The 72089-nt window shown below is 44.3% G+C and overlaps 1 long non-coding RNA gene across 2 annotated transcripts; it reads right to left on the bottom strand.

Moving 5' to 3' along the window:
* Window positions 1–20194: 20194 nt before the first annotated feature.
* On the bottom strand, window positions 20195–70260 carry LOC132883886 (uncharacterized). Of its 2 annotated transcripts, none has more exons than XR_009654408.1 (6): window positions 70198–70260; window positions 48859–48966; window positions 39426–39697; window positions 39069–39243; window positions 24343–24636; window positions 20195–21202 (listed from the first exon to the last, which is right to left on the bottom strand). It is a non-coding gene; the product is annotated as an uncharacterized LOC132883886 (long non-coding RNA). The 2 variants fall into 2 exon arrangements; XR_009654407.1 differs by lacking the exon at window positions 70198–70260 and adding an exon at window positions 55186–55349.
* Window positions 70261–72089: the final 1829 nt, after the last annotated feature.

Genomic DNA, 72089 nt, shown 5'->3' with positions numbered 1-72089 from the left:
ACACACACACACACACACACACACACACACACACATCAGTCATCTGGTTGAGGAGAGAGCTCCCTCTGCTCTCGCTCTCTCTCCTTAAATAGGGTGTGGTCACTGGGAAGACACACAAACACATTAATTAATGACAGGTGTAGTGATTCTGCCACTTACCTTCCCTGACTCCGCCCTCCTGTCACAGACTGATGCTTGACCACGCCCCCGCTGCCACATACCCCCACTGCCCGACTCAGGCCGGGCGGCTGTCCAGCCTGCAGCCGACTCCCCCCCCCCTTGACGGGAGAGGAAGTCCGCCATGACCATCTGCGCCCCCGGCCTGTGGATCACCTTGAAGTTAAAGGGTTGGAGTGCCAGATACCAACGGGTGATCCGTGCGTTGGCATCCGTCATGCGATGGAACCACTGGAGGGGCACGTGGTCCGAACAGAGGGTGAAAGGGCGTCCCAGCAGGTAGTACCGGAGGGCGAGAACTGCCCACTTGATCACCAGGCACTCTTTCTCAATGGTGCTGTAGCGCTCCTCACGCACTGACAGCTTGCAACTAATGTATAAGACTGGGCGATCCTCCCCCTCCACCTGCTGGGACAAAACGGCCCCCAGCCCTCTGTCCGACGCATCCGTCTGCAACATAAAGGGGAGAGAAAAGTCAGGGGAGTGTAAAAGTGGCCCCCCACACAGTGCAGCCTTTACCTTAGAAAAAGCCCGCTGGCATTGCTCCGTCCACTGGACCGGATCTGGTGCCCCCTTTTTAGTCAGATCAGTCAGCGGGCTTGGGACGTCCGAATAATTAGGTATAAACCTACGATAATAGCCAGCCAGCCCCAGGAACTGTCTCACCCCCTTTTTGGTCTTGGGCCTCGGGCAGGCCGCAATTGCTGCTGTCTTGTAGCCTGGCAAGCCAGACTAAATGTGAATATTTAATCTGGCCTTGCTCGTAGACATTTCCGAAGGGTGTGGGAGGAACAACCCGCTGTCTTTCAAACTGTCTCTGTGCGTATAGGCCAACGCTCTGACCAATCAGCGCAACAGTGACTGTGACGTAGTCAGAGTGACAGAAAGCAGTGGGGGAGGCCTTGAAATAAATAATTTTTCAAAATGCGTATTAATTAACAGGTTCTAGATATTAAGAAGTTTGGAGATAATGACCACAAGTTTGGAGTCTGTACCACATACTTAACATACCCTTTTTTTTTCAAGTGTTTTTCAAGGGTTTGCTTAAACTGTTTGAGAGTTTTTATTTTTATTTAGTGGTGTTTGGTGAAATAATTTCCCTTAAATTTAAAATAACGGGAAAATAAGAAACAATCAAAAAGTAATGTTTCAAAGCTGTTTATTAATTCTTTGTACTGCACAAACTAGCCCCATCCTTTTGGCTACCAGCAGAGCCAGCTGGTAGATCAGACTTTTGCCATAGCCGGTCGGCAAAACAGCGAAAACGTCCTTCTTGAAAAGGAATGAGCAGAAAGCCTCTTCCTGCTCATGTTTCAACGAAAACTCCAAATCTAATTCTTCTAAAACTGATTCCAAAGCGGAGTCAAACTAGCGCTGTTCACTAGCTGTAGCCATCTTTCCTGTTGTGCTTTCTCCAGCGTCACGCAGCCTTGTCGTCACTCCTGCAAAAGCCCGCCCAAAGAATCCAAACAAAAACCTTGCGTTGTGATTGGCGGGCACGATTTGATGCCCGGGGTGTTTTGTTGATATGGTTCAAGGCTAGACCCACTCGTAGGCAAAAATATTTTTGGCCGCTAGGCGGGTGGGTCTAGTTTACTAGGCTAGCTGTCTTGTTAATTTGGGGACGCACCTGCCCGTTGCCCAAGTCGAAGCCCAGATACCGTACTTCCACCCGCCCAATTGCACACTTCTTCTGGTTGGCTGTGAGACCTGCTCGCCTCAGCGACCTAAGGACGGCCCTCAGATGTTTGAGGTGCCTCAGCCAGTCATTGCTATAGATAATAAGGTAGGCGGCCGCATAGGTGGCGTGGGGGTGGAGGACCCTGTCCATCAGCCGCTGAAACGTAGCGGGCGCCTCAAACAGCCCAAAAGGAAGTGTGACGAATTGGTGTAAGCCGAACGGTGTGGAAAAGGCCGTTTTTTCCCGGGATAATGGAGTCAAGGGGATCTGCCAATAACCCTTTGTTAAATCCAGTGTCGAGTAAAAACGAGCCGTGCCTAGCCGATCGAGCAGCTCATCAATACGAGGCATTGGGTACGCATCGAATTTAGACACCGCGTTGACTTTTCTATAGTCCACACAGAACCGGACCGACCCGTCGGCCTTGGGTACCAAGACCACCGGGCTGCTCCAGTCACTGTGGGACTCCTCGACGATGCCCATTTCGGGCATGGCCTCGAGTTCTTCCCGAACCACTTTTTTCTTGTGCTCGGGTAATCTGTAAGGGCGGCTACACACTACCACCCCCGGGGGCGTCTCAATGTGGTACTCTATGAGGTTGGTGCGGCCGGGCAGGGGCGAGAACACGTCTGAAAACTCGGTCTGCAACTGGGCAACCTCCGTGAGTTGGGTCAGGGAGAGGTGGTCTCCACAGGGGACCGGAGAGGTACGCGATGCCAATGTTCCCTTTTGAACCTCCGGCCCCAGCTCCGCCTTCTCTGGAACCACCAACACCAACACCACGGGGACCTCCTCGTTCCAGAGTTTGAGCAGGTTGAGGTGGTAAATCTGTAGCGCCCCACCCCTATCCGTTCGCCTCACCTCATAGTCAATGTCCCCGACTCGCCGTGTGACCTCAAAGGGTCCTTGCCCCTTGGCGACCAATTTGGAGCTCGATGTGGGCAACAGTACGAGAACTTTATCTCCCGGTGCGAACTCCCTAAGGTGCGTACCCTTGTCGTACAGGCGGGTCTGTCATTCTTGGGCCTGCCGCCGCAGATTCTCCTGAGTTAGGTGCATGAGTGTGTGGAGTTTTGCGCGCAGGTCAATAACGTATTGGATTTCATTTTTACTTGGTGAAAGTCCCTCCTCCCAATTTTCCCGCAGCACATCTAGAATGCCGCGCGGCTTACGCCCGTATAACAATTCAAATGGGGAGAACCCCGTAGAGGCTTGGGGGACCTCTCGCACTGCAAAGAGCAAGGGTTCGAGCCATTTATCCCAATTACGTGCGTCCTCACTTACGAATTTTTTAATTATGTTCTTGAGGGTGCGATTGAACCGTTCAACTAAACCATCCGTTTGTGGGTGATACACACTGGTGCGGATCGGCTTAATACCCAACAACCCATACAGTTCCTTCAGTGTACATGACATAAACGAGGTGCCTTGGTCAGTCAGAATCTCTTTCGGGATTCCAACTTGAGAGATAACATGGAAGAGTGCCTCCGCAATACTGCATGCTGAGATATTGCGAAGAGGCACTGCTTCCGGGTATCGCGTTGCATAGTCCACCAGAACTAATATAAAGCGGTACCCTCGTGTTGACCGATCTAATGGCCCGACGAGATCCATCCCAATTCTTTCGAACGGGGTCTCAATTAACAGTAGAGGGCGCAAAGGTGCTTTTGGAATGGCCGCTGGATTTACTAACTGGCATTCGCGGCACGCTGTACACCACCTATGGACATCGCCGCGAATCCCTGGCCAGTAGAACCGGGCCATTATTTGGGCTAGTGTTTTATCCTGCCCTAAGTGTCCAGCCATGGGATTAAAGTGAGCCACCTGGAATACCAATTCCCGGCGGCTCTTCAGAATTAAAAGCTGCATGACTCACTCTTTAGTCTGAGTGTCCTGCGTCACTCGGTATAATCTATCCTTCATAATCGCGAAGTAGAGGAAGGACGGGGTGGCATTCGGCTGGAACATTTGATCATCGATTACTCTCACTTGGTCAAATGCATGCCGCAGAGTCTCGTCTCGCGACTGCTCTAATGGAAAATCCGCGAGGGATTCTCCAACAGAGAGAGGAGGAGCCAGCGGCTCCTCACTCTGACGCGGAGCTGACGTAGATGGCTCTGTGACAGCTGCTCCCACCAACGTGACACCAGGACCTCCCCCTGTTAAATGGCAGGACCCACTCTTCACTAAATGTGTCATTAAATCCCGAAATCCCGGCCAATCAGTCCCCAAAATTATTGAGTGGGTGAGGCAAGGATTAACCGCCGCCTTTACTCTAAATTTTTCCCCTCTGAAAAAAATGTGGACCGACACCAAAGGGTAGCTGTGAACATCGCCATGCACACACAACACCTTCACCCCCTGTGCACCCCCCAATGCCTTGTCTTGCACCAGGCTTTGGTGGATTGAGGTCTGATTACAGCCAGAATTCACCAACGCCTGATATGTATCCCCTTGGATACTCACCAGTATGTGATATGCTCCGGCCCGATCGAGGACGGCTCCTGGCTCGTCGGGGATCCGAACCACCGCGCCCACCTCCATTACCGAGCACTGCTGTTGGAGGTGGCCCGGTTCCCCGCAGCGCCAGCAAACCGGCCCGGGCTTCCTCTCTGCACTAGTGCTCTGGGGCTCACTCACCTGAGGGGGGGGAGAGACAGACACAGAGGGGAGACATGGGAGGGCACCACGGGTGTGGCGGGCCGGCTGAGGTGGCATGAGGAGGGGAGAGAGAGAGAGGAGAGGAGAGAAGAGGTCGTCTGCTGTCCTGCCGTCGGGACAGCCGCCAAATGGTCCTCTGCCAGCTTGATTGCCTGATCCAGCGATGCCGGGCGGTGGCACTGGACCCACTCTGCAGTTCCTGCTGGTAAGTGCGCGATGAACTGCTCCAGTACCACCTGGTTGATGAGTCCCTCGGCGTCGCGGTTGTCGGCCCTCAACCACTGCCAGCAGGCGTCCCAGAGTTGCTGGCCAAACGCGAACAGCCGGCCGACTTCCTCCAAGTGCAAAGTGCGGAAGCGCTGACGTTGTTGCTCAGGGGTGCATCCCACACGCTGGAAGACGGCCCGGCGAAGGTCCGCGTAGGCCAGCCGGCGGTTGGCGGGGAGCTGTAGCACGGCCAGCTGCGCCTCTCCTGTTAGCAGGGGGAGGAGGCGCGCCGCGCACTGTTCCACCGGCCACCCCGAGGTCTCCGCTACCTGCTCAAAGAGCGTGATGAATGCCTCGGGGTCGTCCTGCGGGCCCATCTTCGTGAGGGTGAGGGGGGAAGGGCCCGCAGCGGTGGAGATGGTGGACCCCGCTGACGTGAGGAGGTGCCAGAACGCCCGACGATCTTCCTGTTGCGCCAGCACCAGGGCCTCGAACCGTTGTTCTTGCTCCTTTCGGAGGGCGAGCAGCACCTGGTGCTGGCTCTGTTGGGCCGTGGCGAGGGCGTGGATCAGGTCGGCGAAGGTGGAGGACTCCATGGGGCTGTTCTCTTCCGTGCTCGGTCCTGGGTTTCAGCACCACTGTGACAGTTTGTGTAGGTGGGTGGAGCACAGAAGGACGGCAGGACAGAACTGAGTTCACAAAACTGGCTTTATTCAGCTTTTCAGCCTATGCACTCTCTCACACACACCCAGACACACACACACACACACACACACACACACACACACACACACACACACACACATCAGTCATCTGGTTGAGGAGAGAGCTCCCTCTGCTCTCGCTCTCTCTCCTTAAATAGGGCGTGGTCACTGGGAAGACACACAAACACATTAATTAATGACAGGTGTAGTGATTCTGCCACTTACCTTCCCTGACTCCGCCCTCCTGTCACAGACCGATGCTTGACCACGCCCCCGCTGCCACACACTCTGATTTCATCCATCCACAAAATCTTTGAAAAATCTGTCTTCAGGTATTTCTTGGCCCAATCTTGACATTTCAACTTGTGCGTCTTGTTTAGTGGTTGTCGTGTTTTGGCCTTCCTTACCTTGGCCATGTCTCTGAGCACCGAACACCTTGTCCTTCTGGACATGCCAGGTGGGTTGCAGTTCTGGAATATGGTGGCACTGGAGGATAATGGGTTCCTGGTAGCGTCATGTTTAATCCTTCTCAAGTATTTTGCGGTTAATTTGTGTCTTTTCTTCTCCACACGTTTTTTGTGACCCTGTTGACTATTTGCAACAAAGCGTTTGAGTGTTCTGTGGTTACATTTCAATAGCTTAGCAATTTCAAGAGTGCTGCATCCCTCTGATAGGCATTTTACAATTTTTGTCTTTTCAGTGTCTGTTAAATCTCTGTTTTGGCCCATTTTGCCTGAGATAAAGAAGCTGTCTAATAATTATGCACACCTTAATATAGGGAGTTAATGACTTTAGGCCACACCCTCCCTCATTACACAAATAAATACCACCTGAGAATGCTTAACTCCAATTAGCATTCAAGTATATATAGCTTGGGGTTGGAAAATATGCATAGAAATAATGGTAGGGTCAGAGTACTCACTTCTCTAATAATTGTGCACACAGTGTATGCTGAATCACCTTCGTGAAAAGGAAGACAAAGTGTCAGGTTTGTCATCTAAATTTCCTTTTTTCTTTGCTTGTATATAGAAACTACATAGCAAGCTGTTGAGCTCCTTAAAGGCAATGACTATTATATCTCTTCCCTCCTTAACTTCAGCAAGAAATCTTTTGAAAACGTTCATGTCGTACTTTAGTTTTTTTTAATGGTCTTTGCTTGTTGTTGTCGTTGTATAAACAAGTGAATTTCTTTTCAAGTGAAGTACCTTTTTTCATTTTTTTCTACAATTTCACCTTGTTCAGTGTGGTCTGTGTCTGATAAATCATCTGGACAATAAAATTCACTGTGCTCAGTTGTGTTGCTCATTTTTCAAAGTAACAATTCAGAGCAAAATAAAAACAACAGAAGGAAGCGAGGGAAACGGGTCCGGGACCGTATATGGCTTTTACCGGACCAGATTCAAAAATCTGCATCTGCCCAGTCACATGACTTTTCCCAATGGTTTTATGAAGAGTATGCCTGCAGGTCCATATGGGTCATATGATAATACGGATTACTACAGTTGTGGTCTGGAATAGGGCTATTTACTGTATTGTTCATTCATTCATTCATTCATTCATTCATTATCTCTAGCCGCTTTATCCTGTTCTACAGGGTCGCAGGCAAGCTGGAGCCTATCCCAGCTGACTACGGGCGAAAGGCGGGGTTCACCCTGGACAAGTCGCCAGGTCATCACAGGGCCGACACATAGACACAGACAACCATTCACACTCACATTCACACCTACGGTCAATTTAGAGTCACCAGTTAACCTAACCTGCATGTCTTTGGACTGTGGGGGAAACCGGAGCACCCGGAGGAAACCCACGCGGACACGGGGAGAACATGCAAACTCCACACAGAAAGGCCCTCGCTGGCCCCGGGGCTCGAACCCAGGACCTTCTAGCTGTGAGGCGACAGCGCTAACCACTACACCACCGTGCCGCCTACTGTATTGTTATTAATTACTATTTACAAGCCCAATTCCAAAAAAGTTGGGACAAAGTACAAATTGTAAATAAAAACGGAATGCAATAATTTACAAATCTCAAAAACTGATATTGTATTCACAATAGAACATAGACAACATATCAGATGTCGAAAGTGAGACATTTCGAAATTTCATGCCAAATACTGGCTTATTTGAAATTTCATGACAGCAACACATCTCAAAAAAGTTGGGACAGGGGCAATAAGAGGCTGGAAAAGTTAAAGGTACAAAAAAAGAACAGCTGGAGGACCAAATTGCAACTCATTAGGTCAATTGGCAAAAGATAGTTTTCACATGATGTCACAGAGTCAGGGATTCCCTAGTGGCGGCCATCTTGGGGGTCCAGCTTACCGTACGGGTGACTGAGCACACATTGTAACGCGTGAGTACAAAGTCTTCAAAAGAACCCAAGCAGGCTATTTAAAGCTAGCAATGGTGCACACCTGTTGTATTCATGGCTGTCGTAATAGGTCAGATGATGACGTCAAGCGGCGCTTTTATGGAATTCCCACTGTACGGGAGCACGAAGGCGAGCAAACAAACTCAGCATACAAAGGAGAAATCTATGGCTTGCGAGAATCAACCGCAAGGATTATCAGCCTTCCAAACACAGCAAAGTCTGCTCCGATCATTTTATAAGTGGTAAGTTGTTTAAATAAACAATCAATTGTGTTTAAGTTTGTTTTTGGAAACCAAAACATCATGTGAACAATCTCTGGAGAATGCCTAACTGGAACCGCTGAGTGTACGTTTACATTGCAATGTACACTTAATATCGCTCGTTTGTCACGTTTCTATTTGAAACTTGTCACTTCACTCACGCAAGGGTCATTTTTGAAAAACATTTTAGGTCTATTCTGTATGATTTTATTTGTGTTTGGGATGCAAACAGCGCGCCTTTTGGCGGATGCCGCCTGAATCGCGCAGATCCGTTTTTTTTTTTTTTGGGGGGGGGGGGCGTTGGAGTGTTTGATTATAATTTCAAAGTAAATTCTGCATTAAAATTACTAAATAAGCAAATCCGTTACAGTCCATGAAACAGGAAGTATTAGGATGAGAAAAAAACAGTTTAAATCGGAAAGCTGCGCACATTTGCGCAGCCTGAGCGGTGTGCAGGACTGCGGAAATGTGCGCAGCTTTCCGATTTAAACTGTTTTTTTCTCATCCTTATACTTCCTGTTTCATGGACTGTAACGGATTTGCTTATTTAGTAATTTTAATACAGAATTTACTTTGAAATTATAATCAGACACTCCAAAAAAAAAAATCGGATCTGCGCGATTCAGGCGGCATCCGCCAAAAGGCGCGCTGTGAATATACCGTATAAAGTTGCATATATCAGACAGCCTTTAAAGTTTGATGAAGTCAGTTTCAGGCTTTGGAGCAGGCTTTGGCAGTTTCAGGCTTTGGCAGCCCTGCATAGTCACTTGAAAATGCATCTTTGTCCACTTCGTAGGGGTCAATTCCCCCAATCAAGGCCAGTTTGGCTGCATACCGTTGTCGTGAGATGTCGTCTAATGTATCTATATACTTCTGTTTGCTTGATTTTGCTGACATTGATCTTTATTTTAGAAAACTGATTATATAACTTCATAAATTCGTCCGAGATAACGTAGCCGGTAGTGGCGATGGTCCGTTTTGTTTGCCCCCCAAGATGGCAGCTGGGGGGCGTTCCCCGGAATGCTGTGACATCAGTGAAAACTATCTATAGGTCATTAACATGACTGGGTATAAAAAGAGCATCTTGGTGTGGCAGTGGCTCTCAGAAGTAAAGATGGGAAGAGGATCACCAATCCCCCTAATTCTGCACCGACAAATAGTGGAGCAATATCAGAAAGGAGTTCGACAGTGTAAAATTGCAAAGAGTTTGAACATATCATCATCTACAGTGCATAATATCATCAAAAGATTCAGAGAATCTGGAAAAATCTCTGTGCGTAAGGGTCAAGGCCGGAAAACCATACTGGGTGCCCGTGATCTTCGGGCCCTTAGACGGCACTGCATCACATACAGGCATGCTTCTGTATTGGAAATCACAAAATGGGCTCAGGAATATTTCCAGAGAACATTATCTGTGAACACAATTCACCGTGCCATCCGCCGTTGCCAGCTAAAACTCTATAGTTCAAAGAAGAAGCCGTATCTAAACATGATCCAGAAGCGCAGACGTCTTCTCTGGGCCAAGGCTCATTTAAAATGGACTGTGGCAAAGTGGAAAACTGTTCTGTGGTCAGACGAATCAAAATTTGAAGCTCTTTATGGAAGTCAGGGACGCCGTGTCATTCGGACTAAAGAGGAGAAGGACGACCCAAGTTGTTATCAGCGCTCAGTTCAGAAGCCTGCATCTCTGATGGTATGGGGTTGCATTAGTGCGTGTGGCATGGGCAGCTTACACATCTGGAAAGACACCATCAATGCTGAAAGGTATATCCAGGTTCTAGAGCAACATATGCTCCCATCCAGACGACGTCTCTTTCAGGGAAGACCTTGCATTTTCCAACATGACAATGCCAAACCACATACTGCATCAATTACAGCATCATGGCTGCGTAGAAGAAGGGTCCGGGTACTGAACTGGCCAGCCTGCAGTCCAGATCTTTCACCCATAGAAAACATTTGGCGCATCATAAAACGGAAGATACGACAAAAAAGACCTAAGACAGTTGAGCAACTAGAATCCTACATTAGACAAGAATGGGTTAACATTCCTATCCCTAAACTTGAGCAACTTGTCTCCTCAGTCCCCAGACGTTTACAGACTGTTGTAAAGAGAAAAGGGGATGTCTCACAGTGGGAAACATGGCCTTGTCTCAACTTTTTTGAGATGTGTTGTTGTCATGAAATTTAAAATCACCTAATTTTTCTCTTTAAATGATACATTTTCTCAGTTTAAACATTTGATATGTCATCTATGTTCTATTCTGAATAAAATATGGAATTTTGAAACTTCCACATCATTGCATTCCATTTTTATTGACAATTTGTACTTTGTCCCAACTTTTTTGGAATCGGGGTTGTACTGTTTGATCTCAAACGCATTAAGAAGGCAAGAAACTCATCCACTAATGAGTTAACTTTTCATGAGGCACACCTGTGAACTGAAAAGCATTCCAGGTGACTCCTTCATGAAGCTGGTTAAGATAATGCCAAGAGTGTGCAAAGTGTCATCAAGGGAAACGTTGGATACTTTGGAGAATCTAAAATGTCAATTTTTTTTAACTTTTTTATTTATCACATAATTCCAGATATGTTCCAGATGTTATTTAATAGTTTTTATGTCTTCAGTATTGTTCTAGAATGTAGAATATAATAAAAATACAGAAAAACCTACAAATTAGTAGGGGTGTACAAACTTTTGACTGTTACTGTACATCATTTGTATTCCTTATAAATGCTAATCTGCTGCCTAGTTGATAACGATACAAGTCCCTGTAAATGAGATGTTACAATAGAAATGCTGTTATAGAAAGAATCCTTCATGTTGCTGCCAAAACGATTCTCCAAGCTGTGCTGTTTCACGTGAACCACCTTCTCATTCACAAACTCCACAGCACTGTGGTATAAAATAGTTTGAAACGCAGAGCACCAGTCTGCCCACTGATTCACATGGTGTTATGCCCAGACCCTATGTATTGTCTTCCATCTTGTGCCATGGTCCACGAAGCACAATGTCTACTTCTTCTGTTTACACGTCTATTGAGAAGTGACAATAAAAATACATATGATACGCATGTAATAGACAGATCTCTGATTTCAGTCACTGACATCTGCTGTACACCGTACACTCGCACTGTGGCCATTAGTGTTATTTATTTGGTCCGTGGTGAAAATGCGGTGGAGGATGGCCAGCCTAAACGCTGGAGACGGTGTGCGTATGCATGAAGAAGGACAACAAGGTAAGTGTTAACAGCCGTCTCTGTGATGGTGCACACGCTGCCAGCTGGATTTGATAAACTGACTTTTTCCCTTTTCTCCCACAGTGATTTTCTCAGTAAGACTGGGGGCCATTTATAGCCCTGTATGAGGATCACAGATAACTCTAACTGCAAAACAAACTGAACTTTAAAAACAAAACAAAAGGATAAGATAAGATAAGATAAGAAGACCTTTATTATCCCACAATGGGGAAATTTCCTGTTTGCAGCAGCAGCACAGTGGATAGCAGCAGAAGAGGACACATCAAGCCACACAATTTAAAAAAAATACATATTTAAAAAAATAATAATACACACACACACACACACACACACATATATATATATATATATATATATATATATATATATATATATATATACGTATACTTTAGGCTTTTGGGTAACTGAGAGCAGAGGAGGTCAAAGCTGGTAGAGTAAGAACATAATGCCAAGATGGCAATCTCAAACCTGATCTCAAAGATTCCCTGGAGCTACTTGGATTAATTATGTTTAACTTGTTGACCGTTGCTATATGGGAGTTTCGTTGCAGCAAAAAAAAACAACAACAAAAAAAACAAAACACAGGAATGTTAACCGTCATAGATAGCACCCATATTTGCATTTAAGAAAGTAACATGCCTGGTCAGGTTAGCACTGTCGCCTCACAGCAAGAAGGTCCGGGTTCGAGCCCTGTAGCCGGCGAGGGCCTTTCTGTGTGGAGTTTGCATGTTCTCCCCGTGTCCGCGTGGGTTTCCTCCGGGTGCTCCGGTTTCCCCCACAGTCCAAAGACATGCAGGTTAGGTTAACTGGTGACTCTAAATTGAGCGTAGGTGTGAATGTGAGTGTGAATGGTTGTCTGTGTCTATGTGTCAGCCCTGTGATGACCTGGCGACTTGTCCAGGGTGTACCCCGCCTTTCGCCCGTAGTCAGCTGGGATAGGCTCCAGCTTGCCTGCGACCCTGTAGAAGGATAAAGCGGCTAGAGATAATGAGATGAGAATGAACATGCCTGGTCAGGTTAGCACTGTCGCCTTACAGCAAGAAGGTCCGGGTTCGAGCCCTGTAGCCGGCGAGGGCCTTTCTGTGTGAAGTTTGTATGTTCTCCCCGTGTCCGCGTGGGTTTCCTCCAGGTGCTCCGGTTTCCCCCACAGTCCAAAGACATGCAGGTTAGGTTAACTGGTGACTCTAAATTGAGCGTAGGTGTGAATATGAGTGTGAATGGTTGTCTGTGTCTATGTGTCAGCCCTGTGATGACCTGGTGACTTGTCCAGGGTGAACCCCGCCTTTCGCCCGTAGTCAGCTGGGATAGGATCCAGCTCGCCTGCGACCCTGTAGAACAGGATAAAGCGGCTACAGATAATGAGATGAGATGAACATGCCTGGTCAACCTGTTTATAAGAAAATAATCTTATACCACAGCAATTTACCAGTGAATCCAATTATTATTGAATGAATGACATATCCATTTTATAGTTACATTTAATGTTGTGGAACATCTATGAAACAAGTTAATTCCTGTTACTACTTACATTATAACTGCTATAAATGCTCATCCTCTCTTTTTCTCTCATTTCTCTCTCAATGTTAAAAAGACAAATTAGAGGCAAATGGTCAAATGATTTGAAACAATGAATCAGTTCAAAAGCCAGTGACTGAATGAATCGAAGCACCAATCATAAATCAGTTATCAAATGCAATTGATTTACAATCTGATTATTATTGGAAAAAAGACAGATAACTCATGTGTAAAGCAATAATTAGTTTGTTAAACTGATGAGTATAAATGGGTTGACTGACTTGGTGATTTGCCCTTCAATTAAAAGACTTCTCTATGTCATCACTTGTGAATTAATGGTAGTTCTGCACCAGATTCTGAACAAAGCTGATCACATAACAATCAGAGGCTACAGCAAGTATCGAATTGGAGACATCTTACAAAAATGCTTAATAAATGTTTCCTTACAGAAAACTTTACCATTTTAGTGTGGAGCACCAGCCATGTAAGACCTTGTGCAAGCTGAGACATATTGCATTGTTTTGTAAGTATCGTTAATGTTAATGTCCCACCAAAGCTCAGCTATATGGAGATTTATCCCCTATATCAGAGACTCTGAGAGAGCGCAGATTACGATTCGCTGGGCATTGCTTCAGAGCTAAACAAGAACTTGCTAGTGAATTGCTCTTTTGGACCCCCTAACATGGCCATCTTCGTGTGGGTCGTCCCCTGACAACATATATTGATCAACTCTGTTCAGACACTGGGTGCTAACCAACCAATCTCCCAGCAATGATGATGGATAACATTGGACGGGCCAAGTTTATCCAAGTTCACTCGACCAGTGATGATCGTTAATGTGGATGTGGTAACCTTTTAGATGGAGTGCATTTTAATAGAAACCTGTGAATTGCCTTGCAGCTGAACTACTGTCAGTGCTGCTGTTATAGAAAATTAATCAACACCTTCTGACTGGTCAGAATCAAGAATTCGGCAAGCACTGTGGTCTAATAATTTTTATTCTACCCACATTCACTCGATATGAGCAATTGCGTGCTCTGATTGGCTACTCTACTACTAGGATATCAGCTTATATCCTGTGAGTAGAGAAAAACAAAATGGTGGAATGTGTTGCTGAACCAACCGAGGACAAAATAAAAACTCTATTCGAAAACAAAACCCTAAAAATTGTTATCAAGTATTTAAAAGAAACAGAAATAGTTAAAAGAATATATTTCCCCCCCCAATATCTCATGTTCCACACTCCAGCCCAGTGGGTGGTGGTAATGCTGTTTGTTCATGACGATGTTTTGATTATTGCATTTTTTTTCTTTACTGTTCAGAATCAATCAATCAATCAATCAATCAATCAATGCACCTTTAAGTTGGTTTGCCAACCACCAAAAATAACCCTGAAGAAGAAGAAGACCCCCAAAAAATACAAAAAAGTAACAAAATATGGAATAAAATTATTTGATAGTAAGAATTTATTTATTTTCCAAGAATTATTATTATCCCATTTTTTGCAAATTGCTCGTCATTTCGTCGGTTTGTTTACATTCTAAGCAGAAACTTTATCGGACATTTTGTATGAAGTTTTTATTTATTGAATTTGCAACAAATAAAAATTCTAAATGCTTTGTTTCTCAAAATCCAGTGAATGTGGATAGAATAAAACGATGGTTACGTATGTAACCGTGGTTCTATGAATTTCGGATGACCGCCAGAGGCGGTGCTTTAAGCACCCGGATGTCCATCACATGCGCATGCAGTTCGAGTGTGTGTATACCAACAAGGTCGCTTGCGACAGGGGGTGACGTACCGTATGTCACTGCACCGGTACTTAAGGTGCGTTCACCCCGGAAGCATTCTCTTGACAGTCTTCTCGTCAGCCTTCCAAGTGACGGCCAAGTTCTGGCGGTCATCCGAAATTCATAGAACCGCGGTTACATACGTAACCATCGTTCTATTTCATTTCTCCTGACTGCCAGAGGCGGTGCTTTAAGCACCCGGATGACTAATACCAACAGGGTCACGAGGAAGACCTATTTACCATACGAATGGCTGAAAAGGGTGGCTGTGGCCAGTGGATTGTGCATGGCCACATTAGCCCTATAAAACCTTGCAAACGTGCAAGTTGAGACCCATGAGGCAGCTGCGCAGATATCAGGGAGTGGAACTCCACATAGAGCCGCCCATGATGCAGCCACATTCCGAGTGGAGTGGCCTCGGATGTGGGGAGGGACCGGGAGGCTGCTGCTAATGGCCTCCATGGTCCAGTTCGACAGTCTGTTTGGACAGCGCGTGGCCGCGCCTATGTCCAGTGTGGCCCACAAACAGTGCATCCGACTGCCGAAATGCAGCAGTCGCTTCAATGTATGCCCTCCGTGCTCGAACTGGGCAAAGAAGGATGTGACCTTGGCCCTGCTCATTCTACTCAGGTGGTGGTCTGAAGGCTTCCAGGCTGAGGGGCTGATTGGTGTATGAAGAGGAGGAGAAGTTCTTGGGCATAAACGAAGGATTAGGCCACAATGTTACACCCGTGCCATCGGGCTCCATTGTAAGCACTCCCGGCCGATAGACAGGGCGTGTAGTTCACCCGCTCTCTTAGCATTCCTTTTAGCTATGATGTCGGCTGTCTTTAAAGATAGCCACTTGAGCTCCGTCCCCTGTAGGGGCTCAAATGGAGGTTTAAACAGTGCACTTAAAACCAGAGGCAAGTCCCAAGCTGGTCTTGGACTGTGTTGAGGGGGTCTTATGCGCTGAGCACCTTTAAGAAAGTGGCTCACCCGTGTGTGGGATCCCACAGTCAGCCCATCTACCCTGTTGTGCATTGCGGATATAGCCGCTACATACACCTTGATGGTGGAGGGTGCAAGGCCCTCATCCAGATGAGACTGTAAAAAACTGAGAATCCATGGTATCGGGCAGCATGCCGGTTCCTGATGGCATGCTTGACACCAACTTACAAAGAGCTTCCACCTATTGGCATAGAGCGCATTGGTGGAAGGTGCGGGGGAACACTGGATGGTCTGCACAACGGTCGACTCACATTCTGCTAGCAGTGGGTCGGGCCCTTCAGAGGCCACACCCACAGCTGCAACCGTACTGGGTTCGGATGCCAAATTTGACCTTCCATCTGTGAGAGGAGGTCCATCCGTGCAGGGAGACACCAAGACTCATTGTGCAGCAACCCGTACAGGGTAGGGAACCAGACTCTCCCCGGCCAATAGGGGGCTATCAACAGCACCCTGTGACCCTCCTTGAGGATCCTCTCAAGAGTGGGCAGAATTAGCGGGAGTGGTGGGAAAGCATATAGGAGCTGCTGTGGCCACTCGTGTGCCAGTGTGTCTTGGCCCAAGGGGCTTGACGTTTCTTTCAGTGTAAACCACAGGGGACAATGTGTTGTGGCCTGGGAGGCGAAAAGGTCCACCTCTGTCCTGCCGTATTGCAGCCAAATACTCTGCACCACTTCCGGGTGCAGCTTCCACTCCCCCCGGATCGGGGTTCTGTTGTGACAGAAGATCCGCAGCAGTGTTCCTCACTCCTGGTGAATGCATTGCCCTCAGGCTCGCCAGACGAGGGTAAGCCCATGTCAGTAGGTGCCGAGTGAGCTTTCAGGGAAGGTAGTGACCTGGTGCCGCCCTGGTGGTTTATATGATAGACCACAGATGTATTGTCGGTCTTTATAAGGACATGCCAACCCGCTAAAACCGGACGGAAATGTTTCAGGGTGAGGAAAACGGGCCGCAGCTCTAACACATTGATGTGTTGTCCCTGCTGTTGTGGGGCCCATACGCCCCGGGCAGTCCTGCACTGCCACACTGTGCCCCAGCCGATCAGTGATGCATCGGTGGCGACTACTTCTCTGCAAGAGGGTATGAACGTAGACATGAGGAGCAACTGGCCGTGATTCTGACTGGCCTGTGCCTGTGATGTTGTGGATGTAACCCAAGGTTGTTCATCCAGATTTGTAGAGGCCTGAGTGTGAGGAGGCCCAACGGAACTACCGACGAGGCCGCGGTGAGTATACCTAGTAGTGTCTGGAAAGACCTGAAGGTCAGGGTTCGTCCCTTCCTGAAGCGATGTAGTCATCAGACAATATTGCTCACCCATCGCTAAGACAGGGTTGCCTTCAACAGCTGAGAATCCAGCTGAAGGCCAAGAAAAACAGTCTTCTGGCTGGGTGTAAGGGAGCTCTTGGCGTGGTTCACCCTGAGCCCAAGTTTGGTGATGTGAGAAACCAGCACGGCTGGGTCGCTGAGCGCGTCTACCCTTGACTGAGAAACAATCAACCAGTCATCCAGGTAGGGGGAGGATACGCATTCCCCTGCTCTGAAGTAGGGACAGTGCTGCCGCGACGAATCTCATAAAGATTCTGGGAAGTATGCATCCTTCAGATCGATGGTTGTGAACCAATCGTCCTGTCTGATGCTGTTTAAGACATCGGATGTGCGCAGCATATGGAATTTGAAGACCTTGAGATGGTCATTCAAATGTCTCAGATCCAGTATGGGGCGAAGCCCACCCCCTTTTTTTTGGGGGGGGGATGATGAAATAGGTGGAATAAAACCCACTGTTTTGTGAAGGTGGATCTATTGGCTCGATGGCCCCCTTTTCCAGGAGGGTCAAGACCTCCTGGCGTACTGCCAGAGCTTTCATTTTGACCCCTTGAAATCTCGGCAGTCGTCATCTGAATTGTATGCTGTAACCCTGAGAGAGGGTGGATATAACCCAGGGGTCCAATGTTACCACTTCACAGTAGGCAAGTTGTTGACTGGTGAAGTGTCTGACCGCCGGAGTGGAGTAGTCAACGTCTGCCTCCACGCCCCCTACGGGGGGGGAGTGGGAATTGTACTCCCACGTACCTGTGCGGCGGCACCAAAGAGCTGTCCCAGAATCACTGGGAGAGTGCAGAGGGCCCTCCTGCAGGGATCTGAGAGTGGTGACTGAGCCAACCATACCTGACGCCTGGCGAGAGTTAAAGATGACATTAGTCTGCCCAGCTCCCTGGACATGAAAGCAAATGCCTGCAGCAAGGCCTCGCTTAGGCTTTGCAGTGATGGGTCTGCTCCAGAAGACTGAAGAGCCTGAGACTGGGCCAGGATCAGGTGAGATAACGAATTGCCTATGCGTGCAGCCCGTGCTGCAGCATCATAGCTCTTCCTGATGAAGTCATCAGTCAAACGACACTGTGGCCGTGGACAGCGAGCGTCAGGTCTCAACGCCTCCATGCTGACCAGACCCTGACTGGACGCATCCTGTATCTCTACAGCTCCTCAATAAAGGGGGCTGAAGGTGGAACAGTGAAAACAGCAGAGGGGGAGTCTAAAAAAGGCACTCTGCATCCGTACTTCAGATGGTGCCGTGTCCAACCCCAGGCGCCATTTTTATCGCGGGCTTGACCATAGTGGAAAGCACGTCCTCCTCTTGAAGCTCCGCGGCCGGGGACAGCACTGGAGGCTGTGGCTCAGGAGGAGTAAATGAAGCAGCAGAGGCAAGAGCATCAGCAGGCTGTGCTTCAGGCGGTTGTAGGTTATAGAGCAAAGCCTTAATCTCAGCAAGCTCTGAAGGACCACAATGGAAAAAAGTATTTTTACTTTTGTGTTATCCTCCGTAATATTTATATTTATATTATGTTTACATGTTATGTTTTTATTGCGAAATAAATCAATACAATACAAAAAGAGCCAAGGTGCCCACTTGTTGCGCCAAGGGGTCCACCTTCTGGTACTTGGGCCTACAGGGAGCCTCCCGTGACGGCTGCTTAGGGCGCTTCCTAGACTTAGGAGGCAGAGCATAGTCGCTCGGTGCTGGGGGCAGTCGAGAGCCCAAACTGCTTTCCAGCTGAGCAAGCCTAGCAGTGCGTCAAGCAAACAAAACGAAATATCCGCGGCGGAGTCAGGCGAACATACTCACCCAACCGTGTTCAGGTAATCAGCAATCAAAGCTGAAATAAACAAGCTACAAGGCGAGAAAATACCCATGTGCTCGCGGTGAAACTGAAACTTATAATTAGAGGTTGCTGGCTGCCGAAGTCCGAGTGGACTCACTCATAACCGGTTTAGTTGAAAATACTTTACTTACCTTAAAGGTTTGAGACAATCAGCACATAAACATGACCGCTGTTTATTCTACTTACCTAAATATGGATTAGGTGATGGTAAACAAGCAGTGTCGAAGTACCAATACAGAGCCAAGCAACCAAATGAAATATCCGCGGCGGAGTCAGGAGCGAACACGCTCACCCAGCCGCGTTTAGGTAATCAGCAATCAGCTGAAGTAAACACGCTACAGTGCGAATCAGAAGCACACACAAGCACTAATTAAGTATCATACTTGCAACAAAATGATACTTATTAAATCGCTACAAGGCGAGAGAACACCCCTATGATCGCGGTGAAACTGAAACTTATAGTTAGAAGTTGCTATCTGCCGAAGTCAGAGCGAACTCACTCAGCTATCAGCTGAAGTAAACAAGCTACAGTGCGAATCAGAAGTGCACACAAGCACCAAATAAGTGTCATACTTGCAACAAAACGATACTTATTAGATCGCTACAAGGCGAGAAAACACCCCTATGATCGCAGTAAAACTGAAATTTATAATTGGAAGTTGCTAGCTGCCAAAGTCAGAGCGAACTTCACTCAGCAATTAGCTGAAGTAAACAAGCTACCGTGCGAATCAGAAGCGCACACAAGCACCAAATAAGTGTCATACTTGCAACAAAACGATACTTATTAGATCGCTACAAGGCGAGAAAACACCCCTATGATCGCAGTAAAACTGAAATTTATAATTGGAAGTTGCTAGCTGCCAAAGTCAGCGAACTTACTCATAAACGGTTTCTTACCTTAAGCAAATGGCAAATCGCAGTCTTTAAGAGGGCGAAAAAAAAAACGCAGCTCCAACCCGTTAAGGGTTTGCAAGACTCCAGCGATTGCTCTTAGAAAATAGTACTACTCGAATAATCTGCTCTGCACGAGAAGATGCAAGAGAATGCTTCCGGGGTGAACGCACCTTAAGTACCGGTGCAGTGACATACGTCACCCCCTGTCGCAAGCGACCTTGTTGGTATACACACTCGAACTGCATGCGCATGTGATGGACATCCGGGTGCTTAAAGCACCGCCTCTGGCGGTCAGGAGAAATGAAATAGAACAGTTATTACAGTACACTCGATCTCGTTGTACACGGCTTATAGCTATCAGCTCATTTACAACTCGATTTCGTGGAATAACTGTTAAATGTACATTTTTTTCAGTTTTTCTTTCATTTGATTCATATTTCTCTGTATTCTGTGATATTTCCATTTCCCAAAATGGTCATACTCCAAAATCCTAATGTTAGGCTTGTTTTTTGCTGACAAGTAATACTTTAATATAAACATTTGTTACCTTTAAATTTATCGTCAAATGGTAGTAGTAAACTGCGTATTGTAAACATGCGCCCATGGAGTGGAAATCCTAAAAGGTTCTTCTGTTTGTTCTTTAAAAGTTCTACATACCCTAAAAGTTGTATCCCTCTCAATGAAAGGTTTCCAAGTAAAAAACACAAGATGCAAAGGGCCCTTGAGGAACCTTTTTTTTTTTTTTAAAGCATGTCTTAGGTATTCTTTGTATAGTGCCTGCATCAGAGTTTTGAATTTTGGTTCTGACTGATGAAAGGGCTCACTTTAGGTCTAACATTCCTGGTTGCACTATAATCACCCTGAGTTTGTGGGGGATTAGTGGCTCGGTGGTTAATGTATTGGAACTGATTGGTGAGTTGTGAGTTCAAATCCCAGTACTGTACTTTGGGGTACTTAATAAACCTCAGGTGTATTCTATCCACTTTGGATAAAAGTGTCAGCAAAAGAGCAAATGGAATATGAAAGGATGCGGAACTATGGAATCAAACTCAAGCTTTAGTGTAATAAGCACCATTGATGATCTTGGACAGTATTTTTAAACCACACCCACAGAATGATAAATGCTCTTTCAACCTTGTCAAATAAGGTGTTATTACCAGTCACTCGAAAGAGTGAACATATGACCTAATAAACATCTCAACTGGTCTCTATGGAGTGAGTTGAGAAGGGTTGTGTGCTTTAATGCCCCCTCAATTGCAGATGTGACACCTGATCTCCAAAGATGACAAAGAGAGACATAAGATCAGCTGGACAGAAGCATCGACAGTAACTGATGGGATCAGATAACAAGCAAGCTATGAGGATCTTTTGAATGCTTTGTCACCATCATCGTGGAAGGAAGATGGATAAGACAAATGAAGATGTCAGATAATGTATCCAAGAGTCGTCACTGCAAGCCAGCTGGAGTGTTTACATCTCAGCAAGGTCACTGAGAAGCAGAGGTATGTTCTGTCATCTCCATCAACAGCTCAAGGTTGCTTCTGAAAACACGACAGATTGCATATACTTGAAACTATCCGTGTATATACGGTGACTTGTTTTGTTTTTTTCATCCAACAGGGTCTATGTTCACAAACCAGAATTAATTGGATTTATTAAAATGTTATTGACGGTGTTATTTTAAGTGTCCATGAAACAGGTATGAAATTTTATTTTCCAAATATACTTCTCAGATATTTTTCCTGTTACGAGAAAATGATGCATACTATTTGATTTAAACATTAACAGAGATACACTTTAAACAGTGGTGATATTTGTTTTATTACCAGGTACTAATTTAATTACATCCACCAACTTTGTTGGAGAAGGTTATGTTTTCGCCTCCATTTATTTGTCTGTTACCAACGTAATTCAAAGTAGGGAATGGATTTTGAGTAAATTCTGAGGAAAGGTGAACCATGGGCCAAGGAATAATTGATTAGATTTTGATGCAAATCCGGATATGTATGTGGATCCAGGAATTTTTTTTCCTTTTCCCAACATTACTCAAAAAATAGTGAATGGATTTTGATGAAATTTGGTGTACTACAGCTTCAGTATTATCCAAGGTTCAAGTAATTTTGATCTTGATCTTGATAATATGTGGCTTGGAAGAAATATGCACTCTACCGAGTGCCCGTCTAGATATTTACTTGTATTTACCGATTTCAATAAATAAGAATAAACTACTTTCATTGACAATTTTACTTAGTCTTGATAAATAGATTAATAGACTTGTTTATCTTTAAATTGAAGTACTGAACATTTGGTGAAACACTTGCTGAAATTTTTTTCTTAATTAATTTTTGTTCTGTACATTTTTTTTTTTTGCCTTGACTGTGGCACAAATAGTGGTAAAACTAATAAAAATTGAATGGGCATGCAAAAACACTCCCTGGCCACTTTAATAGGAACTTGTTGTTGATTCTAAGATCCCTGTTCTTGGCTGCAGGAGTGGAACCCAATGTGTTCTTCTGTCTGCTGTTGCATGCTGAGACGCTTTTCTGCTCACCACGGTTGTAAAGACTGGTTATATGAGTTACTATATCCTTCCTGGCAAAAAAGATTGAACCAATCTGGCCATTTCCCTCTGACCCTCTCTTATCAACAAGGCGTTTGTTTCCACCCACAGAACTGTCGCTCACTCACTCGCTGTTTTTTTTTTTTTGGCACCATTCTGTGTAAACTCTAGAGACTGTTGTGTGTGAAAACCCCAGGAGATCAGCAGCTTCTGAAATACTCAGACCAGTCCATCTGGCTCAAACCAACACCCATACCACAGTGAGAGAAAGTCACACTTTGAGATCACAGTGTTTCCCGTTCTGACGTTTGAACATTGTGAACATTAACTGAAGCTCTTGATTTGTATCTGTGGGATTTGATGCGTCGTGCTGCTGTCGAGGGATCGGCTGATTACAGAACTGCAGAGAACAGCAGGTGGATGGTTGGGTGTTCCTAATAAAGTGTCAGGTGAGTGTACATTTGACTGGAATTGTAACGTGGTGTGCAAAAGTTTGGGCACCCCAGTCAAAACAGTTAAGCAAGTTGAAGATGAAATGATCTCCAAAAGGCATAAAGTTAAAGATGACTCATTCCCTTTATATTTTAAGCAAAACAATTTTTTATTTTCATCTTTTATATTTTCAAAATGACAAAAAAGGAAAAGAGCCCAAAACAAAAGTTTAGGCACCCTGCATGGTTAGTACCTAGTAACTCCCCCTTTGGCAAGTATCACAGCTTGTAAACACTTTTTATCTCCAGCTAATAATCTTTCAGTTCTTACCTGGGGGATTTTCACACACTCGTCCTTGCAAAAGGTTTCCGGTTCTACAAGTTTCTTGGGCTGTCTTGCATGCACTGCTCTTTTGAGATCTATCCACAGATTTTCAATGATGTTTAGGTCAGGGGACTGTGAGGGCCCGGGCAAAACCTTCAGCTTGTGCCTCTTGAGGTATTCCATTGTAGATTTTGAGGTGTGTTTTGAATCACCGTCTTATTGTAGGACCTGTCCTCTTTATAACTTCAACTTTTTTACAGATGGCGTGATGTTTGCTTCCAGAATTTGCTGGTATTTATTCGAATCCATGCTTCCCTCGACCAGTGAAATGTGCCCTGTGCCACTGGCTGCAACACAACCCCAAAGCATGATGGATCCACACCCATGCTTCAGAGTTGGAGAGGTGTTCTTTTCCTGGAATTTGGCCCCCTTTTTTCTCCAAACATACCTTTGCACATTGTGGCCAAAAAGTTCTATTTTGATTTCATCAGTCCACAGGACTTGTTTCCAAAATGCATCAGGCTTATTTAGATGTTCATTTGCAAACTTCAGACGCTGAATTTTGTGGCTAGGACACAGGAATGTTTTTTTTCTGATGACTCTCTCGTGAAGGTCATATTTGTTCAGGTGTCACTGCATAGTAGAACAGTGCACCACCACTCCAGGGTCTGCTAAATCTTTCTGAAGGTCTTTTGCAGTCACACAGGGGTTTTTATTTGCCTTTCTAGCAATCCAACAAGCAGTTATTTCAGAAAGTTTTCTTCATCTTCCAGACCTCACCTTGATCTCCGCTGTTTCTGTTCACTGCCATTTCTTAATAACATTACAATCTGAGGAAACAGCTACCTGAAAACACTTTGCTATGTTCTTGTAGCCTTCTCCTGCTTTGTGAGCATCAATTATTTTATTATTCAGAATGCGAGGGAGTTGCTTAGAGGAGCCCATGGCTGTTGATTTTAGGGACAAGTTTGAGGAGTCAGAGAATTTATACAGCTTTGAAATCTGCATCATCTGACCTTTCCTAACGAAGAATTTGAACAAGTCACAGCTCAATAAGCTAATTAAGGTCTGGAACCTTGGTAAAAGTTACCTGAGCACTCAAATGTATTGGGGTGCCCAAACTTTCGCATGGTGTTCCTTTTCTTTTTTCACTCTCCAATTGTACAAAACAAAAGTGATACACAAATCTTGCAGAAAACGCTGAAAAGAAATGTCTCGTCTTTACCTTTACGCCTTTTGGTGATCAGTTCATCTTCTGCTCACTTAACTATTCACAGTAACAGACATTTTCAGTAAGGGTGCCCAAACTTTTGCATGCCACTGTATATTCTTACTATATTGCAGTGGGTAAAGATTTTGCCTCACAGCTCCAGGGGTTCCTGGTTGAATCCTGAGCTCAGGTTACCATCTGTGTGGGGTGTCGCATGGTTCTCCGTGGGCTTCTTTCAGGTTCTCCGGTTTCCTTCCATCTTCAAAGAATATGGCAGGTAGACTGGATGCTCTACATTGCTGCTTGGTGTGTAGGAGTGTGTGAATGTTTGAGGGCATGATACCCTGTGATGGATTGGCGTTTCATCCTACGTGTATTCCAGCCTCATGGGCGGTATTCCTTGGAGAGGCTGAAGATCCACTGTAACCCTGATTAGGATGAAGTTCTGACTGAAAATGAAGGAATGCATGAATATTCTTGAAAAATGCTATAATTATTTAATAAATACAGAATAATTGGATAAAAGTGTGCTAATTATTGATAAGTTCTTGTAGTTCTCTAAGCTTTTCTTTATTTTTGTACATTATTAATCAGAACAATGTGTGAATACTTATGCATTAAGTTAGCCCAACATCTTCAGTTTTCAGAAACTGGTTAGTTAAGTGTGAAAGGCTTTCATTCAAAAGCAACACATTCCTTAATGTGTTCCCAGAACTGTGGCTATTAATCACACTTCTACAGGGGTGGACATGGTGATAAAAGTGATATAAACCATCAGTAATGACAAAGATAACCACTTACAATAATTACATAAAGCCTTGAGCATCCATCACAATCACAGATCACTTCGACAATCCTGTAATAAATTGAGCAGCGATGGGATCTTGTGATTATGTCAGTTCAGTAAAGAGTTATCACACTTTAAAAAAAAAAAATTTCCACATTTGTAGTATGTTTATGGCCATTTCTGTTTTGTAATAAAAATATTTTATTATGTAAATGTAGATAATAAATGACAATGTGGGCATCACAGTGGTGCAGCAGATAGCATTGGTGCTTCACAGCTCCAGAATCTCCAGTTCATTCCTGAGCTTGGTTTACTGTTGTCTGTATGGAGTTTCATGTTTTCTCAAAGTGTCTGTGGTTTCCTCCTGGTTTTTCTGGTTTCCTTTCAAAAGCAACCCTGCACCCTGCTAAGGATAAAGCACTTAATGAAGATGAACAAATTAATGAAAAATGATGATAAAGCATCAAAATCAATGTTTATAGAAACCAAAGTATTCAGCAAATAAAGGAATTTTTGAGAATTGTTCAGCTTCTGAACTCTACCCCGACAGTTCAGCAAGTATTTTTTTGACCTGATTTAACAGCTTTGTAAATCCATTTTAAACTCATCATGACAGTCAGCTGTATGATGGCCCTGTAGATGAATGATGGCCCAGTGTTGGCCCATGCTTCCCATTTTCATCTGGCCCACATACCACCTTGGAATGACGGCTATGAACTCATCCGGATCTGGCTGCCAGAACACAGCCACAACTCAGCCTTGATGAGACCATATTTCAGACATGATATGGAGCAGAACTTACACTTGGGCCATTTTTGGCCCAAAATTGAAATGCAGCACAGGCATTAGATATGGTTGGTTGCATTTGAGCCGTTTTTGGCTCCGATTCCAAATACCGCAAAAACCTTAAATGTGGCTGCTTAAAGTTGGCTCGTGATACACTTGCCACTGCTATAACTGACCCTCGTGTGCCTAAACACAGGCATATTTGCTCCTGAATAACCTGCTATGTCTTAAATACATCACATCCCTGCATGATGATAATTTTTCCTACATATTCTTTTTAACAATGCCTGACCAAAATAAAAAAGAACTGAAAAAAAAATAAATAAATGATTTTAACTTGAATGAGATCTTCATTAAAGTAGGGCATAAAAAAGTAAAATGTATTACTCGTAGGAGGTAATTAAATAATTCTGCCGTTCCTCCTCGGCCCCTTGTTATGTGATTGTGCGAGCATCCTTTTGAACAGTTCCTGAAATTATCATTAAACCAGCAAGACTCTGGTGTTTTTGTTTCTTTTTATAATTTAACTTTTGATTTCCCCTCTCCTGCTGGAGTCTCTGTCTGTCTCCGGAGAAGCTTGGCTGCTCTACTTACCAGGAACTCGCTTTCTTTGAGAGAATCCCTGTGTAGATGGTTATTATGCAGACAGTGAAAGAAGCAGCGAGGGACACGTTTCAGCATGCTGCTCTTGGCTTCTCTTGGATCCTACTGGGAGGGAGGACTCTTGATTTGAGGAAACAAGGCAATGACAAAAAAGTTGGCATTATTTGTTTCATTCAGTTTTCCACATCACTACAACGGCAGATGTGGAGGGAGGGAAGGTTCAAAAGGGTGGAAAAGTTTTTAAAAGGTTAGAAAGGGGTATTGTTTCACACCATGTCCTCCATATCTGATGATTATTGGGGACTGCGGGTCATGATATTAAATGGGAGGGCTAAAAATATTGTGAAAACTGTATGCTTGAGCCTTACAGTATGATGGGTGTAAAATTGTTACACATACAGTACGTACAGATTGCAATTTCAATCATGCTGTACCTCTTCTGAACAGCAAGCATGGTAAAAAAGAAATGCTGCCTGTACTATGAGGCAGTGCTTTCATTCAAACCACACAAAAACACAATGTCTGCTTCATCAATTTACCTCCAGTTTCTCCTCCATTTTGAAAAATCAGTGCTTGAGATAGTAATCGACCTCATTCATTATGATTATGTGTGCTATTGTACAGTATATCACACCATCACTGACAGTTACTATGCATTAATGCACAGTTTGGGCTACAAAGAAATCAGCCTCATTTTCTACTTCATTACATTCTGTGTCTTTTTACGTCCAGTGATTGGTAGCACAATCGTTCTTGGCTCCAAAGAAATTTTTAAAAAATGCACTTTTAGCCATTTGTTTATAACATGTGGATGCCATATGTTGACAATTTCATAACCTTGTTGGCTAGATCTAGTGACTTGTTAAACTTTGTTGGTGAGTTGATTTTGATTTGATTTTTTTTAAAGCAACTAACGTCAAAACAGTTTTTGGCGCCATTACCAATTTTTTTCTTTCTTTCATGAATACATTAGAATTTATTATTTTCTGTTCTGTTTTGTTCTCTTCTAAGTGTGTTCAGAAAAAAAAAATCTCTTCGTGTAACATGCTTTTGTATGCACACACTCATGATGATTCAATTAATATGCAAATGAGTCAATGACCTCATTGGTCAATTACCTCTAAACAACTTTTTGAGTATGCATTAGCTTCTTTCCCCAAAAGTGTTAGCAACATTGTGAGAGCTTAGCCCTACTAGCTATGTATTCTACCTGGATCTGAATGTGTGCAATCAGAATGGGATGAGTTCAAATCCCAGGACTATGAGAGAACCATTATTGGTATTAAGAAGGTGGAAAGAGTACTTTGAGGATTTATTAAATGAGGAGAATCCAAGAGAGAAAAGGTCACATTCGTTGGAGACAGCAAACCAGGAAGCAGAGTTGGTTAGTAAGGATGAGGTGAGGGCAGCCATGAAAAGAATGAAGACTGGGAAAGCAGTCGGACCAGATGGTATCCTGATTGAGGCTTGGAGATGTTTGGGTGAGACGGCTGTGGAGCTCCTAACGAGATTGTTTAATAAGATCTTAGAGAATGAGAAAATGCCAAATGAATGGAGAGTGTGCTAGTCCCAATATACAAGAATAAGGGAGATGTACAGAGCTGCAGTAATTACAGAGGAATAAAATTGATGAGCCACACCATGAAGTTATGGGAAAGGGTATTGGAGGCGAGATTGAGAAGAGAGGTAGCAATCTGTGAACAGCAGTACGGGTTTATGCCAAGGAAGAGCACGTCGGATGCAATTTTTGCTTTAGGAATGTTAATGGAGAAGTACAGAGAAGGCCAGAGAAAGCTACATTGTGTGTTAGTAGACCTGGAGAAGGCATACGATAGAGTGCCGAGAGATGAGTTATGGTATTGTATGAGAAAGAGTGGAGTGAATGAGAAGTATATCAGAGTGGTGCAAGACATGTATGAGAACAGTGAAACAGCAGTGAGGTGTGCAGTTGGAACGATTGAATGGTTCGAGGTGAAGGTGGGACTCCATCAAGGATCTGCTTTGAGTCCTTTCTTGTTTGCCATAGTGATGGATAGCTTGACAGACAAAGTGAGGAAAGAGTCACCATGGAACATGATGTTTGCGGATGATATGGTGATATGTGATGAAAGTAGAAAGGAGGTTGAGCTAGGTTTAGAGAGATGGAGTATGCATTGGATTGAAGAGGAATGAAGGTGAGCAACAGAATACATGTGCATCAATGAGAATGGGGATGAGAGTGTAGTGAAGATGCAAGGAGTAGACATAAAGAAAGTTGGTGAACTCAAGTACCTGGGGTCAACTGTGCAGGAAAATGGGGGCTGCGATAGTGGGGTGAGAAAGAGAGTGCAGGCAGGGTGGAGCAGTTGGAGAAGGATTTCGGGAGTCATTTGTGATAGGAAAGTCCCAGCAAAAGTGAAAGGTAAGATGTATAAGACAGTAGTGAGACCAGCTGTGATGTATGGATTGGAGGCCGTACCCTTAACGAAGAGACAGGAGGCAAAGTTGGAGGTGGCGGAGTTGAGGATGTTAAGGTTTGCCATGGGAGTGACAAGGTTGGACAGGATAAGAAACGAGCACATCAGAGGGACAGCACATGTGGAGAGCTTGGGAATTAAGCTAAGAGAGATGAGACTGAGATGGTATGGGCACATCCTGAGAAGAGATGCAGAGCATGTTGAAAGGAGAATGTTAAGGATGGAGCTGCCAGGCAAACGAAAACAAGGAAGGCCAAAGAGGAGATACATGGATGTGGTGAAAGAGGACATGAAAATGGCAGGTATGGTAGAGAAGGATGCAGAAGACAGGGAGCAATGGAGACGAAAGATCCGCTGTGGCAACCCCTAATCAGGAGCAGCCAAAAGAAGAAGAAGATTATTGGACATTAACCTTAACTATACTTTGATTTTATGACAAATGAAAGTTAATAATAAATAATAAGTTACATTTATATAGTGCCTTTCTCAAACTCAGGGTCGCTTTACATAGGTCAAAGAAAACAGAACACACACACACACACAAATTGCTAAAGAGTGATAAGTTTATGCAGTGGAGGAGGAGAAGTGTTCATGAAACAGAAAGGTTTTGATTTGAAATTTGATGAAAGGAAGTGAACAGCAGTCAAGGAAGGGTTGAGGGAGGGTCTTCCAGAGCTTGGGGACTATGGCGCTGAAGGACCTGCTACCCAGGGTAGAGAGTCTGGTGTGGGGGACAGCAAGGAGATTCTGGCTAGAGGATCTGAGAGAGCCGGATGGAGTGTAAGGGGTCAGAAGATCACAGATGTAAGGAGCAAGGTTATGAAGGGTTTTGAAGGTGAGTAGTAGGATTTTATACTTAATACAGGACAGAACAGGTAGCCAGTGAAGCTGAGAAAGAATAGGGGTGATATGAGCAGATGGTTTTTTATGGGTGAGGAGTCTCGCTGCAGAGTTCTGAATGTATTGTAGTCTTTGAAGGGATTAAGGAGGCCAATGAGAAGGGAGTTATAATAATCTAGGCGGGACATAATGAAGGAGTGGACCAAAGTTTGAGCATCACTAGTGGAAAGAAAGGGGCGAAGGCAGGCAATGTTCCAAAGGTGGAAGAAAGCAGTCTTGGTGAGGGATTTAATGTGGGGATCAAAGTTGAGTGAGGGGTCGAACAGTATTCCAAGGTTTCTGACAACAGGTGAAGATTAACAAGTGCGCTGTTGATGTTAAGATGAAAGCTAGAAGATTTGGACAATGGAGATTTGGGGCTGATAAGCATGATTTCTGTTTTATCTGTGTTAAGGTTTAGAAAATTATTCTGCATCCACAACTTTAGATCTGATAGACAGTCATTGAGGGAACTTGGAGGGGGGTCAGTGGGGGAGGATGTACACTACCGTTCAAAAGTTTGGGGTCACCCAGACAATTTTGTGTTTTCCATGAAAAGTCACACTTTTATTTCCCACCATAAGTTGTAAAATGAATAGAAAATATAGTCAAGACATTTTTCTGGCCATTTTGAGCATTTAATCGACCCCACAAATGTGATGCTCCAGAAACTCAATCTGCTCAAAGGAAGGTCAGTTTTATAGCTTCTCTAAAGAGTTAAACTGTTTTCAGCTGTGCTAACATGATTGTACAAGGGTTTTCTAATCATCCATTAGCCTTCTGAGGCAATGAGCAAACACATTGTACCATTAGGCCAAGTTTACATTAGACCGTATCTGTCTCGTTTTCTTCGCAGATGCACTGTCCATTTACATTAAAACGCCTAGAAACGCCGGGAAACGGGAATCCGCCAGGGTCCACGTATTCAATCCAGATCGTGTCTGGTCCGGTGCTGTGTAAACATTGAGATACACAGATATGCTGTGCTGAGCTCTAGCTGGCGTCGTCATTGGACAACGTCACTGTGACATCCACCTTCCTGATTCGCTGGCGTGGGTCATGTGACGCGACTGCTGAAAAACGGCGCGGATTTCCGCCTTGTATCACCTTTCATTAAAGAGTATAAAAGTATGAAAATACTGCAAATACTGATGCAAATACTGCCCATTGTGTAGTTATGATGGTCTTTAGGCTTGCCATCCTTCCACTTGCAAGTGGTAAGTGACTTGCGCACAGTGGCTCAGTCCCGAATCACTGCTCGTGTGCTTCACTCGCGCGCTCTGTGAGCTGCGCAGGGCCGGAGTGCGCACCCTCCAGAGGGCACTCGCTGTTCAGGGCGGAGTGATTTGGAGCGCAGCCTCTGAGGAGGAAGCGATGAGCTGCACTGACACATTTCAACTTACTTGAACTTGAATTAGTCATGTGATTAGCGTATCCGTGTATTGGCGTTGCTGTGTGCATGCGAATCTTGTATTGGCGTTGCTGTGTGCACGCTAATCGTTTTTAAAAACGTTAATCTGATGATCCGCTGATACGGTCTAATGTAAACCCCACCTTAGAACACTGGAGTGATAGTTGCTGGAAATGGGTCTCTATACACCTATGGAGATATTGCACCAAAAACCAGACATTTGCAGCTAGAATAGTCATTTACCACATTAGCAATGTATAGAGTGGATTTCTGATTAGTTTAAAGTGATCTTCATTGAAAAGAACAGTGCTTTTCTTTCAAAAATAAGGACATTTCAAAGTGACCCCAAACTTTTGAACGGTAGTGTAAGTTGCTTTGGATAAAATTGTTTACCAAATGGAATGATAAAAATAAAATGCCAGACATCAGCAAATCAAAGCTACCAGACTTACAATTCAAGTGGCAGTGGTTCACAAATCAATCCTCCGAGCCCTACAGATGATGATCCATATTTTTCTTTCCCTATGCTGGGTGGGTTGAAAGAGAGCAAAATGTGGGCTGTCCATCTGGAGGTCCCTGAGGATCGGTTTGAGCACTGCTGGTTTAGAGTGAATGAGTTGTGAGTGGAGAAAAATCTTTAAGACTATTACAGAAGTCCAGTTGTTTTGACTTACTAAGGCCAGACATTGAAATGGACATGGACGACTGAAGAGCTTCATCCGTCCTGACAAGCAGCTAACAGCAGCCTTTTCTCTGTCTCATTGATCATGGCACATGCTTGCCTTAAGTGCTCTGGCTATGACAGAAAGAAACAATGGCAGTCTCATGAAAGTCAATATTTTAATAAACACCAGCTGCATGCAGTCTCTCCTGTCTGCAGCTTGAAGTACTGAGCGTCCTGACAGGCCACTTGCTGAACCACTTGGAAGGAAAATGGAGAATTAAATCAAGGTGAAATTGAGGCAGGACTCAATTTATGGATGCAAAAGACAAACATGCAGTGCCTTCTACAATTATTAGCACGCTTTGTAAAGATTAGTAAATAGGGTTAGAAAAAAATCCACCTTTTGCTGAAGTCGCTTCATCTCACACTGAAAAAAATGAGAAAAATCCACCCTTTAATTGAAATAAATTTATTCAGAGAAAAACAATAATGCATCAAGAAATAATTATTTTCAACAAAAACATATGCCACAATTATTGGCACCCCTGCATTTAATACTTTGAACCTCCGTTTGCCAGTAAAACAGCACTGAGTCTCTCCTATAAAATTTTATAAGGTTGGAGATCCAGAGCAGGGCATCTGAGATGTTCCTCTTTACACAATCTCTCCAGATCATCCAGGGTCCTCGACCCTCTCTTGTGCTCTCTCCTCTCCAGCTCACCCCACAGGTTTTCACTGGGGTTCAGCTCAGAGGACTAAAATGGCCAGGGCAGAAGATTGATTCTGTTGATTTGGACTTCGGATCATTGTTCTGCTGGAAGATCCAGTGACGACCCAGTTTTTGTTTCCTGGCAGAAGCAGACAGACTTTGATTTAAAATGTCCTGGTATCCTGGCGACTTGTCCAGGGTGTACCCCGCCTTTCGCCCATAGTCAGCTGGGATAGGCTCCAGCTTGCCTGCGACCCTATAGAAGGATAAAGCGGCTAGAGATAATGAGATGAGATGAGATGAGATGAGATGAGATGAGATGAGATGAGATGAGATGAGATGAGATGAGATGTCCTGGTATTACATGGAGTCCATGATGCCATGGACCCTAACAAGGTTTTCAGGCCTTTGGAGGAAAAACAGCCCCCAAACATCACAGAACCTCCACCATATTTTACAGTTAGGATCGGGTTCTTTTCATTATAGCCATTCTTCTTTTTACACCAAACCCACCGCAAGTGTTTATTGCCAAAAAGCTTAATTTCTGTTCCACCAGACCAGAGAATATGCTTCCAGTCAAAGCTGTAGTAGCGTTTTGGAAACTTCAGGCATTTACGTTTGTGGTTAACTGACAGAAAAGGATTTTTTTTTCTGACATACCTTCCAAATAATCTGTTGGCATGGAGGTGGAATCTGATGGTGGTTTTGGAGACTTGGAAATCCCAAGATTTTACATTTTCTTGTAATTCACCAACGGGGATCCTTGGGGCTTTTTTTTTTTTTTTTTGCCTCTCCTACCCTCCTCACTGTACATGGGGGCAAAATAAACTCGGCTCCTCTTCCAGGCAAGTTTGTAACAGTTCCAGTTGGTGTCCACTTTTTTATTATTGCCCTAGCAGAACATCGGAAATGGACATTTTCAGGCAAGTAGCTGGTTTTTTTTTTTATAACCATTCCCTGACTTATGAAGGTCAACACACTTCTCCCTCATTGGGTTTGTGTGTCTCTGATCTTTCCCATGTTGATGTTGAGGGAATTTGGCCTCTGTGCACCTCATATTTGGTCCCCAGTTAATCAGGAAGTCATGGATTACAGCTTGAAAGATCCTACACACTCCAGTCAACTCAAAAATACTGTACAATTTAAATGGGAAACATGTTTCATGGGAAACATTGTTAAATGGGAAACATTGTGTTCACTAGAATTTCCTGGGTTGCCAATAATTTTGGCTTATGTGTTTTTGTTGAAAATAAATAATTTTCTTGATGAGGGATTTGTTTTACTCTGAATAACTTTATTTCAATTGACGGTTGGATTTTTCTCATTTTTTCAGTGTGAGATGAAACAACTTCACCAAAAGGTGGATTTTTTCTAACGCTTTTTTACTAATCTTTGGGGGGGGGGGATAGTTGTGGAGAGCACTGTATAATCACTTTATCTAAAACAGATTTGGACAAGCTGTTGACTCCTGGGGGTATTTTATATTAACTTTAGAGGTACACTTACCACATTTGTAAAGAAGATATAAATTGTGAGATGTCTACATGCATGTCCAATGTGTACGGTGGTGTGATTGGAAGCGTTGGTATCTCACTGGTTTTGGGGCCTCTTTTATGTGAAATGTTTAGCATGGTGCAAAAACCAAAACAATATCCATTGAGTCTCAGGCCCTGTCCACACGGCAATGGATTCAGGTGACTCCGATACAATTGCTTATCGTTTAGGCCTGGCGTCCACACGGCACCGGCATTTTGGGTGCCCAAAACGCAATCTTTTTGAGAACAGGTTCCAGAGTGGAAAGATCTGGCAACGTTGCCGTTGCGAAGTCATCTGGATGAGTAGAACGGATTTGTTTACGATGACGTCACAACCACGTGACTGTGAGTGCTTCACGCCGGGTAGAAGTGTAACGAACTCGATGCGAGTTGTCAACAAATCCTATAACTTGGTTCATGAAACGCGCTTACAAAATATTTTCACTGTGAATATTTATTGTGTAAAGTGGTGCAAAGTGAGAGAGAGACAGAGAGAGAAAATAGCCCTCAGGGCAGAGTCAATCCCGCCAGCAAAAATAGGGGAAAAAAGGAGCGATCTCACCTCTTCAGATGTTGGTTTAAGTCCTACAATACATTCCTCAAAAAGGGCATAGAAGAACAAATTAATCCATCAACATGTAGCATTCAATTTATTCCGGACCATTAAAGACGCCGCCTTCCGCGTAGAATCATACGTCATCCTCGCCGCCATATTGGATGGGTCAAAGTGGAGAATAAAGATGCCTCATTCATGTGCTGCGTTTAACTGTACCAACAGGTTTACCGTCCAAACGAGATCACATGGGATTACCTTTCACAGGTGAGACTGGAAAAATACTTTTCATTGTATTTGGTCATTATAATGTAATTTTACGAACAGATTTTCCTGACTTTGTGGCTAATATGAAGTCTCGCGCATAATAGTTTATGCGCATGCGTCTATTGTTCTGGTGTCTCCGAAGGGACCGTCTTACAGCGCACCTAGAGGTGTGGCATGTGTATTGCATTGTTTTCAGCAAGCGTTGCGTTGCCATATGGACCTGATATTTTACTGATCGTTGCCCATTTGGATGCGATATATTTTTAAATAACATCTCGTTGCCGTTGTCGTGTGGATGTAGCCTCAGTTCTGTGGGCAGACGCACTACCTTTTGATGAAAGACCCCAGAGGAGAATGACTGAACTGGTTCCTGCTAACCAGAAGCTTACAGTAACTCAAATAATCACTCTTTACAATAATGGTGAGCAGAAAAGCATGTCAAAAAGAAAAATATCAAATTCTTGAGGTTGATGGGCTTCAACACCTGAAGAACACATTGGGTTCCACTTCTGTTGGCCAAGAACAAGAATTTGAGGCCACACTGGGCACAGAATCACCCAGACTGGAAACTTGAAGATTGCAAAAACATGCCTGTTTTTTTTTTCCAATCTTCAATCGTCCAGTTTCATTGAGCCTGTGTGTGTGATGTTCTGTGATTGATCAGGCTCTGTGATGTGTCATACATTTTCTTACAGTGGTTCAAGGAAAAGCTTTGGATCCACCAGAACCCTGAATTGGATAAACAATAGCAGACAAGTATGTTGTTTTATACGTATTTTGCCCTTCACAAGACCAGTGCTGCCTTACAAAAGTTGTAATGCACATATGGTATGAAAAACTGACAATGAACCACAACACACACAAAAGAATGAACATAAAGCAGAGGATAAGAGAGTGAATAAAGAGAAAGAGGTCAATGACAGGAGATGGAGATGGAACAAAAAGAAAAGATGAGCTTCTAGTTAGGAGTTAAAGGACACAATATAGGAGATGAAAAAAAAGGCAAGGAGAGGAATTGCAGTTTGGGAACCAATGCCAGAATGACTCATTTAAACAATTAGCCAGGAAGCAAGTTGACCATTTTCATAAATATATTCCATACTCTAGAGGAAAAAAGGCAAATAACTCAGGAGCCTCACTACAGTATATGTGCACTATAGAGCTGCAAATACCGTACAGTATTTTGAAGCAGGAGTATTCATTTAACACTATATACAACAGATTTATTCAATTCTCAAACCTGATTGGACAGAAGATGTTGATTAATTTTCTACAACAGAATTTCCGTTACGGCGGCACGGTGGTGTAGTGGTTAGCGCTGTCGCCTCACAGCAAGAAGGTCCGGGTTCGAGCCCCGTGGCCGGCGAGGGCGTCTCTGTGTGGAGTTTGCATGTTCTCCCCGTGTCCGCGTGGGTTTCCTCCGGGTGCTCCGGTTTCCCCCACAGTCCAAAGACATGCAGGTTAGGTTAACTGGTGACTCTAAATTGAGCGTAGGTGTGAATGTGAGTGTGAATGGTTGTCTGTGTCTATGTGTCAGCCCTGTGATGACCTGGCGACTTGTCCAGGGTGAACCCCGCCTTTCACCCGTAGTCAGCTGGGATAGGATCCAGCTCGCCTGCGACCCTGTAGAACAGGATAAAGCGGCTACAGATAATGAGATGAGATGAGAATTTCCGTTACAGGTTTAATGCTTTTATTTTAATGTTACTATTTCTATAACAATGTCTCTTACACAGGCACTTATATGGCTGAAGCTCCACATGAAGAATAGATTTTAAAATCATGATGATTATAATGAAGTTTTCTGTACAGGGGTGTTTATTAAGCATTAAAGGTAGGAGTCTCCAGTGTCAGCATTCTGATGTGGGAAAATCAGGCTACGTGGTATCTCCGTATTATGAGAAACTTCATTTTCTTTTGTTGAAGTAATGTAAAGAGGAAAGAGGCTGATGAGGGTATGACTGTTTGTTTATAGCTGCTATAATGCAATAAAAGAAACAAACTCAAATGTTTGAGGGGACATTCCTAAACATTAAAAGTAACTCAAATCAGAATCAGAAAACTTTATTGATCCCAAAGGAAACTGCTTAGACTATAGACAGCTGTAGCTCATTAATAATTAAATTGCTTTAGTATAAATACAGAGGTGTTTATAGGAAAACTGTGCCGTGTATGATCAAGAAATTTGGACTATTTCTTGATAATCACCTCGAGCAACTTGGCAAAATGGCTCCAATCGCTTCGTCACCGTAAGTGAGGAAGAATTAGAAATGATGAAAGAAAATGCTGTTCCTAAAAGCACTAAAAGTGCTATGAAGTTTGGTCTGAAACTATTCAAAGGTAAGGTGGAATGGTGATTTATTTTACTGATTTCAAAACAAAGTATTTTATGTCCTGGCGACTTGTTTGCATGTTCTCCCCGTGTCCGCGTGGGTTTCCTCCGGGTGCTCCGGTTTCCCCCACAGTCCAAAGACATGCAGGTTAGGTTAACTGGTGACTCTAAATTGAGCGTAGGTGTGAATGTGAGTGTGAATGGTTGTCTGTGTCTATGTGTCAGCCCTGTGATGACCTGGCGACTTGTCCAGGGTGAACCCTGCCTTTCGCCCGTAGTCAGCTGGGATAGGCTCCAGCTCGCCTGCGACCCTGTAGAACAGGATAAAGCGGCTACAGATAATGAGATGAGATGAGATGAGATTTTTTGAAATAATCACCTGTGTATTTATACTAAAACAATTATCTGCCTCAGGCTCAGTGAATATCAGTGAATAATAACCTCGATTTCATCTCAGTTATTATTCACTGATATTCACTTCATCTTCAGTGAATAATTGTTCATTATTAGGAATAAAACATTTGAAACATGCCGTTATTGGAAAATGATGCACTTCAGGGTGGTAACAGTAACTTTGCTTTGTGTGGGCCACATTACATCATCAATTAACTGCTGTTGATTATTTTCCTATATGTAAATATAAATATATATAACAGTTGTTCCATGAAATCGAGTGATGATGAGCTGATAGCCGACGAGGCGCGTAGCACCGTTGTCTATAATCCATATGACGAGATTGAGTGGAATAACTGTTTTATTCTATCCACATTCACTGGAATTTGAGAAACAGAGCATTTTTATTTTTTTTGCAAATTTGATAAATATAAAAAAATCATTTCTGCTTAGAATGTAAACAAATTGGTGAAATGACAGGAGCAATTTGTGGAAAATGTGAAAATAATACTTCTGGAAAAATAAAAAAAAACATACGGTCTTACCATCAAATACTTTTATTCCATATTTGGTTGCTTTTTTGTATTTTTGTGGTTTTCTTCTTCTTTTTCTTCTTTCAGGTTTTTTTGGCAGTTGACAAACCAACTTAAAGGTGCATTACTGCCACCGACTGGGCTGGAGTGTGGAACAGGTGATATTGGAAGGGAAACACTATATTCTTTTAGATATTTCTGTTTCTTTTAAATACTGGATAACAATTGTTGGGGTTTTGTTTTCGAGTAGAGTTTTTATTTCGTCCTCGATTGGTTCAGCAACACGCTTCGCCATTTTTGTTTTTCTCTACTCATGGTATATGAGCTGATAGCCTAGTAGTAGAGTAGCCAATCAGAGTGCACAATTGCTCATACCCATATCATATATACAGTATATTTGGTTCAAGACCATCATCATCAAGTCTGAGACAAGTCCAGGACCAGCGCTAGCCAAATCAAGACCAAGTCTGAACTGAGACCAAAAACCATCGTCTTTTTTTTTTGAGGATGCTTTCTAAAAGAAGGAATGATTTCTTAAAAATTTTGCGTATACGAAAAGAAAAAAGTCAACATGAATATTTTTGCAACCTCTCGGATAAGACCAATGCCCAAGACAGAAACAACTCCAAGTACAAATAGAAATATTTCCATACAAGGCAAATGCAAGTCATTATAGAAAACGTCCTTGAAATTGGATTCGAGTCCTACAGCCTGACATTTCTTGTACACCTTGGACAATAATCACCTATGATTGAAACCCTGAGTGAAAAATCTCAACCACAAGTTCTACCTTTCACAGTGCAACCCTTCAGACACACACCACTCCTTTTGTACCATATGTATTGATATACCATGATTACTCAAAGGTGTGACGAGATCTGAAATGCTAAAATATAATTCATCTCACTCACTCACTCACTCACTCACTCACTCACTCACTCGGAGCAGTCTGAGAAATAGCGAGGTCGTTTACCTGTAATTACGGTGTGGCTTGCTCTCCTCCATGGGCCTGCAGCCAGCTTTGCTGTGCTTTTATGGGGATTCTGGGCTTTTCTTGTGGTCGTCGTGTTGCAATTAAAACCGTCTCCAAGCCTTGGGTGGCAAAGGCGCTGAGGCAGACACAGCTAAGAGAAACGTCTCCCTGCAGGCTATGGGAAAAGTATGGAAAAGGAAAAACACACTTAATTACACTTGACAGGTAGCTATTAAAGTAGATTTTTTGTCCAGACCTTGGAGGTCTTCACATAAGTCAATGAAAATATACATACAGCAGTAATGCCCACTGAGAAGTACAGGTTATAATTATTTCATAGTCATATCAGACGGTTACCTTGGTTAGTGTTGTAGGTTAAGGAGTAATCAATTTGCTTTTTCTTCTAAGGTGTGTGTTGTAACAGGTCGGCCAGGGAGTGTTGGTTGTGGGTTTTTTTTTTTCCCCACACCGACTTTGATGTGGAGTCTGTCTCACGGCGCCTGTGATGGGAGACCGAGTAAACTTGGACCTCACTTTCTTCCATTTTATCAAGAGGTGGGGAGATCACACATCCAGCCAAAGACCATTACAATGGACGTTTTGTATCCCCTGTCTCCGTCTTCATCCGTCTGGAAATAAAGAAAAACAGCCGATTTGACAGGTATTATACCTGAGATCTCAAATCTTTTTTTATGGCAGGTTTTAATGAGAGATGAGCCAGAATCTGGCTGCCACACTTCATTCCTGTGTTTTGCTTCTTAAAAACCTGTGTAATTAGACACATTTTTTAGCAATGACATGCAAATTTATTTCGCGATCATAATTATGTTTGGTCTTAGTTTAATTTTACCATATGTCACCTCTTGCAAGAGAACCAAGATCTCATAATTGTGAATTCACATAAATTCACATGAGCCAAATGAAGTTTAGCAGCTTTATTTGTGACTTCTTTCATGTGAAATTGGATATCATTCTCAAATGTGTGTATAATTCCTATGAGACTGGGTGAGTTCAGTCATGATGCCCATAAATGAGAGATGCACGCCTGTTATATAATGTATGATTTTTTAAAAAAAAAGTGTTCAGGTACCATTTTTATATCATAATCAAGATATCTAACTAGCAAGGTGTTAAGTATCAGTTGTCTGACCCTTCTGCATCCTGTCCACTAAGCTTTTGCCTCCAGACTAATTGGACTGGGTGTTTCATATTGTCCACTAGTCCAGTACCAAAGGTTTATGAAGTGTGCTTTTTGATCGATGCTCAAAATGACACCAACAAGACCTGATGGTACAGTATTTTGGAAAGGGCTTTAGCAACATTTTTGAAACTAACTTTTTTGTAACTGATTACATTACAGATATTTAACAGATACAGAGAAGCCAAGAAGCCTTTATTTGTCACATGTACGCTCAAGAACAGATTAAAGCACACAGTGAAATTTAAGCTCTGCATTTAACCTGTCGGAAGCAGTGAACACACACACAAGTGAGCAATGAGCGCACACACACATGCTCAGAGCAGTGGCAGCTATGCTACAGCACCCAGGGAGCAGTTGGGGGTTCGGTGCCTTGCTCAAGGGCACTTCAGCCCAACCTTCAGGCCATGGCTGCCCCATGTTAACCTCACTGCATGTCTTTGGACTGTGGGGGAAACCCACACAGACACGGAGAGAACATTCAAACTCCACACAGAAAAGCCTCTGACAGGGCCGCCCGAGTGACATACCGTACAACATACCCAGAGCAGCCTGGGGAGCAGTTGGGGGTTCGGTGTCTTGCTCAAGGGCAGTTCAGCCATTCCTGGTGGTCCAGGGAATTGAACCGGTGACCTTTTGGACCCTTTTGTCTTCCCTATAGGATGTACAGTGGTGCTTGAAAGTTTGTGAACCCTTTAGAATTTTCTATATTTCTGCATAAATATGACCTAAAACATCATCAGATTTTCACACAAGTCCAAAAAGTAGATAAAGAGAACCCAGTTAAACAAATGAGACAAAAATATTATACTTGGTTATATATTATATTATATTTATTTATTGATTGAGGAAAATGATCCAATATTACATATCTGTGAGTGGCAAAAGTATGTGAACCTCTAGGATTAGCAGTTAATTTGAAGCTGAAATTAGAGTCAGGTGTTTTCAGTCAATGGGATGGCAATCAGGTGTGAGTGGGCACCCTGTTTTATTTAAAGAACAGGGATCTATCAAAGTCTGATCTTCACAACACATGTTTGTGGAAGTGTATCATGGCACGGACAAAGGAGATTTCTGAGGACCTCAGAAAAAGTGTTGTTGATGCTCATCAGGCTGGAAAAGGTTACAAAACCATCTCTAAAGAGTTTGGACTCCACCAATCCACAGTCAGACAGATTGTGTACAAATGGAGGAAATTCAAGACCATTGTTATCCTCCCCAGGAGTGGTCGACCAACAAAGATCACTTCAAGAGCAAGGCGTGTAATAGTCAGCGAGGTCACAAAGGACCCCAGGGTAACTTCTAAGCAACTGAAGGCCTCTCTCACATTGGCTAATGTTAATGTTCATGAGTCCACCATCAGGAGAACTCTGAACAACAATGGTGTGCATGGCAGGGCTGCAAGAAGAAAGCCACTGCTCTCTGTGCAATTTGCTAAAGATCACATGGACACGCCATGGCTATTGGAAAAATGTTTTGTGGACAGATGGGACCACAAATAGAACTTTTTGGTTTAAATGAGAAGCGTTATGTTTGGAGAAAGAAAAACACTGCATTCCAGCATAAGAACCTTATCCCATCTGTGAAACATGGTGGTGGTAGTATCATGGTTTGGGCCTGTTTTGCTGCATCTGGGCCAGGATGGCTTGCCATCATTGATGGAACAATGAATTCTGAATTATACCAGTGAATACCAGACAAGTATGTGTGGTATAAGTGTGCAGGACTGATCAACAGTTACCGGAAACATTTAGTTGCAGTTATTGCTGCACAAGGGGGTCACACCAGATACTGAAAGCAAAGGTTCACATACTTTTGCCACTCACAGATATGTAATATTGGATCATTTTCCTCAATAAATAAAAGACCAAGTATAATATTCGTGTCTCATTTGTTTAACTGGGTTCTCTTTATCTACTTTTAGGACTTGTGTGAAAATCTGATGACGTTTTAGGTCATATTTATGCAGAAATATAGAAAATTCTAAAGGGTTCGCAAACTTTCAAGCACCACTGTACACATACTACATTTAACAGTTATTCCATGAAATCAAGTTGTACATGAGCTGATGGGCGAAGAGTCGCGTAGCACCGAGTTGGCTATAATCCATGTATGACGAGACTGAGTGGAATAACTGTTTTATTCTATCCACATTCACTGGATTTTGAGAAACAGAGCATTTTTATTTTTATTTTTTTGCAAATTCGATAAATAAAAACGTTATACAAAATGTCTGACAAAATCATTTCCACTTAGAACGTAAACAAACCGGCAAAATGAGCATTTTGTGAAAAATGCGATAATAATAATTCTTGAAAAATAAAAAAAAGATATGTTCTTACCATCAAATACTTTCATTCCATGTTTTGTTGCTTTTTTTGTATTTTTGGGGTTTTGTTTTCGAGTAGAGTTTTTATTTCATCCTCGGTTGGTTCAGTAACATGCTCCACCATTTTGTTTTTCTTTACTCACGGTATATGAGCTGATATCCTAGTAGTAGAGTAGCCAATCAGAGTGTGGGATTGCTCATATCCAGTGAATGTGGATAGAATAAAATCAGTTATCACTACATTATCAATACGTTACCCCATATGATGTGGTTACACATCCTACATTATCAGTATGTAAGCCCATAAACATAGACAAAAGACTGTGTGCATTTTTGTTTGAAAATGGAGAATGTTGAGCTGTGGAACAATGAAGATGTTTGATTCCAACTGATATGAACTGCTCTTTCTTTAGATATTCACTCGTTTGGAGTTACACATTTTGGACAGACCCAGTGTACGTTTCTCAATAGGGCTTTCATTTGAACCTCATCTCATCTCATTATCTCTAGCCGCTTTATCCTTCTACAGGGTCGCAGGCAAGCTGGATCCTATCCCAGCTGACTACGGGTGAAAGGCGGGGTACACCCTGGACAAGTCACCAGGTCATCACAGGGCTGACACATAGACACAGACAACCATTCACACTCACATTCACACCTACGCTCAATTTAGAGTCACCAGTTAACCTAACCTGCACGTCTTTGTACTGTGGGGGAAACCGGAGCCTCATTTGAACCTGCAGTGTAAAAAAAAAAAGTCTATAGGCTTGAGAACATCTGCAGACTTGCTGTACTTTCTCTCTCTTTTTTTTTTGAAGGTGCTACAATTTGAGACATGAATGTGCAGAGAGCATTTCCTCCCACTTTAAACGTATTGTATACCAACCTGTCAGTCAACACTTAATATCTTTTATGCAACACAGGAACTGTTCGACTCAATTTATGACTCCATGTATGTTTTGGGGCCGTCCCTTTTATCACTTAAGTATCGTAGCTCAAAGCAAAAGTGTTTCTCACTGCTTCCCCCGCCTTCTTTCTTTTGAACGGTGACACTAATGAAACTGTCGAGCACAGCAATCTTTTTGTTTTTTGCTGAATCGAAAGTTTTAAAAAAAAGACCAATTCACAAGAAATATAGTTATTTCTTCTGAATGAATGTATGAATTTCCAGTTTTTTTCCCCTGCAGTGACACAATATGATGAAGCTGTTACTTCTGACTGTTCTAATAGATAAGATCTGTTGACACTCAGAGGAACTAACTCCGTGCACACAGTATAAATTATTTGTGACTTGCCAATGTGAGCGTGCCATAATTTCTCCTCTTTCTGTGTAAAGTGGGTGGGGCTAATTTTGTTTAAAGTTTGCAAGGGCTGTTTCACAATCAGGGTCCACAATAGCCCGTTATGTTACATTACAGGTTTTTAGCAGACGCTCTTACCCAGAGCAATGTACAACATACCCAGAGCAGCCTGGGGAGCAGTTAGGTGCCTTGCTCAAGGGCACTTCAGCCACTCCTACTGGTCTAGGGAATTGAACCAGCAACCTTTTGGTTCCAAAGCAGCTTCTCTAACCATTAGACCATGGCTTCTTGAAAAATCAAACCTCAGATTTTTCTGTATCTCTGCTGCCAAAAATGACCTTTTGAGATGGAAATTAACTGCAGAATTTCAGAGCTACAGGTCAGATACTGGGCGTGTGACTTGTGGTGAGAAGGCAGCATATAGCATGTTTCTAAACTTGACCCTCTTTCTTATAGTCCACTAGAGTAAGGGATATAAAATGGAAAACTGTTGAAATGGATGTGATTTTTAAGTACAAATTTTCAAGTCCTGTGCAGTAATGTTTGTACACGGTGGTATCTGTAATAACAACTGAAGTGGTGACGATCCTCGTGGTTTTCCAGAGAGGACAGTTTTTGATGGACTCATATTTCAACCACATGTGAAGCTCTGCTGCAAATGAAATGTGTCTCACATCTGTTTCAAGTCCTCTTTTTTTGTTTTTCTTTTCTTACTGTGCAACAAGAGTATTCTATTTCAAAAGAGACAAATATTTTCTTAAGAAATCATTTACAACCTCATCGTATGGAGAGTGTTTTCCAGTGAGGATATTTTTGATGGACAAAGGATCCTGTCGGAGGCACTTTGTTTAAAAAAATAACTTTCACTTAAATATCTTTCTATTGTGAATGAAAGTACTGTATACATCCCAAAGTAAAACCTAGTTAGTGCTAAAAAATGTTTTTCTGAATGTAACCAGTAAAATCTAAGTGTAAAAATGAAAGTAGAATTAGATGAAATGACCACAAGGTCAAAACTGAGCCACATTTGACGCTTAAACATATTTATAAGACCTTATAAGAGACATTAGTGCTGTAGGTAGGGCTGGTGTGTCCCTGTAAAATAAGATATAAGAAACTCCTGTATATACACAGTATATTGGACTGAGTTGTAGGAGATAGTTGGTGGTATTTAAAGACAACCATCATTGTGAAACAGCCCACAAAAGCTTTACCCAAGGTCTGTGAGTCAACCTGGAGAACCTAGCTGTTATACCCTGCTGTGATAGTCTAATAATTATTGTTAATAGACAGCAAGTTATTATGTATGTTAATATGTTTTGTCTTTGGGAGTCACTATGATTAGCCAGTATTTATACAGTTGTGGTCAGAAGTTTACATACAGTGACATGAATGTCATCTTGGATATGAATGTCATGGCAATATTTGGGCTTTCAGTAATTTCTTTGAACTGTTCCTTTTATGTGGCAGAATGATTGTACAGCATACAGCTTTAATTAAAAAACACTATAATTTGGTGCACAAGTTTTAATTTTCTTTAGGTTTTCTGAAATCAACATAGGGTCAAAATTATACATACAGGGTCAAAAATTTACATACGCTCACTTAGATTATTCATTCAGAGGTGCTGAAACTTTCAAAATGTCTGTTATCTTGCCAAGGCCAAGGTCTAATTTCCTGTTAGTCATCATGATTCACTACAGCTGGTAGCTTCTCTGTGCCTTCATAAAAAGGGTTTGTTTACAGCACTCACTGGATTAACCAACACACAGTAAAATGGGAAAGTCCAAGGAGCTCAGTGCAGATCTGAGAAAGAGGATTGCAGATATACACAACTCCAGAATGTCTTTTGAAGCCATTTCTAAACAACTGCAAATTCCAAGATCAGTTCAAACAATTGTATCCAAGTTATTGTGAGGTGTAGTCACTTTGCCAAGCCACTTTGCTTCAAGAAAACCCAAACTGTCACCTCAGCTGAAAGGAATTTGGTTTGGATGGTCAGGAACAACCTGGGAACCACCATGGCACAGGCCTGCCATGAACTGGAAGCTGATGGATCACTGTCTACAGTTCAGTTCACCATGGACTAAGAGGCTGCTATCCAATAAATAACCCTCTGCTCCAAAATTGACACCTTCAAGCTTAACTAAAGTTTGAAGCTGACCACACGGACAAAGAAAAAGCCTTCTGGAGGAAAGCTGTATGGTCAGATGAGACAAAGATTGAGTTGTTTGGCCACAATGATCACCTTGTACAGAGAGACACTGTACCAGCTGGTGGTGGTGGTAGGATCATCATGCTCTGGGGCTGTTTTGCTGCCAGTGGAACTGGTTCATTGCACAAAGTGGATGAAATAATGAAAAAGGAGGACGACCTCAGAATTCTTCAGCATAAACCATCAGAAACTTGACCAAAACTTGGGACTTGGGAGTTACAACAGAACAATGAACCCAAACACGCATCAGAGCTGGTTGTGGAGGATAAAGCAGGTGAACATTAAGCTTAACACAAGTCCTGATTTCAACTCTATTGAAAATATATGGACCGGGCTTATAAGTCGAATCCATGCCAAGAAAAAAAAATTAATCGAACTCTACCAATTCTACCATGAAGAGCCGTGAAATATCCAACCAGAATTCTGCCAGAAGCTTGTTCATGGTGAACAAAAATGTTTGGTCAAGGTGAATCTTGCGAAGAGACATTTTACCCGAATATTAGGTGTGCTGTATGTATATTTTTAACCCTGTATGTATAATTTTGACCCTGTGTTGATTTCAGAAAGCCCAAAGAAAATTAAAATTTGTGCACCAAATTCTAGTGTTTTTTAATTAAATATGTATACTGTACAATCATTCTGCCACAGAAAAAGAACAGTTCAAAGAAATTACTGAAAGCCCAAATATTGCCATGACGTTCATATCCAAGATGACATTCATGTCACTGTATGTAAACTTCTGACCACAACTGTAGCTGTTGTGGGAGACATGGACACATGGACAGCAGGATGTCAATCATGTCACAAGGTACAATATTAGGCCATGCCCATTCAAGTCTGATTCGTGCCCTAATTTTAAGGACTCGTGATTTGACTTGGACTTGAGCACTGAGGACTCGGACTCGTACATTAACTGCATTCGGACTCATAAATTGAAGACAAGGACTTAGATTTTTTCTTTATTTTTTGTAACATGCCATAATAATTTGTCATAAGATATTTATATTTACATTAATTTTTATACTAATTTGGTGCAAGAGAAGCGCATTCACCTGTTCATACGACATGTTCAGGAACAAACTAACGTTAACGGCGCTAAAATGCCTGGAGAGATGCCGCTAGGATTGTCTGTGTTGCTTATACAGACTTCTCGTGCAGTGGGAAAAAATGCACTGCTGTGTGTTCCATATGTAGAAGAACTATTGAGGAGACGACGGGGACGACCTCGAACTTCAATCGTCATTTGGCGAGACTCCACCCAGAGAAGGAAGTGACACGCTATGTTCAGTGCTCTGTTGATAGTGGGCAGGGCTTGTTTGCTGAGTGATGAACTAGCTAGTGTTAACCCTCTCTCATGTTATTTGCCCTGTTGATAGTGGGCGGGGCTTGCTGAGTGATGAACAAGCTTTTTATCTGTAGCCTGTTCACTAAAATGGGCCAGTCGAGCAGGAACATTAGTCCGACACAGTAGCAGAGATGCTTTCACATAAAGGCAGCAACAGACACCGTCACATGGTGCAGTTGGAGTCTTGCTCTTAGAGAATCCCGTTGCTAGCAGTATAGAACCTAGTGCTAGCAATCGAAGGCTTGTAAACATTTCCATGGTAACAGCAAGCTCCTCCAAATCAGACACTGCAGTCAGAAGTGTAGCCTCGTGCTTCTAAATGAAACCACGATTAAAACAAAGTGTTTAGAGACTAGTTCTAAGGAATGACAATTTCATTTATGCATTATGTTGTTGTTCATACGGTTTTCTACTACTACAGGAATACTATTAAACTAGCAGATGTAACATAATTCAATAAATAACCACCTACATGGACGAATGTTAAGCTTTCAACGTTAAGCTTTTCACACAACTCAAAGCTATCAATGTGTTTTAGAGTGTGTGTGTGAGAGACAACTGTATCATTTCTGTTGGACTCAACTCAGATCAATAGTGGACTTGACTTGGACTCGACTTGAAATTTTCTTTAATGACTTAGACTTAAACACTGGGGACTTGAGATTGGACTCAGACTCGAGGTTTAGTGACTCGACTACAGCACTGCACCCATTAAGACAATTTTCACGTCAGTCTGATTTAGTAGCTGTTTGAGATCTCTAGCCGCTTTATCCTGTTCTACAGGGTCGCAGGCGAGCTGGAGCCTATTCCAGCTAACTACGGGCGAAAGGCGGGGTACACCCTGGACAAGTCGCCAGGTCATCACAGGGCTGACACATAGACACAGACAACCATTCACACTCACATTCACACCTACGCTCAATTTAGAGTCACCAGTTAACCTAACCTGCATGTCTTTGGACTGTGGGGGAAACCGGAGCACCCGGAGGAAACCCACGCGGACACGGGGAGAACATGCAAACTCCACACAGAAGGCCCTCGCCGGCCACGGGGCTCGAACCCGGACCTTCTTGCTGTGAGGCGACAGCGCTAACCACTACACCACCGTGCCACCCCATAAAACTAGATAATATTTAATAAATATTAAGTACATCTGGTATCATACAACATTTTAATATTTTACCATATGTTCCTTAGAAACATCTGCCCTGAACAAATAGCTTATTAAAGTTTATATTAAGCGAGATCATCCTGCCATCCAAGATTTATTTTGGAATTAAATTCTGAGTTTGTTTATGTATATATTTATCTATTTATTTATTAGTTTAATCTAAATGAAACCCTTGGTCTGTTTTCTCTTTGGTTAATGGTGTCCTGCAGTTCTACAATGTCATTCAGCTACCTGATCATAGTGATGCAGTGGGATGTAACCCTCGCGTCATCTCTGGGGGTGGGGGGTGAAGAGAGCAGTGCTTTAGTCCTTTAGTCTGTCCAGTTCTCATCTCCTCATCTGTAAATAATGTTCAAACAGATCAGCTTTTGAAGCTTCAAAAGCTTCAGATCATCTTCATCAGAAGCTTTATTCCCACCATCAATAACATTGTAGATTGCTAAATGACCGAGTCAAATCTCTGACATAACTGTGCTGTAGAAGTACATTTTGAAATTTTCAGGCTATTTGCTGTCTCCATCCTATACAAGATTTCACATTAATATGATGTTGAATATTGCTAGAAAACCGTGTGTGAGGAAAGAAGCACTTCCTGCCTGCTATCACTTTTTTTTTCTTGGCGTTTTCTCCTATTAGACACCATTCTACAGTAAAGTCCTTCAATGATGACAGCATTGCACATAACCACTAACTTCTCACAGGAATAACAAAAATAAAATAATGCATAGACAAACAAATTAGAACCAGATCACTGAAAGCATCACAAACATTTCAATATAAACATAGTTAATGTGTTTCCGTGTACAGCTTTCCTTTAATGATGTCTAAACGATTCACAAGGTCTCCACTTCACTGGCTGTGTCTTCTTTTTTTTTCCTTCCACACATTAAGGTATGACGTCGAATGTTTGAGTTCCTGACTCTCTTGCTCAGAGTACCACTGAAAGGGTCGAAAAGCAACACCAGCACAGATGTTTACTCCAAATAACTGTCACCAGTTCAGAAGTTCCACTTTTCAGCTTGCAAAGACGGCTTGTGAAGAGAGCTGAGCTTCCAGTGCAGCGGCAGCCAAAGTCACAGGGGCAGAAATAGTACGAGGGATTAGAGCGCGAAGGACAGCCCTGAGTATTCACGCTTGGCACTCGCAAGACAGCCACCAGTACAAGTGAGGTTTTTTTTTCCTAATGCATTCCATTTAACTTTAATTACTCAAATCTCTGTGAGGGCACACAGGAAGAAAGGCTCTGCGTTTTGCGCGGAACAGATTACCCCACTGGCCTGCCAAGTCGGCGCATAGCTGCATCATAAGATAGAATTCAAATTCAAATGTGGGGCTAAAGAAAATGCAGCTGTCACCCCTCTGGCCTGCGAAGACCCCAGTGGATCAAAGATGAGCTGTCCTCCGTCTCTGCCTGCACAAAAATGATCAGTTCTGCCTGTGCCAGTGTCTCATCTCGCACTGCTTCTCCCCATGAGGTTCATAATCCTTCACTACTTGCCACACGGTGACAACCTGAATAAAGGTATTAACCCTGAAAAATAATTACCAATTAGATCTGAGAGGAGAACGGCAGCAGGTAGCTGGCTGAGACAACACAAGGTTCTCCTGCTCAGAGTTATAGATAAGTGCACACACACACACACACACACACATATATATATATATATATATATATATATATATATATATATATATATATATATATATATAAAACCCCGATTCCAAAAAAGTTGGGACAAAGTACAAATTGTAAATAAAAATGGAATGCAATAATTTACAAATCTCAAAAACTAATATTGTATTCACAATAGAACATAGACAACATATCAAATGTCGAAAGTGAGACATTTTGAAATTTCATGCCAAATATTGGCTCATTTGAAATTTCATGACAGCAACACATCTCAAAAAAGTTGGGACAGGGGCAATAAGAGGCTGGAAAAGTTAAAGGTACAAAAAAGGAACAGCTGGAGGACCAAATTGCAACTCATTAGGTCAATTGGCAATAGGTCATTAACATGACTGGGTATAAAAAGAGCATCTTGGAGTGGCAGCGGCTCTCAGAAGTAAAGATGGGAAGAGGATCACCAATCCCCCTAATTCTGCGCCAACAAATAGTGGAGCAATATCAGAAAGGAGTTCGACAGTGTAAAATTGCAAAGAGTTTGAACATATCATCATCTACAGTGCATAATATCATCAAAAGATTCAGAGAATCTGGAAGAATCTCTGTGCATAAGGGTCAAGGCCGGAAAACCATACTGGGTGCCCGTGATCTTCGGGCCCTTAGACGGCACTGCATCACATACAGGCATGCTTCTGTATTGGAAATCACAAAATGGGCTCAGGAATATTTCCAGAGAACATTATCTGTGAACACAATTCACCGTGCCATCCGCCGTTGCCAGCTAAAACTCTATAGTTCAAAGAAGAAGCCGTATCTAAACACGATCCAGAAGCGCAGACGCCTTCTCTGGGCCAAGGCTCATTTAAAATGGACTGTGGCAAAGTGGAAAACTGTTCTGTGGTCAGACGAATCAAAATTTGAAGTTCTTTATGGAAATCAGGGACGCCGTGTCATTCGGACTAAAGAGGAGAAGGACGACCCGAGTTGTTATCAGCGCTCAGTTCAGAAGCCTGCATCTCTGATGGTATGGGGTTGCATTAGTGTGTGTGGCATGGGCAGCTTACACATCTGGAAAGACACCATCAATGCTGAAAGGTATATCCAGGTTCTAGAGCAACATATGCTCCCATCCAGACGACGTCTCTTTCAGGGAAGACCTTGCATTTTCCAACATGACAATGCCAAACCACATACTGCATCAATTACAGCATCATGGCTGCGTAGAAGAAGGGTCCGGGTACTGAACTGGCCAGCCTGCAGTCCAGATCTTTCACCCATAGAAAACATTTGGTGCATCATAAAATGGAAGATACGACAAAAAAGACCTAAGACAGTTGAGCGACTAGAATCCTACATTAGACAAGAATGGGTTAACATTCCTATCCCTAAACTTGAGCAACTTGTCTCCTCAGTCCCCAGACGTTTACAGACTGTTGTAAAGAGAAAAGGGGATGTCTCACAGTGGGAAACATGGCCTTGTCCCAACTTTTTTGAGATGTGTTGTTGTCATGAAATTTAAAATCACCTAATTTTTCTCTTTAAATGATACATTTTCTCAGTTTAAACATTTGATATGTCATCTATGTTCTATTCTGAATAAAATATGGAATTTTGAAACTTCCACATCATTGCATTCCGTTTTTATTTACAATTTGTACTTTGTCCCAACTTTTTTGGAATCGGGGTTGTACACAGCAGCACACGTTCCTGTTGCAATATCAAACCAACATGATCTAATGGGTTAGGTTTAGGTTTTAGGGTAGACCACCTTTCGGATTTTTCAAGCATAGGTCATAAAAAAAATTTTCCCGACACCCAATTATTTTTGTTTAGTGACTGAAAGCTACTGAATTCGAATCACAGACTTCCAATTTTATTAGGTTATTTAAAATAGAACAATTAATGAATTTAGAACCATGCAGCCTTAAATTCGCCGCTATTTTTTCCTGCTTCCCCATGACCCAATTCAAGATAATACGTCATGCATCCCGTGGTGGGCTTTCCCCGTTCACGCAAGGCATTGTGGGATACAAATTTGAAACAGGAAAGAAAAATGGAGGACGTGAGTGTGCAAATGAAACATGAAAAACTGACTACAGTAACGGAAAGCGAAAAGAAAAGACGTTATGTTATATATGAAGGAAAGGAAACGCAGGACCAAACTAATAAATATGGGCGCTCAGCGAGCACCTCGGTGTGATCAGCTGTTCGTTTAGCGACAGAATGATGGAACTGTCAGTGCACGCTCAAAGGGAAACCTGTAGATGGCAGTAATGCAACACTGTGGATGCCAGCTGCTGTAAAACCCAAAAGAAGAAGAAGAAGAAGAAGGTAAACCTGCGCATGCGCACACGGACTTCCTCTGTCTGCTTGACTGCGAGAAGCGAGCGATTTCATGCACATTATTTGCTTTAATCCCCTCAAATTAAATAACTTCCCAGCCACAGAATGGCCTGATATTTTGTGAGAGATTACAGAAATAAACGTAAATCACAATGACCACATTTCAGGGTGGCACGGTGGTGTAGTGGTTAGCACTGTCGCCTCACAGCAAGAAGGTCCGGGTTCGAGCCCCATGGCCGGCGAGGGCCTTTCTGTGCGGAGTTTGCATGTTCTCCCCGTGTCTGCGTGGGTTTCCTCTGGGTGCTCCAGTTTCCCCCACAGTCCAAAGACATGCAGGTTAGGTTAACTGGTGACTCTAAATTGAGCGTAGGTGTGAATGTGAGTGTGAATGGTTGTTTGTTTCTTTGTGTCGGCCCTGTGATGACCTGGCAACTTATCCAGGGTGTACCCCGCCTTTCACCCATAGTCAGCTGTGCTAGGCTCCACCTTGCCTGTGACCCTATAGAACAGGATAAGCAGCTACAGATGATGGATGGATGGATGGACCACATTTCAGAGGGAACTAAAATTTCACCGATTTTATGAAATCGAAAGGCTGTCTTGCTTCACAATAAGGGGCAGGTTGTAATTGTTCTAGTCTTTCTCAAAGGCACAAAGACTTGAGCTGGTGGCTGACTGGCACAGAACTTCAGTGGTAGTTGTCTAAAAAAAATAGAAAACCAAAAAGTGCAAGGGGCGGCACGGTGGTGTAGTGGTTAGCGCTGTCGCCTCACAGCAAGAAGGTCCTGGGTTTGAGCCCCGGGGCCGGCGAGGGCCTTTCTGTGTGGAGTTTGCATGTTCTCCCCGTGTCCGCGTGGGTTTCCTCCGGGTGCTCCGGTTTCCCCCACAGTCCAAAGACATGCAGGTTAGGTTAACTGGTGACTCTAAATTGAGCGTAGGTGTGAATGTGAGTGTGAATGGTTGTCTGTGTCTATGTGTCAGCCCTGTGATGACCTGGCGACTTGTCCAGGGTGAACCCCGCCTTTCGCCCGTAGTCAGCTGGGATAGGCTCCAGCTTGCCTGCGACCCTGTAGAAGGATAAAGCGGCTAGAGATAATGAGATGAGATGAAAAAGTGCAATATTGCAGAAAGACATTCCAAATCCAATACTATTGCACTAAATAATATGTAAAAACAGTTGCCTTTGTGGGGCGGCACGGTGGTGTAGTGGTTAGCGCTGTCGCCTCACAGCAAGAAGGTCCTGGGTTCGAGCCCTGGGGCCGGCGAGGGCCTTTCTGTGTGGAGTTTGCATGTTCTCCCCGTGTCCGCGTGGGTTTCCTCCGGGTGCTCCGGTTTCCCCCACAGTCCAAAGACATGCAGGTTAGGTTAACTGGTGACTCTAAATTGACCGTAGGTGTGAATGTGAGTGTGAATGGTTGTCTGTGTCTATGTGTCAGCCCTGTGATGACCTGGCGACTTGTCCAGGGTGTACCCCGCCTTTCGCCCGTAGTCAGCTGGGATAGGCTCCAGCTTGCCTGCGACCCTGTAGAAGGATAAAGCGGCTAGAGATAATGAGAGAGAGAGAGTTGCCTTTGTGATGGTACCAGCGTCAGTATACACTATACACTATAGCTAAAAATTTGTGGACATCTGACCATACAACATTTCAGCAGCAGTTTGGGGAAGGTCTGATGGTCAAGTTTCCACAAGCATTTGGCCATATACAGTAGTGTATATAATAGAGGTGTGCATCAGGAATTGGCTCCTATAGGACCAAAAAATAAATAAATCAAGAGACCAGGTATTTTTCACTTTCTTGGTTTTGTAGGAGTGCATGGTCAGATATGAAGTTTGCCTTCTCAAAAGTGTAGAGGTTATTATAACAGCTAAAGGGCACTAATTCCTGAATGGGGCTTTCCAAAAGCAGAAGACCTTTATTTTCATCACATGTACACTCAAGCTATGTTACAGCACCAAGGGAGCAGTTGGGGGTTCGGTGCCTTGCTCAAGGGCACTTCAGCCATGATACAGAGGGAGGGGAAAGTGCTGTTCATTAACTCAACTCCCCTCACGTTTTTCCCGCTGGTCCCGGGAATCGAACTGGCGATCCTTTGGGTCCATGGCTGCATCTCTAACCTTCAGGACATGGCTACCCCCTGTGAGTGTTATGGTTGGGCATCCTCAGACTATGCAGTTTGGAACATGGCCAAAATACCTAGCTTAGCTAGCAAATAGCCTGCTTGGAATTTAAGAAGTCTATAGCTAGTTAAATCATGAGATGTTTATGTGTATGTGTGTACACTGTTGAGGGTTTACTTCCATATTCCTTCTCCTGCACTGCATTGTTTAGCTGACCAGTCAATCGGCAATCTCTCCAACCGGTAACATCATTCACCCTTAAACTTCTGAATTTGTTCGCTGATATCAATAACGCAGGGCACACTAACACTACAAAACCTCTAACCAATGGTGAACCATAGACACTCCGTCACATATGAAGGCCATTATTCAGGTTGGTGTGTTGACTTCAAAAGTTTGTCTTTCCTCCTCCATGTGTGCACTTTTTTTAGTCCCTGAGTTGTGTATATACAGAGAATGACACTGTTTACCTTAAGCTAAACAGACTAGTATGCTGCCAGACCCAAGCAGCTAATCCCGCCATCCTGCACCACTGAATCCAGGTAAAGTGGTCTTAAATCCACAGCTGCTTATTTCTCGCTTCTCGCTGGCCCTGCGTTCAGTTAAGCCTCAACTATCAGTCCAAGAAAGGATCAGGGTTCTAGATCCGCTTGGAAAGCGCAGACTGGCAAAGGACCAGTTGTTTGACAAGTTAATCTCGTCTAAACTGAGGAAGGAGTGAACTGACATGTGACTCACGGCAGCACTCCCACAGACAGTCTGAGATTTCTCACTGTGCACACAGCAGGCTTGGACAGGGACGGCAGAGCAGAGCTTCAGATAAAGACGAATTCTCAGGAATATTATTTTCAGCCAAGTCAAATTGATGACACAAGAAAAGAGTTTATAAGAGAAAGAGTTAATAACATTTGAAGGTATGCAGCAAAAATGATTAGCATTAAATATAAATCCACAGCATGAAGTTAGTGATACAGATATAGTATACTGCAGGTATCAAGAGATCTACAGGCTCATCACTCATCACAGTGTGGTCAAGAGTAAAATTTTCCACAAGTGTAGTCCATCTAGCCAAGACATGCTTCGTGTCTGAGGTTTGCTTCTTTCGTTTTTGCACAAGCGCTAACAAGTACAGGAAGCTTATGGGTAACAGACTGACTCCAAGCAAATGGCACAATGTGTCTCAATCAGACTTGTGTCTGTGTGACAGTGTCATCTATTAAAATGGATGAAAAGGTTTTGCAGACTTAAAACAGAAGTAGCAGCCATCTTGAAGCAGAATCCCTTTCTTCCTCAGTGCACAGTTTGGTATCAGTCCACACAAACATCAGACTTTGGTAGGTGCTGTGACTCAAAGCTTTTATTTATTTATTTATTTATTTATTTATATTTTTGGCAGGTGGGTAGTCAAACATTTATTGCACTCATTTATTATTATTATTATTATTATTATTATTATTATTATTACATTTCACTATTTTATTTTTGACTGCCTTTTTGTGGCAGTTTATTTTGGACCGCTTTTGGGCTTTCTTTTTATTTTTTATTTTATTTCACACTGGAAAGTAATTTGAGCTGCATTTGAAATCTATAAGTCTTGTTTGCTACATTAGCCTTGTAGCTTCAGTACAAAACTAAACAAGCAAACTTTAGACACCTTGGCTGAACTACATTTGGCTGGCAAATTTCACACCTTTTAAAAAAAAAAAACTTGATGAAGAGTGCATTTTCCTGCTCATGTGTCGCTTCTGACAGTCTCTTGCTGAAGATCAGTGTTATGTCTTCTGCGCAGTCAGACCGAGCATTCACAGCAGGCTCAAATTGCTATTACAACGCTTGCATATCATATATTCAGTTTATGCTTGGGCAATAACAACTTGTGAACATGATCTCATCATCTTGAGACATATCGCAGTCTGTGATGGCTTCCCTGAAAACGCAGTGCTAATTTCTATAATGGTCACAAATAAAACTTAAACATCTGACCAGATCTGTCTGATCTTTCATATCTCAGGGCTTTGGCACACACGCAGGTATAATAACACTCCCATATTGAGCAATTTACAGTCCTTTGTGCAACCTGGTTGTGTTCGCTTCTTGACCAACAGCAAGCGGCTTCTTGAACCGGTTTCATTCAGGATTCTTTGAGCGTTGGTGCCAGCCAGTGAACCATCCCTCATTTCTACTAGTTTTGAGTTGAACCGTTGTAATCAAGCATGCGTCATCAACAAGTGGGTTGCATAATGTGCAACGGAATTAAACAGTAGTAACAAGATGGCGGCGGCACGGTGGTGTAGTGGTTAGCGCTGTCGCCTCACAGCAAGAAGGTCCTGGGTTCGAGCCCCGGGGCCGGCAAGGGCCTTTCTGTGTGGAGTTTGCATGTTCTCCCCGTGTCCGCGTGGGTTTCCTCCGGGTGCTCCGGTTTCCCCCACAGTCCAAAGACATGCAGGTTAGGTTAACTGGTGACTCTAAATTGACTGTAGGTGTGAATGTGAGTGTGAATGGTTGTCTGTGTCTATGTGTCAGCCCTGTGATGACCTGGTGACTTGTCCAGGGTGTACCCCGCCTTTCGCCCGTAGTCAGCTGGGATAGGCTCCAGCTTGCCTGTGACCCTGTAGAAGGATAAAGCGGCTAGAGATAATGAGATGAGAACAAGATGGCGGATCACACTGATTACCTGTAAACTTTTGTTCTGTTTATTGCAGCTATGGGGGAAGCCATGGCCTAATGATTAGAGAAGCAGCTCTGGGACCAAAAGGTCACTGGTTCAATTTCCTGGCCCAGCAGGAATGGCTGAAGTGCTCTTCAGCAAGGCACCTAACACCAGGCTGCTCTGGGTGTGTTGTATGTTGCTCTGGCTAACAGCGTCTGCTAAATGCCTGTAATGTAATGTTTGTTTTCATTTGAAAACAATCACGGACCAACTACTAATGATAAAAAAGTGTAAAAATTCCCCAAAATAATGACACACCCGCTGATGTCTTCATGGTTCGCACTGGAAAAAAAAAACAACAGCTATTGTGGCTTCTTGAACCAGTTCCATTCAGGATTCTTTGAACCTTGGTGCCAACTAGTGAACCATCCCTCATTTCTACCAGTTTTGAGTTGAACTGTTTGTAATCAAGGATGCATCATCAACAATCAGGTTGCACAATGTGCAACGGAAATAAACAGTAGTAACAAGATGGCGGCTCGCACTGATTACCTGTAAGCTTTTATCCTGTTTATTGCAGATATTTATTTTAATTTCAAAACAATCATGGACCAACCACTAATGATAACAAGATGTAGAAACCCTCCAAACTAATGACATGAAAGTCTGTCAGAGGCTTGGCGTATTGCGCCGCTTTAAGCATCAGGTACAGCTTAGCGCTCGCTTGACACTTTACAATAGCCTTATATTCCCGTTTTTTGATTATACTGATTTAGCATGGGGTGATAAAAAATAATGAAGTATGCATGCAACACCTTCAAATATTACAAAATAATGCTGCAAGATCTATTTTAGACCAACCTAAGGATTTTTCTGCCATTCAAGGTTTTAACTTAATTTGTTAAAATGGGAATCTCTAGCTATCTGCCACCGCCATCATCATTGTATAGCTGGATATTTTTTTTTTATTTTTTAATTCATTTAGCCTTTATTTAACCAGGTTAGTCTCATTGAGATCAAGGATGTCTTTTACAAAAGAGACCTGGCCAAGACAGCAGCAACACAGATAGAATAAAATAATAGACAACACATAAATTAGCTACAATAAAACTTACTCATATAAAAAACACTTGCACACAGAGAGCCTGGCCTCCAAAGTTTTCATTTGTGCTTTAAATTCAGTCAAGGATACAAGGTTTTGAAGTTGAAGTTTAGATTGTAAATTGTTCCAAGCATCAGATGCCGAAAACCTAAAAGCTTTCCTTCCTAATTCAGTTCTTACTTTGGAAAAAAAAATTGCAAAATGTCCACAGAGCGAAGATTGTGACCTCTTTGTTTGCATTTTAAAAGAGATCAGTAAGAGGGAATTTTGCCCAGAATGGTTTTGTAGATGAACGCATACCAGTGACTGAGGTGATGAGCTCATAAGGATGACCAATTCACTTTAGAGTAGAGAACACAGTGGTGAGTCAAAGACCCACAGTTTGTAATAAATCTCAGTGCCCCATCCAGCATGCGAAGACAATGAGCAGATGCATTCATATACAACATATCTCCATCATCAATAACGGGCAAAAAGTCAATTCCACCAGTTTCTTTTTAGCATGAAAAGAAAAGCAAGAATTGTTTCAATAATAAAATTCTTATAAGAGCTTAATTTTTTTTTTTACAACATACTGAATGTGCTCCTTAAGACAACTGGTCATCAATTAAAAATCCTATATATTTAAAAGTAGAATCAAAGAATAGAGCAAAAATGTGAACCTGCTCTTCCCCCTTCTGAAAGACAAACACATACAACGAAAAGTGAAAATATGCATATATAAGACCATCCTACGACCAATACTAGGTTACGGCTGTGAAGCATGGACCCTTACATCAAAGACCAAGAGTAGGGTGCAGGCAGTGGAGATGAGAGTTCTTAGAATGATCAAGGATGTAACCAAACTTGACAAAATCAGCAAGTAAAAAATTAGACAAGAACTGGGTGTGGAAAGTGTCCTCACTTTTGTGGAGTGTGCCCAACTTAGGTGGTGAGAATGGAGGACCAACGAATACCAAAGAAATGGTTCATCTGGAAACCTACGACTAAAAGACCTGTAGGACGACCAAGAAAGAGATGGATCCAAAACATTACTGAGTCACTCACAGCAAGATTGACATCTTTAGACTCTGTAATGGAAGCTGAATTATTTAAACTTTGGGATAAATGGAAGAAGCTTATCTGCTGACAGGTGCTAGGCCTATCAGGAGTTGGGTGAGGGATTTAAAAGTAGATACCAACTCTATTTGTTGACGATTTCTCGTTAAAATTTTCTCAGACAGTGCTGACCTTGCTGTTTTTGAAGTGCTAAGAACATGAGCTTTGTTTTCTCTGCATTTAAAACAAGTTGCAGATGACAAAGCTGTTCCTGTACTCTATAAAAGGAATGTTGAAGATACTCGAAAGCCTTTGCAGAAGTGGGTACGGAGTGGTAGATGAGTGTCATCAGCATAAAAATTAAAAGCTGAGTTTGGAATATTCTGTCCAAGGTTAAATACTAGTGCATCTCAAAAAATTAGAATACCATGAAAAAGTTCCTTTTTTTCATAATTTAATTCAAAAAGGTAAACTTTCATATATTCTATATTCATTACATGTACAGTGAAATATTTAAAGCCTTTTTTGTTTTAATTTTGATGATTATGGCTTATAGCTCATGAAAATCAGAAATCCAGTATCTCAAATTATTAGAATATTCCCTAAGATCAATCAAAAAAAGGATTTACAATACAGAAATGTCTCTTCTTGTCTTGTCTCGTCTCGTCTTCTTCCGCTTTATCCGGGACCGGGTCACAGAGGCAGCAGTCTAAGCATGGAAGCCCAAACTTCCCTTTCCCCAGACACCTCGGCCAGCTCCTCGGGAAGAACACCGAGGCGTTCCCAGGCCAGCCGAGAGACATAGTCCCTCCAGCATGTCCTGGGTCTTCCCCGGGGCCTCCTCCCGGGGGACATGCCTGGAACACCTCCCCAGGGAGGCGTCCAGGAGGCATCCGAAAGAGATGCCCGAGCCACCTCAGCTGATTCCTCTCGATGTGGAGGAGCAGCGGCTCTACTCCGAGCTCCTCCCGAGTGACTGTGCTTCTCACCCTATCTCTAAGCGAGCGCCCAGCCACCCTGTGAAGGAAACTCATTTCGGCCGCTTGTATCCGCGATCTTGTTCTTTCGGTCATTACTCAAAGCTCATGACCATAGGTGAGAGTCGGAATGTAGATCGACCAGTAAATTGAGAGCTTCGCCTTTTGGCTCAGCTCCTTCTTCACCACGACGGACCGGTAAAGCGACCGCATCACTGTGGAGGCTGCACCAATCTGCCTGTCGATCTCACGCTCCATCCTTCCCTCACTCATGAACAAGATCCCGAGATACTTAAACTCCTCCACTTGAGGCAGGACTTCTCCACCAACCTGAAGAGGGCAAGCCACCCTTTTTCGGTCGAGAACCATGGCTTCGGACTTGGAGGTGCTGATCCCAGCCGCTTCACACTCGACTGCAAACCGCCCCAGTGCATGCTGGAGGTCCTGGTTTGAAGAAGCCAACAGGACAACATCATCCGCAAAAAGCAGAGATGAAATCCTGTGGTTCCCAAACAGGATTCCTTCCGGCCCCTGGCTGCGCCTAGAAATTCTGTCAATAAAAATTATGAACAGAACCGCTGACAAAGGGCAGCCCTGCCAGAGTCCAACATGCACTGGGAACAGGTCTGACTTACTGCCGGCAATGCGAACCAGACTCTTGCTCCGTTCGTACAGGGACCGGACAGCCCTTAGCAAAGAGCCCCGAACCCCATACTCCCGAAGCACCCCCCACAGAATACCACAGGGGACATGGTCGAATGCCTTCTCCAGATCCACAAAGCACATGTGGACTGGTTGGGCAAACTCCCATGAACCCTCGAGCACCCTATAAAGGGTATAGAGCTGGTCCAGTGTTCCGTGACCAGGACGAAAACCGCATTGTTCCTCCTGGATCTGAGGTTCGACTATCGGTCAAATTCTCCTCTCCAGTACCCTGGAGTAAACCTTCCCTGGGAGGTTGAGAAGTGTGATTCCCCTATAATTGAAGCACACTCTCTGGTCCCCTTTCTTAAAAAGAGGGACCACCACCCCAGTCTGCCACTCCAGAGGCACTGTCCCCGACCGCCATGCGATGTTGCAGAGGCGTGTCAACCAAGACAGCCCCACAACATCCAGAGACTTGAGATACTCGGGGTGGATCTCATCCACCCCCAGTGCCTTGCCACCGACGAGCTTGCAAACCACCTCAGAGACTTCGGCTTGGGTAATGGACGAGTCTACCTCTGAGTCATCAGCCTCAGTCTCCTCAATGGAAGACATGACGGTGGGATTGAGGAGATCCTTATTCCTTCCACCGCCCAACAATATCCCCAGTCGAGGTCAACAGCTCCCCACCCGCACTGTAAACAGTATTGGCAGAGTACTGCTTAACCCTCCTGAGGCGCCGGACGGTTTGCCAGAATTTCTTCAAGGCCGACCGATAGTCCTTCTCCATGGCCTCCCCGAACTCCTCCCAGTTCCGAGTTTTTGCCTCCGCAACTGCCCGAGCTGCAGCACGCCTGGCCTGCCGATACCTGTCAGCTGCCTCAGGAGTCCTGGAGGTCAACATGGCCCAATAGGACTCCTTCTTCAGCTTGACGGCATCCCTTACTTCCGGTGTCCACCACTGGGTTTGGGGATTGCTGCCACGACAGGCACCGGAGACCTTGTGGCCACAGCTCCGAACAGCCGCGTCCACAATGGAGGTAGAGAACATGGTCCACTCAGACTCAATGTCCCCCATCTCCCCCAGAAGCTGGGAAAAGCTCTCCCGGAGGTGGGAGTTAAAGACCTCCCCAACAGAGTGCTCGGCCAGACGTTCCCAGCAGACCCTCACCATACGTTTGGGCCTGCCAGGTCTGTCCAGCTTCCTCCTCCACCAGCGGATCCAATTCACCACCAGGTGGTGATCAGTTGGCAGCTCAGCCCCTCTCTTCACCCGAGTGTCCAAGACATAGGGCCGGAGATCAGATGAAATGACAACAAAGTCTATCATCGACCTCCGACCTAAGGTGTCCTGGTGCCACGTGCACTTATGGACACCCCTATGCTCGAACATGGTGTTTGTTATGGACAAACCGTGACTAGCACAGAAGTCCAATAACAAAACACCACTCGGGTTCAGATCGGGGAGGCCGTTCCTCCCAACCACACCCCTCCAGGTGTCACTGTCGTCACCCACGTGAGCATTGAAGTCCCCCAGTAGCACAATGGAGTCCCCAGTCTGAGCACCCCTCAGTACCTCTCCCAGGGAATCCAAGGCCGGATACTTTACACTGCTATTCGGCCCGTAGGCACAAACAACAGCAAGAGCCCTCTCCCCAATCCGAAGGTGCAGAGAGGCGACCCTCTCATTCACTGGGGTAAACTCCAACACATGGCGGCTGAGCTGGGGAGCTATAAGCAAGCCTACACCAGCCCGCCACCGCTCACCATGGGCGACTCCAGAGAAGTGGAGAGTCCAGCCCCTCTCGAGGAGCTGGGTTCCAGAGCCCAAGCTGTGCGTGGAGGTGAGCCCTACTATCTCTAGCCGGTACCTCTCAACCTCCCGCACAAGCTCAGGCTCCTTCCCCCCCAGCGAAGTGACATTCCATGTCCCAACAGCTAGCCGCTGTGTCCAGGGATCAGGTTGTCGAGGCCCCTGCCTTCGACTGCCACCCAATCCACACTGCACCAGCCCCCTACTGCTACCTCTGTGGGTGGTAAACCCACAGGAGGTCGGGCCCACGTCACCTCTTCAGGCTGAGCCCGGCCGGGCCCCATGGGCAAAGGCCCGGCCACCAAGCGCTCGCATGCGAGCCCCAACCCCGGGCTTGGCTTCAGGATGGGGCCCCAGCTGCGCCGTACCGGGCGACGTCTCGGTCCTTGGTTGTTGCTCCATTAGGCGTTTTGGTGAACTGCTCTTGGTCTGGCCTGTCACCTAGGACCTGTCTGCCTTGGGAAACCCTGACAGGGGCATAATGCCCCCGACAACATAGCTCCTAGGATCATTCAAGCACACAAACCCCTCCACCACAATAAGGTGGCAGTTCTAGGAGGGGTACAGAAATGTCCAACTTCTGAAAAGTATATTCATTTATACACTCAATACTTGGTTGGGGCTCCTTTACCATGAATTACTGTATCAATGCGGTGTGGCATGGAGGTGATCAGTCTGTGGCACTGCTGAGGTGTTATTGAAGCCCAGGTTGCTTTGATAGTGGCTTTCAGAGTATCTGTATTTTGGGGTCGGGTGTTTCTCATCTTCCTCTTGACAATACCCCATAGATTCTCTATGGGGTTCAGGTCAGGCAAGTTGGCTGGCCAATCAAATACAGTAATATCATGGTCAGCAAACCATTCGGTAGTAGTTTTGGCACTGTGGGTAAGTGCTAAGTCCTGCTGGAAAAGGAAATCAGCATCTCCAAAAAGCTCATCAGCAGATGGAAGCATGAAGTGCTCTAAAATCTCCTGGTAGATGGCTGTGTTGACTTTGGACTTGATAAAATACAGTGGACCAACACCAGCAGATGACATGGCACCCCAAATCATCACAGACTGTGGAAACTTCACACTCGGCTTCAAACACCTTGGATTCTGTGCCTCTCCACTCTTCCTCCAGACTCTAGAACTGTGATTTCCAAATTAAATGCAAAATGTACTTTCATCTGAAAAGAGGACTTTGGACCACTGAGCAACAGTCCATTTCTTTCTCTCCTTAGCCCAGATAAGACACTTCTGACATTGTCTCTGGCTCAGGAGTAGCTTGATATTAGGAATGCGAAAGTTGTATCCCCTTTCTTGAAGATGTCGGTTCGTGATGGGTCTTGATACACTGACACCAGCCTCAGTCCACTCCTTGTGAAGCTCTCCCAAGTTCTTGAATCAACTTTTCTTGACAATCCTCTCAAGACTGCAGCCATCCCTGTTGCTTGTGCACCTTTTCCAGCCACCCTTTTCATCAATGACCTTTTGTGGCTTACCCTCCTTGTGGAGGGCATCAGTGATCATCTTCTGGACAACAGTCAAGTCAGCAGTCTTCCCCATGATTGTGGTTGTGTGTACTGAACTAGACCAAGAGATACACTGTGGTCATACTGTTTTACTCAAACTCGAAATGAAATATTCTAATATTTTGAGATGGGTTTTTTTATGTTTTTGTACTGTATGCCATACTGATTTAAATAAAAAAATACTTGAAACATTTTAGTTTATCTGTAATTAGTCTATAATATATAACATTTTGACTTTCTTAAATAACTGATGGAAAATATTGAACTTTTTCACAATATTCTAATTTTTTGAGAGGCACTAGTATATATAACCTTGGACAGAATATTCTAACCCCTTTATGTACTTGCAATAAATCCGAGGTAGAACCCTCTATCTGAACAGCCTTGGTTCTGCCTGTGAGACAATTTGCAAACCACTTAACTACTTGTTTAGAAAAAACAGTAGATGTAAGAAAATCAGTTAAAGTCATGTGATCAACAGTATCAAAGGCTTTAGAAAAATCTAGAAACAAAGAAAGACATTGCTTGTTATCAAGAACTTCTGTTATATCATTAATGACCTTCATGGCAGCAGTAGTAGGACTATGATTTTTTTTTTTTTGCGTAAATCTGACTGAAATGGTGACAGAATAGAGTTGGGAGCAATCTGTTCTATACTTGTTCACTGACAAGAGATTCAAGCACCTTTGCCAGAACAGAGAGTTTAGAGATAGGTCTATATTTATTTAAAATAAAATAAAAAATGAAATAAATTTTAAAAATTGTATAATTTTATTTTATATAATTTGTTTATTAGATAGATATGATTATATATGTGCAGGACCTCTTTGAAAAACACCATGGTGGTGAGAACGTCCTTGTAAATGTTCCCTGCGTGTGGGTGGAGCACAGAGGATGGCAGGACAGAGATCAGGTTGAACAGGAGGCTTTATTGCCACACTTTTCAGTCTGACAATTAAATAAGCAATCAGAGAGACAGAGACACACACACACTGTAGTCTCCTCTGGGGAAGCTCCCTTCCACTCTCACTCTCCCTCCTTAAATAGGGCGCGGTCACTGGGAAGACACACACAAACACAGGTTAATTGCCGTCAGGTGTAGTGATTCTGCCACTTACCTTCCCTGACTCCGCCCTCCTGTCACAGATCAGCGCTTGACCACGCCCCCGCTGCCACATACCCCCACCGCCCGACTCAGGCCGCGTGGCCATCCGGCCTGCAGCCGACTCCCCCCCCCCCGACGGGAGAGGAAGTCCGCCACGACCATCTGCACCCCCAGCCTGTGGACCACCTTGAAATTGAAGGGTTGGAGTGCTAGATACCAACGGGTGATCCGCACGTTGGCATCCTTCATGCGGTGGAGCCACTGGAGGGGCACGTGGTCCGACCAGAGGGTGAAAGGGCACCCCAGCAGGTAGTAACGGAGGGCGAGGATCGCCCACTTGATCGCTAGACACTCTTTTTCAATTGTGCTGTAGCGCCCCTCATGCACTGACAGCTTCCTGCTAATGTACAGGACGGGGCGGTCCTCTCCCTCCACCTCCTGGGACAAAACCGCTCCCAGCCCTCTGTCTGACGCGTCGGTCTGCAACACAAAAGGGAGAGAAAAGTCAGGGGAGTGTAATAGTGGCCCCCCACACAGTGCAGCCTTTACCTCAGCGAAAGCCCGCTGGCATTGCTCCGTCCACTGGACCGGATCTGGTGCCCCCTTTTTAGTGAGATCAGTCAGCGGGCTGGTGACGTCCGAATAATTAGGTATAAACCTACGATAGTAGCCAGCCAGCCCCAGGAACTGTCTCATCCCCTTTTTGGTCTTGGGCCTCGGGCAGGCTGCAATTGCTGCTGTCTTGTTAATTTGGGGACGCACCTGCCCGTTGCCCAAGTGGAAGCCCAGATACCATACTTCCACTCGCCCAATCACACACTTCTTCGGGTTGGCTGTGAGACTCGCTCGCCTCAGCGACTTAAGGATGGCCCTCAGGTGTTGTAAGTGCCGCTGCCAGTCATTACTATAAACGATGATATCATCAAGATATGCGGCCGCATAGGTGGCATGGGGGTGGAGGACCCTGTCCATCAGCTGCTGAAACATAGCGGGCGCCCCAAACAGCCCAAAAGGAAGTGTGACAAATTGGTGCAAGCCGAACGGTGTGGAAAAGGCCGTTTTTTCCCAGGATAATGGAGTCAAGGGGATCTGCCAATATCCCTTCGTCAAATCCAGTGTCGAATAAAAGCGAGCCGTGCCTAGTCGATCGAGCAACTCATCAACCCGAGGCATTGGGTATGCGTCGAATTTAGACACCACGTTGACTTTTCTATAGTCCACACAGAACCAGACCGACCCGTCGGCCTTGGGGACCAAGACCACCGGGCTGCTCCAGTCACTGTGGGACTCCTCGACGATGCCCATTTCGAGCATGGTCTGAAGTTCTTCCCGAACCACCTTTTTTTGTGTTCGGGTAGCTTGTAAGGGCGGCTATGCACTGCCACCCCCGGGGGCATCTCTACTGTATGTGGTGCTCTATGAGGTTAGTGCGGCCGGGCAGGGGTGAGAACACATCCGAAAACTCGGCCTGCAACTGGGCGACCTCCGTGAGTTGGGTCGGGGAGAGGTGGTCTCCACAGGTTACCGGAGAGGTACGTGATGCCAGTGTTCCTTTTTGAACCTCTGGCCCCAGCTATGCCTTCTCCGGAACCACCGACACCAATGCCACGGGGACCTCCTCGTTCCAGAGTTTAAGCAGATTGAGGTGGTAAATCTGTAGCACCCCACCCCTGTCTGTTCGCCTCACCTCATAGTCGACGTCCCCAACTCATCGTGTGACCTCAAAGGGTCCTTGCCACTTGGCGATCAATTTGGAGCTCGACGTGGGCAACAGTACGAGTACCTTATCTCCCGGAGTGAATTCTCTAAGGTGCGTACCCTTGTTGTACAGGCAGGCTTGCCGTTCCTGGGCCTGCCGCAAATTCGCCTGAGTTAGGTGGGTGAGCGTGTGGAGTTTTGCGTGCAGGTCCATAACGTATTGAATTTCGTTTTTGCTTTGTGAAGGTCCCTCCTCCCAATTTTCCCGCAGCACATCCAGGATGCCGCGCGGCTTACGCCCATATAATAATTAGAACGGGGAGAACCCCATGGAGGCTTGGGGGACCTCTCGCACTGAGAACAACATGGGTTCGAGCCACTTATCCCAATTACGTGCGTCCTCACTTACGAATTTTTTGATAATATTTTTGAGGGTGCGGTTGAACCGTTCCACTAAACCGTCCGTTTGTGGGTGATACACACTGGTGCGGACCGGCTTAATCCCCAATAACCCATACAGTTCGCATAGTGTTCATGACATAAATGTAGTGCCTTGATCAGTCAGAATCTCTTTCGAGATTCCAACTCGGGAGATGACGCAGAAGAGCGCCTCTGCAATACTGCGTGCTGAGATATTGCGCAGAGGCACTGCTTCCGGGTATCGTGTTGCATAGTCCACCAGAACTAATATAAAGTGGTACCCTCGTGCTGACCGATCTAATGGCCCGACGAGATCCATCCCAATTCTCTCAAACGGGGTCTCGATTAACGGAAGAGGGTGCAAAGGCACTTTTGAAATGGCTGCTGGATTTACTAACTGGCATTCGCGGCATGCCGTACACCACCTACGAACATCGCCGCGAATCCCCGGCCAATAGAATCGGGCCATTATTCGGGCTAGTGTCTTATCCTGCCCTAAGTGTCCAGCCATGGGATTAAAGTGAGCCGCCTGGAATACCAATTCCCGGCGGCTCTTCGGAATTAAAAGCTGTGTGACTGGCTCTTTCGTTTGAGTGTCCTGCGTCACTCGGTATAATCTATCCTTCATAACTGCGAAGTAGGGGAAGGATGGGGTGGCGTTCGGCTGGAGCGTTTGACCATCGATTACTCTCACTTGGTCAAATGCATGTCGCAGAGTCTCGTCTCGCGATTGTTCTAATGGGAAATCCGCGAGGGATTCCCCAATAGAGAGAGGAGGAGCCGGCGGCTCCTCACTCTGACGCGGAGATGACATAGACGGCTCTGTGACAGCTGCTCCCGCCAAAGCGACACCGGGACCTCCCCCTGTCAAATGGCAGGACCCACTCTTTACTAGGCGTGTCATTAAACCCCGAAATCCCGGCCAATCAGTCCCCAAAATCAAAGAGTGGGTAAGGCGAGGATTAACCGCCGCCTTCACTATAAATTTTTCCCCTCTGAAAATAATGTGGACCGACACCAAAGGGTAGCGGTGAACATCCCCATGCACACACAACACCTTCACCCCCTGTGCTCCCCCCAATGCCTCGTTTTGCACCAGGCTTTGGTGAATTGAGGTCTGGTTACAACCAGAATCCACCACCGCCTGACATGTATCCCCTTGGATACTCACCAGTATGCGATACGCTCCGGCCCGATCGAGGGCGGCCTCTGGCGCATTGGGGATCCGAACCACCGTGCCCACTTCCATTGCCGTGCACTGTTGTTGAAGGTGGCCCGGCTCCCCGCAGCGCCAGCAAACCGGCCCAGGCTTTCCCTCTGCACCGGTGTTCTGGGGCTCACTCACCTGAGGGGGGGGAGAGACAGACACAGAAGGGAGAAACGGGAGGGCACCGTGGGTGCGGCGGGCCGGCTGGGGTGGAGCCGGCCCCCGTCTCCGCGGTGGGGGAATGGGGCGAGGATGGGACACAGAAGGAGAGAGAGAGAGAGAAGAGGAGAGAAGGGTCGACGTCATCTGCTGTCCTGCCGCCGGAACAGCCGCCAAATGATCCTCCACCAGCTCGACTGCCTGATCCAGCGAAGCCGGGTGGTGGCACTGGACCCACTCCGCGGTTCCTGCTGGTAAGCGGGCGATGAACTGTTCCAGCACCACCTGGTCGATGATCCCCTCGGCGTCATGATCGTTGGTCCTCAACCACCGCCAGCAGGCGTCCCGGAGCTGCTGGCCGAACGCGAACGACCGGCCGACTTCCTCCAATCACAGAGCGCGGAAGCGCTGGCACTGTTGTTCAGGTGTGTGCCCCACGCGCTGGAGGACTGCCCGGCGAAGGTCCGCGTAGGCCAGCCAGCGGTTGGCGGGGAGCTGTAGTGCGGCCAGCTGTGCCTCTCCCATTAGGAGGGGGAGAAGGCGCGCCGTGCACTGCTCCATCGGTCACCCCGAGGCTTCTGCAACCTGTTCAAACAGCGTGATGAACACCTCGGGGTTGTCCTGCGGGCCCATCTTGGTGACAGTGAGGGGAAACGGGCCCGCGGCCGGAGCGCTGGTGGACCCCGCCGACGCGAGGAGGTGCCGGAACGCCTCACGGTCTTCCTGCTGGGCCAGCACCAGGGCTTCGATGCGCCGCTCTTGTTCCTTCCGGAGTGCGACGAGCGCCTGGTGCTGGCTTTGCTGAGCCGTGGCGAGGGCGTGGACCAGGTCGGCGAACGGGGAGGATTCCATGGGGCTGCTTGGTTGGTGCTCCACTTTCCCGGGTTTCGGCACCACTGTAAATGTTCCCTGCGTGTGGGTGGAGCACAGAGGACGGCAGGACAGAGATCAGGGTGAACAGGAGGCTTTATTGCCGCACTTTTCAGTCTGACAATTAAATAAGCAATCAGAGAGACAGAGACACACACACTGTAGTCTCCTCTGGGGAAGCTCCCTTCCGCTCTCACTCTCCCTACTTAAATAGGGCGCGGTCACTGGGAAGACACACACAAACACAGGTTAATTGCCGTCAGGTGTAGTGATTCTGCCACTTACCTTCCCTGACTCCACCCTCCTGTCACAGACCGGCGCTTGACCACGCCCCCGCTGCCACAGTCCTGTTATATTGTTATAAATAAATGCACACACACACACACACACACACACACACACACACACACACACACACAGATGTCTTCATGGTTCGAACTGGGAAAAAAAAACCAGCTATCTTTTGGTTCCAGCTAGGAATCAGCTTCTCAGTTTCCGAACCAATTTAGGTTTTGGTCAAAATGCTTTTGGTTCAAACCTGTTCCCTGCTGTTGTAAATGAGATTAAACCTTTCCTCTTTATTAATTAAAAAACTGTTTAATTCTCATGACATTTCCCCAGAGTACTGTCTTTACCATGATATGACAATGACACTTCTTCTGTGGGTTTGAGTCTCACATCAGGAAAAGGAACATTTTTTAGGCATATCAGGTGAAAATTCAAATTCAGTCCAAATTGTTTGAAACTGCTCTCACTGAATTCAGAATTGAATGCAGAACAACAGACTTTTTACAGAATTAAAATGTTTATCTGTTCTTGAGATATTACAAATCAAAGATTGAAAAAACGACTTAATTTTTATTAAACTGCTGTAATATTCTGTCTGAGGACCACATGGTCCAAAATGGGCCTCATTAACCAACGAGATCAAATGGTTTTTCTTCATAACTTTTCTATTTTCAAGATATTTACATGGAAATTGGCAGCACATAGATGGTTGTATACTGAATACCTCATCTCATATCATTATCTCTAGCCACTTTATCCTGTCCTACAGGGTCGCAGGCGAGCTGGAGCCTATCCCAGCTGACTACGGGCGAAAGGCGGGGTACACCCTGGACAAGTCGCCAGGTCATCACAGGGCTGACACATAGACACAGACAACCATTCACACTCACATTCACACCTACGCTCAATTTAGAGTCACCAGTTAACCTAACCTGCATGTCTTTGGACTGTGGGGGAAACCGGAGCACCCGGAGGAAACCCACGCAGACACGGGGAGAACATGCAAACTCCACACAGAAAGGCCCTCGCCGGCCACGGGGCTCGAACCCGGACCTTCTTGCTGTGAGGCGACAGCACTAACCACTACACCACTGTGCTGCCCTCTATACTGAATACAAAGTTTAAAAATTTTTAAAAACAAATTACTCAAATTAGCATTTAATTAGTATTAATTATGCTAATTAGGAGCCCTGTGATGACCTGGCGACTTGTCCAGGGTGTACCCGCCTCTTGCCCATAGTCAGCTGGGATAGGCTCCAGCTTGCCTGCAACCCTGTACAGGATAAGCGGCTACAGATAATGGATGGATGGATGCTAATTAGGTAAAAATGTTAAATCGGTACACTTTCTTCTTCAAAGTTTCACAAAATGGCTTTATTTGTGCAATATAAAGCTGATCTTAACTCTCATTTATACATCACAAAGAAGGAGAAATCAACATTAATTATAAAATATGAATAAATCAGCATTGAATGTCATTCACATCTACCATTCTCTATCAAAATAAAACAGGAATAAAAGATTATTTTTAATCCCCTCTTTGTGCTCTGTAGGCCTTTGTATTTCTCAGTAGGGCCTACTAGTGTTTATATGAAAGAATATAAATGATTATTTAAATTAATATTCACAGCTTTCAAGGCGAACCTCAAAAAAACTGTCTGATCCACATCCAATAAACAATTCACATTAACTCAACTGAAATCGACACTTGCATTTCTGACTTCCGTTTTTTTAAAATCTCATTCCGACCACTAAGATCTCAATATTTTTCATCAAAACAACTCCAGTTATATTCTAAAATAGTTATTTATTTACAGGAATCAGTTTGATTTGAAAAAAAAAAATAGTAAGTAAAGCTATGAAAATGCACTTCAAAGTCTCCCATGAAT

This window comes from Neoarius graeffei, chromosome 3 (genome assembly GCF_027579695.1).
Source record: "Neoarius graeffei isolate fNeoGra1 chromosome 3, fNeoGra1.pri, whole genome shotgun sequence".
NCBI lineage: Eukaryota > Metazoa > Chordata > Actinopteri > Siluriformes > Ariidae > Neoarius > Neoarius graeffei.
The sequence above is the reverse complement of the archived record's forward strand: the minus strand, read 5'-3'. Positions and strand labels throughout refer to the sequence as shown.